Source organism: Podarcis bocagei (genome assembly GCF_964188305.1).
Source record: "Podarcis bocagei genome assembly, chromosome: 6".
Lineage (NCBI taxonomy): Eukaryota > Metazoa > Chordata > Lepidosauria > Squamata > Lacertidae > Podarcis > Podarcis bocagei.
The window spans coordinates 96316443-96382611 of NC_138130.1; the positions used below are offsets into that span (position 1 = coordinate 96316443).

The 66169-nt window shown below is 44.8% G+C and overlaps 2 protein-coding genes and 1 long non-coding RNA gene across 5 annotated transcripts; 1 reads left to right on the top strand and 2 right to left on the bottom strand.

Annotated features, from left to right (window-relative positions):
• Positions 1 to 320: 320 nt before the first annotated feature.
• Positions 321 to 21565, bottom strand: ANKRD42 (ankyrin repeat domain 42). 2 transcript variants are annotated; one of them, XM_081197398.1, is made up of 12 exons: positions 21422 to 21565; positions 19542 to 19708; positions 18790 to 18897; positions 16973 to 17092; positions 15632 to 15767; positions 11876 to 12076; positions 8675 to 8800; positions 7874 to 7979; positions 7077 to 7246; positions 4993 to 5119; positions 2555 to 2702; positions 321 to 931 (listed from the first exon to the last, which is right to left on the bottom strand). In XM_081197398.1, exons 1-12 carry the CDS (start codon positions 21444 to 21446, stop codon positions 782 to 784), a joined length of 1584 nt encoding a protein of 527 aa, XP_081053524.1. In that variant the 5' UTR covers positions 21447 to 21565; the 3' UTR covers positions 321 to 781. The 2 variants fall into 2 exon arrangements, with proteins under 2 accessions (XP_081053524.1, XP_081053525.1); XM_081197399.1 differs by having other exon boundaries at positions 21434 to 21535.
• Positions 21566 to 25335: 3770 nt separating this feature from the next.
• On the bottom strand, positions 25336 to 45559 carry PCF11 (PCF11 cleavage and polyadenylation factor subunit). Of its 2 annotated transcripts, none has more exons than XM_081199393.1 (16): positions 44877 to 45559; positions 40275 to 40400; positions 38379 to 38567; positions 37868 to 38077; positions 35348 to 36405; positions 34981 to 35173; positions 34443 to 34893; positions 32484 to 34201; positions 31360 to 31468; positions 30742 to 30861; positions 29710 to 29824; positions 28798 to 28981; positions 27635 to 27790; positions 27000 to 27092; positions 26276 to 26311; positions 25336 to 25852 (listed from the first exon to the last, which is right to left on the bottom strand). In XM_081199393.1, the coding sequence occupies exons 1-16, from the start codon at positions 45117 to 45119 to the stop codon at positions 25634 to 25636; spliced, it is 5220 nt and encodes a 1739-aa protein (XP_081055519.1). In that variant the 5' UTR covers positions 45120 to 45559; the 3' UTR covers positions 25336 to 25633. The 2 variants fall into 2 exon arrangements, with proteins under 2 accessions (XP_081055519.1, XP_081055518.1); XM_081199392.1 differs by having other exon boundaries at positions 31345 to 31468.
• A 167-nt stretch (positions 45560 to 45726) lies between these two features.
• LOC308588870 lies at positions 45727 to 49253 on the top strand. The gene is made up of 2 exons (XR_014008951.1): positions 45727 to 45972; positions 47490 to 49253. It is a non-coding gene; the product is annotated as an uncharacterized lncRNA (long non-coding RNA).
• The last annotated feature ends 16916 nt before the right edge of the window (positions 49254 to 66169 follow it).

Genomic DNA, 66169 nt, shown 5'->3' on the forward strand with positions numbered 1-66169 from the left:
GGTCTTTAAGCAGAGGCTTGACAACCATATGTCAGGAGTGCTCTGATGGTGTTTCCTGCTTGGCAGGGGGTTGGACTCGATGGCCCTTGTGGTCTCTTCCAACTCTATGATTCTATGATTCTATGATTCTATGAAAGATGGAGGGCACAAGGAGAAGGGGACGACAGAGGATGAGATGGTTGGATAGTGTTCTCGAAGCTACCAGCATGAGTTTTACCAAACTGCGGGAGGCAGTGGAAGACAGGAGTGCCTGGCGTGCTCTGGTCCATGGGGTCACGAAGAGTCGGACACGACTAAACGACTAAACAATAACAACAAAGAGAGAGAGAGAGAGTTTAATGAAGTGCTAATGTCTCTTAATTAGCAATACATCTCAGTGGGGTCTTCTCCTGTAATGGCAACCTGCCTGCTACCACATGCCTCTAGGGTAGTGGCTGGGGAGACCTGTGCCCCTCCAGATATTGTTGGACTACAACTCCCATCACCCTGACTGGGATGTTGTTTGGGGAGGGCAGATGGAGTCCAAAACTTGTGGAGGGGCATGGGAGGTCTTCATCCCTGCTCTAAGCTCATATGAAAACTGACATTTGTACCAGATGAATTGATGGAGAAGATATTTTTTTTAATTCAGGGAAGGAAGTGCATTTGCTTTGGGTAGCTGAGAGCCTAGACGGAGCACTGCTAACTGGGGCGCTTTCATTCTGGCAGCACCTGCATTTTCCAGCCAAACTCTTTCCCTTCTCTTTCCAGCAAGAGGCCTGGAAGACCCTTTGCTCTCCTGTTAGTACAGTCTCACAAACACTCCGCTGGAGCTGCAGAAGGGCTTTTTCTTCAATTTCTTTTTTTCCTTTGCGACTTCAGGGGCTGCTGTACTGGTGTCGGAGGTTGATTTATCACAGTCGGAGGGCGCTTTGCTCAGATCACCATCCGCCTGCAGAAGCAACGTTGAAAGTGTTAACCCACTGTTCCCACTGCCATGCTAAATGAAGAGGGGAGAACGGAAGGTCTTAAACATCAGGAAAGCACACCAGTTTGCCTTCCTTGCACATAATACTAAACCATGGCTTACTAAAGCATGGCTTTGCACTACGGGTGAGCCTGGCCCAGCAGCTCAGTTTATGGGTAAAGGTCGTTCATTGACCAAGGTTGGCATATAAGCCTTTGTTAACATTAACTATAGCTTAGCGTTACCTGGTAACTTGCACTTCCTCCTTAACTATGGTTAAGGACCAGGCACCACCCAAAAGCTCCAGAACCACAAGTGAGGAGCAGCAAAAAATTCAAGCCATTCTATGGTTTATTACCTATGGCTTATTTTCATGGGCAAAACAGGCCAAGGTTGGGTATTGAACTAGGGATGTAAACAATAGTGCAATTGAAGCCTCCTTTATGTATGTAGCTTCCAGAGGAGCAATAGCCACTTGCTTTTCTAATATTTCTTTGGTGTGCCGGTTTGGTGTGTTTGTTTGTGGAAGCACTTCTTGACCTTTGCAGCTTCAGGCTGTGGATCAGGAAGTAATCTGCAAGGGGCTGGGCATGGTGGAACAGATTAAAGGGTCCCTGCACACAGAAAGACAGCACCACTGCCGTATGCCATCAGCTACTGTGAAAGTCCTAGCAGGGATGGGGAATCTGTAGTCTGGCTACACCCAGAGAGTTACAACTCCTACCATCCCTGGCTGTGGTTGATAAGATCCACTGAGATCCAGCACCGAGGGCCTTCTGGCGGTTCTCTCATTGCGAGAAGTGAGGTTGCAGGGAACCAGACAGAGGGCCTTCTCAGTAGTGGTGCCCACCCTGTAGAACACCCTCCCTTCAGATGTGAAGGAAATAAGCAGCTATCCTATCTTTAAAAGACATCTGAAGGCAGCCCTGTTTAGGGAAGTTTTTAATATTTAACGCTGTACTGTTTTTAACACTTGATTGGGAGCCGCCCAGAGTGGCTGGGGAAACTCAGCCAGATGGGCAGGGTATAAATAATAAATTATTATTATTAAATTATTATTATTATTATAAGGTGTGAAGACCAACCACATATTAATGTGACCCACAGGTTCCTCACCCTTCTTTCACCCAGGATAAATACAGTGGTACCTCGGTTTTCAGACATCTCCATCTCATTGCTTTTCGAACGCTGAAAACCCGGAAGTAAATGCTTCGGTTTTTGAACATGTCTCGGAAGTCTAACTTCCTAGGCGGCCTCCTGTTTGAGTTTTCCATTTTGAGTTTTCGGTTTCCAAACATTTCAGAAGTCAACCGGTCTTCCAGAAGGGATTGTATTCAAAAATGGAGGTACCACTGTAGAGTTGTACCTTGGTTCTCAAACGTAATCCGTTCCGGAAGTCCGTTCGACTTACAAAAACATTGGATAACCAAGGCGCAGCTTCCGATTGGCTGCAGGAGCTTCCTGCACTCATGCAGAAACCACGTCGGACGTTCGGTCCAGGACAGGTGTTAGCTGTCAAAAGTCCACTGTTGGGGGACACATCGTCTGCTTCTGTTGGCCTTGCTTTGCATTATCCGAAGAAATTGTGAGCAACACAAGGAGACTCACTGCTGTGATAGCGGGTGTGGGGATCTGGGGTTTCTCCTGCTGCTCTGTGAGTTTCCCGATCTCTTCCCGGCACTGATCCAGCTCTGCCTCCAGCTTCTCCCGTCGTAGCCGCTCGTACTCCAGCTGCTCCTGCAGATCACCAATGGTCCTGGAATCATAGGATTGTAGCGTTGGAAGGGGCCCGGGGGTCATCATAATCCAACCCCTAGCAATGCAGGAATCTCAACTAAAGAATCCATGGCAGGTGGCTACTCAAACTCTGCCTTAAAACCTCCAAGGAAGGAGAAACCCACCAACTTCCGAGGGAGTCAGTTCCACCGTCTCCCACTTTTACCTGCAGAAAACCAAGACGGCGCTGAGAAGACTGGAGAGCAGGGTTTGAATCCCCACTCAGCCAGGAAGCTCACTGGGTGACCTTGAACCGATCACCATCTCTTAGCCTAACCTACGTCACACGCTTGTGAAGGTGCAATGGGGAGGAAGAGAAAAACCATGTACACCAGAAAAAGGTGGTATATAAATGTAATTTTAAGAAACCCTAATGAATACTGCTTCCACTCCACCCACTGAGGAGCACAGGGGCTGCCAAGGTTGTGCTCATGGGCACAATGGTGCCCTTGAAGTCTTCCCTGGTGCTCTGAAGTCTCTTAGCTCCACCTCTGTCTCTCATTTTCCCCTTGGTCATGAGTTGATGCAGGTGGTTGTCTTTTCTCTTTCTTGAAAAGTACATAGAGCTGGAGGAGGAAGTCAGAAGAGTGGCGCTCTTTCCCACTTCCTCTTTCAGCTCTATGGCCTTTTCAAGGCTCAGATTGATCCCACTGGATCCTACTTTTCCCCAGCTCCATTGGAGGATGGGAGTGTGTTTGTTTGTGCACATTGTTGGAGGTTGATCTATTAGGGCAAACAGGGCGCTGCCCCACCAGTCTGCCCCCATCTGCCTCTGTGTGGCTTACAACCAGTCCGTAGGGTAGCACTGCCTATCCATGTAGAACAAAGCAAGGAAGAGAAGGATGGGGACAAAACCAGAATTGGTTGGCTCAACCTGTCATTGGCACTGACTCCATCTGCAGTTTGGGTTCCCCGCCTTCTGCCTTGCCAGTTCCAATGGGCACCAGCCACCACTGGTGCACAATGCATGCGTACATACGCACTCTTTCTGATGCTTGGGGTAGGATTCTGATCCAAAGCAGGCCAGTGAAAAAGGACCAGAGTAGGTGGCACCTACGCACACACTCGTGAATCCAAACATGCCCTGGGAACTAAAAAAATTGGTGACCCCTGGCATGGTATCAAAAAAACCCCAAATGACACCTATAAGCCACTGTCCTGACTGCAGAAGACACACAGCAATCTATGTGGCAAAGACCTTTGGCCACACGAACCAAATTAAACCCACTTTTGGTCGTCCAACAAAGCCTTGGCAGCTTATCAAGCAAGTGTTGTGTGTGGCTGGTCTCCCACGCACAATAGCCGGCAGAGGGCAGCAAAGCAACCAAGTTTTAAGCAAGATCTTCAAATTTCTATTGACAAAGGACAGGTCAGACAAATACCTGCAATCTGCTAAACGGAGCCCCTTGGCACTGCCATCTCTCCAAAGTCCCGTTCCTCCAACACACACATTTATGCCCAGAGATGCCAACATACTGGTTATTGTTTCTCATTTGTTTTTGAGTTATATATTTTCATTCCTTATGAATGTCGAGGGGCACTTTGGGCACCATTTTGTGGGAAAGTGGCATATAAATAGATGGTGGTGAAGCCACACGAGCCATTGATACATGTGCCAACTTTAGCGCTTAATACCCTCTTTGCTTTTGCAAGACCTTCATCGTTTTGTGCAGCAGCGCCTTAACTTTGGAACTCCCTGCTATTGAGATCAAGCAGGCGCCTTCGCTGTACTATTTTGGTGCCTGCTAAAAACATTCTTGTTTAGACATCCCAGATTCTTAGAAAGTTGAGTTGATTTTAACCAGCTTTAGTATTTTGACTTTTGCATGTTTTAAAATACAGTGGTACCTTGGGTTACAGACGCTTCAGGTTACAGACACTTCAGGTTACAGACTCCGCTAACACAGAAATAGTACCTTGGGTTAAGAACGTTGCTTCAGGGTGAGAACAGGAATTGGCCAGCAGCGGCGCAGCAGCAGTGGGAGACTGAATTAGCTAAAGTGGTGCTTCAGGTTAAGAACAGTTTCAGGTTAAGAACGAACCTCCAGAACGAATTAAGTTCTTAACCGGAGGTACCACTGTACAGCTGCAATTTTCTCCCCTTGATTTTATTGTCTTATATTTTTGTAAATGGTGTTCAGGTGTCTTCTTTTTAAAACAATCAAGAAGTGCATAAAATTTTATGGGGCAGGGGAATTGATACAGCACCACCTTCCCTCGGCACCCCGAGAGTTTCACGAAAACCAGAGGCCGTGTTGCAAATCTCTTACCTGAGAAGCTGCCTCTCTTTAATCTTGATCTGCCTCTCCTCAGGGGTGATCCCTCCCAGCTGCTTGTAGTCGCTGGTGGCGATTTCCAGGAGATTCTTCAGCTCTTCCATTTTCTGATAGGCTCTTTCTGCAAGAGACCACAGAACATCAGTGGAGCCTGCTAGACCAGGCAAAACCCCATCTTGCCTAGCACTCTGTTCTCACAGCATGTCTGAGGGGAAACTTCAAGCAACACCTGGGTGCAACAGCGCTCTCCCTTCACCCTTCTCCACAGCTGATATTCGGAGGCCTTCTGCCTCCAACATCAGAGGGAGAACTAAAAAGATGTTGAAATACACATTTGTTAAGAAACCAGAAGCATTTTTACTTGGCATTGTAGGAGATGATATTAATAGACAGGATTGCAAGTTGTTTTTATATGCAATGGCGGCAGCAAGAATATTATTGGCACAAAAACGGAAGCAAGAAGAATTACTGACAAAAGAAGAACGGTGAATGAATTTAATGGACTATGCAGAATTAGATAAATTAACAGGAAGGATTCGAAACCTGCGGGACCAGAGATTCTTAGAAGACTGGAGCAAATATATGAACTATTTGAAAAGCAATTGTAATGAACAGATTACGCTAGTAGGACTGCAAGAAGTTCTGTAAGGAGGACTATTGGAAATATTGCAAGAAAGACTACGAAAAGAATTGCTAGTTAATGGTAATGAAGAGTAATAGAGAAATTAAGCACACTCTCTTGGCAACAAAAAATATTATGCAGCAGTAATCATAGCAGTTATAACAGTAGAACATTTGAATATTTTCTGCATTTGCACTAGCAGGAAATTGTGAGCACACGTGTGTGGGTTTCTGCCCGAGGGGGAGCTACCAATCAGATGGAGCCGAGAGGTGCACCCCTATTACCCCAAGGTTCACACATAATTTGGAGTAATTTGAGATTATATTAGGATTTACCAGGAAAATTCAGATTTGTACATTTGTTTATCTTGTATATAGTTTTATCAGGGTCATTAATTTTTACTAAGTTGCATCACTGTTATTATTTAGATGTGTAGTATCCTTCATTATAATATTGCTTTGTGACGATCCAAATGACAAACAGATACAAACAAATGAATCTGAATGTGGGGGGAGGGATAGGGAAATTAAGAAATGCAGAATAAGTGATAAAGAACGGAAAATCATCAGAGGTTGTTGACGGAAGTCCAAAATACTGTATAAGATAAGTTATGTTAAATGATTGTTGGAAATGATATGTAAAAAACCAATAAAAATGAATTTTTAAAAAAAAACAGCAGAGGGAGGACTTAGCCACTGTGTCTAGCATCCATTGCTAGCCTTCATCCTCTTTTTAAAGCCATCCAAGTTGCCAGCCATCACTGCTTCTGGTGGGAGCAAATCCCACGGCTTAACAATGTGCTGTGTGAAGAAATTATTTTGTCTGTCCTGAACCTTCCAACACTGAGCTTCATTGGGTGGCCCCAAGTTCTAGCGAGTTCTCTCTAGGTATCTGGCCCAAACCAGGAGGCATCGTCCCCAATGCCTATCCACTAGGAAAACCACCTCTGAAAGAGAAGGGTTATTAGGCAATGCAGGGAGAAGGGGTCTATCAGTGGCCGTTGGCTGTAGTGGCTATTTGGATCCAGCAAGGCTCTTCCTACACCGTTTGGGCGGGGGGCTCCAGAACTTCCATCTGTGTGCAGCTGTCATGAACTGGCTGGACACAGAGGAGTGGTGGCAGGCACCAGCTGGGGAACCCCCAGGGGAAGAAGCCAGGGGAGGTGGGATGACGATGAGTGATCAGAGGGAGCAGACTGGGAGGAGAAGGTGTCAGAAGCTAAAGAGGCAACAGTGTTTAGTGAGCAGGAAGAGGCTGTGGCAGAGAGCAGCCCAGAAGCAGAGGCAAAAGCAGAGGCTGGAGAGGAGAAGGCCCACAATCCGGGCTACAGGCCCATCAAACATGGCTGCCCACCTGCCAGCTGATGCTGGGCAGGTGTCCACCTGCTGGACTTCCTACCCTTCTGCCCTTAGCCCTTTCCTCCCCCTAAACAGAGAGAGGAGGGCCCACAACTCACCACGACTATCAGCTCGGTCCTGTTTCTTGCTATACACGTCGCTCTTGCTGTCGGTGCTCCCTTCCACGCCATGACTTTCAAAGAATCGTGGGTCGTCGACGTCAATCTCCTCATCAGAGTCGTTCCCCATCTTTTGCCTTAGATACTCCACAGTGGCCAGCTGGGCAAACCTACGCGGATCAGATTCACGTTAGGAGGTCATTGGGGAACGTGAGACGGCAACCGGGGTTTCCGCCACCGATGGCAATTTGTGCTGCCTCCAGTTTAGTGGCAGCTCCCACTTAGAATCACAGAACTGCAGTGATTACCCCAGGGGTCATGTGGTCCAGCTCCCTGCAATGCAGGAATCACAGGTGGCCACCCAAACTCTGTTCAAAAACCTCCAACAAAGGAGAGTTCACCACTTGGAGAACATCCTCCCACCAGAGTCGCGCAGTTAATTGATTGGAGGATCATAAAGGGTTTAGACCCTTGGTTCTTCTGGCTGCACAGCACAGCCTACGCTGGCTGGCAGTGACTCACATAACTTTCCCAGCCTTAGCTCAAGATGCCAGGCATGTCGCGTGCTGACAGCTTCTAGGAGCCACAAGTGAGAGCTGAGTGGAGGGTGAGGACCAAAGGTATACACGCTCCCCCACAACATGTCTCCCAGCAGATCTTTGCAAACTGGATCTTCAATGTGGCAGAGTTAAATCAACCCTGGCGATTTGGCCCAAACTGAAGCCCAGTGAGATTTAGTCCAGATTAGCCAGGACAAATCCCAAGAGAATCCCCAGCCAAGTGTTATAAACGGACACCTCTTGGCAACGTCTTTTGGTGTCTCTCCAGCGTCGTTGGGAATGTTGCAGTCTGCTTCCCTGTTGATCAGCCACTCCAGGACATGCAAATGGCCTTGTCCAGCAGCTACAGGGTGAAAGAGAAGGAAATAAAATGTTAACAGCGGCCATTTCCATTGGGTGCAGCCATGTTGGTCTGCGTGGCAGCAAAGCGACAAAGAATGTTGTGGCACTTTGAATTTACTACATCGTAAGCTTTTTAGGGACGCGGGTGGCGCTGTGGGCTAAACCACAGAGCCTAGGGCTTGCCGATCAGAAGGTCGGCGGTTCAAATCCCCACGACGGGGTGAGCTCCCGTTGCTCAGTCCCTGCTCCTGCCAACCTAGCAGTTTGAAAGCACATCAAAGTGCAAGTAGATAAATAGGTACCGCTCCGGTGGGAAGGTAAACGGCGTTTCCGTGCGCTGCTCTGGTTCGCCTGAAGCGGCTTAGTCATGCTGGCCACATGACCCGGAAGCTACGCCGGCTCCTTCGGCCAATAAAGCAAGATGAGCACCGCAACCCCAGAGTCAACCATGACTGGACCTAATGGTCAGGGGTCCCCTTTACCTTTAAGCTTTTTGTAGACCACAAGCCCCTGTCACCAGATGCCTGAAGCATTCTCCTATACTGGCAAGAATTTAATACACATGGAAGGATGCGAGCGAGTGGGAACAGAGGGAAATTAAACGCAAGAAGGGCAGAAATGCAGCCGCTTTGAAAACAGGAGTGAATGATTTCGGTAGGAAGAGAACAGCAATATGAAAACACGGTGCTCACTAACCTTTGTGCAAGAGTGTGGATCCCTGATCGTCCCTCTCATTAACAGTGATGATACGGTTTTCCAGCAATGTTCTTAATGTGTCCACGTCCCCTCTGAAAGCAGCATCGTGGCCTGGAAATGCTAAATCTATGCAGAGAGACAACAGAAGGGGCTGTAGTAGCCCTCCGAATAGCAGTTTAAGAGCTCCACTAGTCATGCTGGCTACATGACCCAGAAGCTGTACCCAGAAGCTCCCTCAACCAATAAAGCAAGATGAACACCGCAACCCCAGTCGGCCACGACTGGACCTAATGGTCAGGGGTCCCTTTACCTTTACTAGGTTGGAAAAGGGAGTTCTAGAAAGCCAAACATTTCGACCGAGAGTGATGGAGCCCGGGCAATCCATGAAAGGCTGGATTCTCTGATCTGTGCAACTTAAGCAAGTTGATCAGTTTTCACTGGGAGGGTGTGATTTAGTCATGCCTCCAAGGTGAATATGGCTTAGAATTGTTCAGTTTCTGTTAATTGATTCTCATGGGAACTTACAGATTCTGGCTTCACACAATTAACTCAAGGCAGTGTCAATTTACTCTTGGCAGAAAGCCAAGGTCTGCTTGACCTAGAAACTACTTACTCTGATTGGTTAACGACCAGCACTCAACTCTGTTATCTAGAAATGCTAGCACAGTTTGGTGTTAGGTGTGTTAGGAGTAGGAGTAGAAGTGCTGTGTATGGTTATGAGAGAGAGAGAGAAAGAAAGGATTTATTTTGCTTTGTTTTGTATGCAGAAACTCTGCTGGTTTTATTTTTTCCTTTTAATAAATCCTGTAAATAGTTATTCTGAGTCTAGCTGACTAGTCATTTCCACCTCGACTAGCTTCTTCGCTGTGCAGGAAAACTCTGCTACGTTTGGGCTAAAGCCATTAGAGCTATGCCTGACACTTCAAAGTTCCATGAAGAATAACATCTGAATCAATGGCTGCTAGTCACAAATCCTATATTCTACCTCCATTGTTGGAAGTAGTGTGCCTTTGAATCCCACTTGCCAGAAATCAAAAAGTGGGGAGAGTTCCTGTTGAACTCAGGTCCTGTTTGAAGGCTTTCTTTGGCCCACATTATCAGAGGAGACTGTATTGTCACATCCCAGCATGAAACCTTGTTGCATACTTCCTCTTATTTTGCAGAGCGTAATCAACAGTTTCCCCTTCAATTTATTCTCAATTTGCTAATCACCAGGAGTCACTGAAGGACGTTGAAGGCTTGTCCTCCTGGTCAATGGATAAGCAACCCAGCTTGTGTCTTCAAGAGCATCACTCACCCACTTCCAAGTGCATCTTTGCATAAAGACTAGAAACATGCTTCTCCTTTAAATTCCTTTCAAGACAAATTCCGAGCCTAGTATTCAAGCTCAGTAACCCTCTTTCCTGCCCCCTCTTGTTGAAGCACCGTTAACAAACCACAATTTTCTGATTTGCCTCAGGTGGCAAAATGTCGTGAACCAGCCCTGGGCTGCACTAAGGGCACTTCTGCTTCTTAAGACCAACTGAGGAAGATGATTCATAACAAGAGCCAACAGTCTCAAGGATCCCTTCTCAGGGCTTTCAGCTAACCCTCTTTTCTCTTCCAAATGCATGGAAGGAATGGTTGATAAAAATTATTAGCGGAGAGGGCCAAGTTAACGTGTTTAAGAGAAAAAAATCATTGTTGATATTTATTAAGGATTAGAAACTTCAAATGGACCTTTTACGTGAAAGAGAAGATGAACTTGTGAGACTGAAAAAAGATTGGCTTATAGAAAATAGTATAGTTAATGTGTGGACACTATTTTTAGCTGACAGACAGAGAACCGGAAGCCTTTTTATCCTTTCCCCCTTTTTTCTTTTCTTTTCTTTTCTTTTCTTTTCTTTCTCTTTCAACCCTTTATTTTCCTTTTTCTTTTTGCTCTCTCTTTGTTCCTGCTCCTTTTTAAATTAGATTTTTAAAGTATTTGTTTTATTTTAGTGTAGTATTTTTAAAAAATACTTTGTATTGGGTATTGTATTGATAAGTACAGTTGTACCTTGGTTGTCAAACGGAATCCCTTCTGGAAGTCCGTTCGACTTCCAAAAATGTTTAATAACCAAGGCGTGGCTTCTGGTTGGCTGCAGAAGCTTCCTGCACACAATCGGAAGCCGCGGAAGCCTTGCCGGACGTTCGGGTTCCAAAGAACGTTTGCAAACCAGAACACCCACTTCTGGGTTTGTGGCGTTCGGGCGCCAAAACATTCGAGTTGCAAGGTGTTTGGGATCCAAGGTACGACTGTATCAATAAAATAGGCCTGAAAATAATACAGTGGTACCTCAGGTTACAGATGCTTCAGGTTACAGACTCCACTAACCCAGAAATAGTACCTCAGGTTAAGAACTTTGCTTCAGGTTAAGAACAGAAATCGCACGGCGGCAGCGGAAGGCCCCATTAGCTAAAGTGGTACCTCAGGTTAAGAACAGTTTCAGGTTAAGAACAGACCTCCAGAACGAATTAAGTTCTTAACCCAAGGTACCACTGTAATTTTAAAAACCTCATGGTGGACTGGGACCAGAACGAGAGACTTTTCAGTGTCCATTACCAGATTCTGGAATTCTGGCCCTTGCCCTTTCCTTGATGATCTTCCATCATGGTGTAAGACCTTTCTTCTAGGGAGGCCTTCTGTGGTTAGTAATTTCAGTGACAGGTTTTTACTGTCGCTATTATACGATGTATGATATATCTTTATTGTCATTGTCCCATGCAGAACAATGAAATTGAAAAACTACATAAAACTACTACAAGACTACATAAAACTACATAAAACTTCATAAAAACTACATAAAACATTCAAAAACCCCTAAAAACTCTGAAACTCCATTTTAAAATGCACTATACTATAGAAACCCCTTATGCTGCGTTTAGACCCAGAATTGCATTTGCGTAGAAACTGTTTCTCAGGCGGCTAGTCCTGGCCTTTATAACCCTATACCTTCTTCCAGAAGGCAGAAGCTGAAAGAGATCATTTCCTGCGCTATCTCTGCCGGAGGATTCTCAGAAAATATAACCTCTGCTGTGCTGTCTTATGACCTTACATATAATGATTATATAAAGTATGTGTGTGTGTTGGCTGTCAGGGATTGAACCTGGGACCTTGTGCATACAAGGCAAATGCTCCACCACTGAGCTATGGCCCATCCCTCGCAACCAGGTACTCACAGTCCCCCTTTTGCAATTCGCCTTTCTGTTTCTCCAGATCGTCAATGTAGTTGACCACGCTGTCCTTGTAGAACCTCTCTGCCAGGTCTCCTGGGGTGTCCCCATGGTCATTTCTGGCTTTCAAGGCATGGAGGAGTGTGGGCATCTTGCTCACCAGGAACTTGAAGCAATGCAAGTGACCCTCCATTGCCGCCAGGTGAACTATTAGGAAGATTGTTTTGACTGTTAATATACCTTACACAAAAATACTTCTTTTGTACTGCTTTTCTAAGCAGCGAGGCTTCTCAAGGTGCTTTACAAGTTAAAAACCCGCAGATTTTTTTTAAAATGCAGTCAACTAAATAGCAACGTTAAACGTTCTCTTTCAACATAAATAAAAAAACCCCACCTCTGTGGCAGTTAAAACTACAATTAGCACTGTTACACGATGGAAAGTAGAGTGAGGAACATATTGGTGCAGAGTTCTGCAGATTAGATGCAAAAATGCATTTAACCTTATGTGTAGTTTGTCCCACACACCAGCAAACTAACAATATTCAAACAGAAAACATCTTCTCCAGCACCTGGATACAATTTATGGGATTTTTCCCAGTGGCAGCAATAACATCCACCTATAAATTGAATGGGGTGTATGGGGTGTTAGGGGAAGGATAGTACCCTGGTGGGGGGGACACATCATGCTCCTTCTGGGGTAGTTTGTCCACCTTTGATCCCCACCCTGCACTCAGATCTCACCTGTGGCCCCTAGATGCTATCAGCATGCGACAATAACCACACCCCAGGAAATGGCTCTGACTGGCCGGCTAAACCAGGTGAGGGTAGCCAATGGGTTTCAAACACTCGGGGAGTTAGGGGATTCCCCTGCATGCAAAGATAGACTCTGGTGGGTTGAGTTTACAAGACCAATAGTAGGTTCAACGGTTATGAAGCCAGTTTCTGCACAAGCAGAAATGAGGGGCAGGTGAAGCTCATCAACCTGGGAAGGAAGTCCATCTAGGAGAAGGAAAACTGATCCTAAACCTCTGCTGCCTTGTGGGGTGGGGTATCTTCAGGAAAAGAAAAGGCTAAGGATCAAACCCTGCACAAATCCGGAGCCAAGTCCCTAAGATGGTTGGTTAGTGTCAGTGCTTGTAAAAAGCAAAAAAAGGTTTCAAAGAGAGGTTAAAAGCAAAAAAAAAAAGGGTATGTTCGTAGCAAAAGGAAGAACAAAGAAACAGTGGGGTCACTCAGAGGAGAAGATGGTGAAATGCAAACAGGGGACACAGAAAGGGCTGAACTCCTCAATGCCTTCTTTGCCTCAGTCTTCTCTGATAAAGAAAACAATGCCCGACCTGAAGAATTTGGAGCAAATGATTCAGCAAAGGAAACACAGCCCAGAATAACTAAGGAGATAGTACAAGAATACTTGGCTAGTTTAGATGTATTCAAGTCTCCAGGGCCAGATGAACTGCATCCAAGAGTATTAAAAGAACTGGCAGATGTGATCTCAGAACCACTGGCAGTCATCTTTGAGAATTCCTGGAGAACAGGCGAAGTCCCGGCAGACTGGAGGAGGGCAAATGTTGTCCCTATTTTCAAAAAGGGGGAAAGAGAGGACCCAAATAATTACCGCCCAGTCAGTCTGACATCAATACCAGGGAAGATTCTGGAGCAGATCATTAAGCAAACAGTCTGTGAGCACCTAGAAAGGAATGCTGTGATCACCAATAGTCAGCATGGATTTCTGAAAAATAAGTCATGTCAGACTAACCTGATCTCGGTTTTTGACAGAATTACAAGCCTGGTAGATGAAGGGAACGCAGTGGATGTAGCCTACCTTGATTTCAGCAAGGCATTTGACAAGGTGCCCCATGATATTCTTGTAAAGAAGCTGGTAAAATGCGGTCTTGACTATGCTACCACTCAGTGGATTTGTAACTGGCTGACTGACCGAAGCCAAAGTCAATGGTTCCTCTTCATCCTGGAGAAGAGTGACTAGTGGGGTGCCACAGGGTTCTGTCTTGGGCCCGGTCTTATTCAACATCTTTATCAACGACTTGGATGATGGACTCAAGGGCATCCTGATCAAATTTGCAGATGACACCAAACTGGGAGGGGTGGCTAACACCCCAGAGGACAGGATCACACTTCAAAACGACCTTGACAGATTAGAGAACTGGGCAAAAACAAACAAGATGAATTTTAACAGTGAGAAATGTAAAGTATTGCACTTGGGCAAAAAAAATGAGAGGCACAAATACAAGATGGGTGACACCTGGCTTGAGAGCAGTACATGTGAAAAGGATCAAGGAGTCTTGGTTGACCACAAACTTGACATGAGCCAACAGTGTGACGCGGCAGTTAAAAAAGCCAATGCAATTCTGGGCTGCATCAATAGGAGTATAGCATCTAGATCAAGGGAAGTAATAGTGCCACTGTATTCTGCTCTGGTCAGACCTCACCTGGAGTACTGTGTCCAGTTCTGGGCACCACAATTCAAGAAGGACACTGACAAACTGGAACGTGTCCAGAGGAGGGCACCCAAAATGGTCAAAGGCCTGCAAACGATGCCTTATGAGGAACGGCTAAGGGAGCTGGGCATGTTTAGCCTGGAGAAGAGGAGGTTAAGGGGTGATATGATAGCCATGTTCAAATATATAAAAGGATGTCACATAGAGGAGGGAGAAAGGTTGTTTTCTGCTGCTCCAGAGAAGCGGACACGGAGCAATGGATCCAAACTACAAGAAAGAAGATTCCACCTAAACATTAGGAAGAACTTCCTGACAGTAAGAGCTGTTCGACAGTGGAATTTGCTGCCAAGGAGTGTGGTGGAGTCTCCTACTTTGGAGGTCTTTAAGCAGAGGCTTGACAACCATATGTCAGGAGTGCTCTGATGGTGTTTCCTGCTTGGCAGGGGGTTGGACTCGATGGCCCTTGTGGTCTCTTCCAACTCTATGATTCTATGATTCTATTCTATGGTTCTGACCTCCCTTTGTTGCCTCAGCCTGGTCCTCGGACCCTTGTCAGCATAAAAGAGTCCACGAGAAAAGTATCCTTGCAGAGTACTTTCTGCTTTTATTCTTAAAAGTCTTTCTGCAAAAGTGACTGACCAACTGCACACACATCAACACTACCAGCTTTCACTAAACAACCAACCAACCCCAAAACCAAACTAACATTTCTCACTCTGTATATACAACCCGGTGCAGGCTGCTGACTCATGCTGACCCAGCTTTTTTAAGCATTAAAGAAACAGCAGCCAATTTTTAGCCTTGTATGCCTCCTTCCAGCAACTCCTGCATCCCAGCTGATGCCAAATATCTGGATCTGCTTTCCTTTGGACCACATCAACAAGGCTGAAATGGGATTCTTGTCATCTGGGCAGCCCAGGACCTCCATCCACACTGGCCAGGCTTGTTGCCCCGGGGAGATCACTTCAGTACTGCTAATGCAGCAGTTTGACTTCACCCCCGGAAGTGCACTCCATTGTCTCTTGAGACCAATGGATACAAACAACAAGAAAACGAATTGTTGTGGGTTGTTGAGAAGAGAAGGAGAAAGATTATTACCCAAGTGGAATTCTGCTGCACAAGTGGAGGGGCAGCATTGGATATGACTCAAATTTTGTAAAAAGTACACATAGAAACATTGCACTTTCCACCATTACTGACCCAGGTTATTCTCGCTATCTGTCTCTCTGTAACAAAGAGATTCCCCTCTTATCATTATTCCCCAGTCCATTACAATGATCATCTCTCCCCCCCCCCCTTTCTGTACCTGGAAGATTTCCATTGTTGTCCACATCATCTAAAGTAGCTCCCCATCTAAGAAGAAGTTGGACGCAGCCCAGCCGGCCGTGAAAAGCAGCCTTGTGAATTGGCTTCCAATCGTACTTGTCAGAAATGTTGGCGTCCTGGTTTCAAAGAGGAAAAGCAGATTTGTTAAATCTCCAGATTTTAAGTTGGGGAAGTGGATGTTGCTAGACCTCAAAGAACTGGGCATGGAAGATGCCACCATTCCCAGAAATGGGAAATTTCAGCCTGACATCTAAGCCTCCGGAGGAAGGCCTGCCCCCAAAATGGGGGTCAGGCCACTGCAGACCCCAAACCATTGAGTTTCCCATAATATTGTAGCAGAGTGGAGCTTGTTACAACCCATTCCCCCATGAGGTCAGAGCATGAGACCATAAAAGAGTCCTGCTAGATCAGACAAAACCCCCCTAAAAAAAGGCTTGCTAGATGTGCCTAAAATTACTATACAGGCCACTAGCCCTCTTCCCATATTGGCCAACCAAATGCCTTCAGGAAGTCCCAAAGCAAGACGTCCCAATTTCATACTGCGATGCCCCCCCCACACACACCCAAAAAAGCGCTTTCTACAAGGCAGCAATCTTAAGTGGCACCCCAAAATGCACATTTTTGGACGCTGTGCTTGAAAAAGCACTTTTTCCCAAGGGGAAACCACAGCGTGAAATTGTGTGAGATCACGGCATCCAAAATGGCCGCCGTTCTCTTGCAAGAAAAAAATGGGAAGATGGCTTCTTGGAAGACTGTGTCCTGAATTTGGCCGTTTAGATGTTGGAGGGTATGTTATTATTAATCACAAAGGAGGGGCAGGATTTTCACCAGGACTGCAAGTTAGGTAAAGCAGGCTTAACCCTTTCCTCCTCTTCACCTCCACCTTCCAAGGTCCCAGCAAAAATTTCCAGAAGCACCTTTTAGCCCCAAGACGAGATTATTTTCATTGGGGCCACAGTAGCAGGCAGAACACTTAACTCTTTCCTCTCCTTGAGTGACAATCAGGTCTCCCGTTTGGTGGCTATTAAAATGTTTAAAACAACCATGGCATTTGACGTGGCATGTTTAGCATCATATTGACTTTGGCCCTCTGCCATGAAGACCAACGAGTGGCCTTTGGCCAGTCATGATCTCTCAGCCTAATCTACCTCACAGGGTTGTTTTGAAGATAACTTGGGGGAAAGGATTGACCTTTTCGGGTGCTTTGAGATCCATTTAGAGGAAGGGCATGCTAGAAAGGCATAAATGAGTCAATGGAAATAGAAGCATGCCAATCCTCAGGAGAGGAGCGGGGGAAGGGCAAGACGAGCGTTTTTCTTACTACTCCGCTCCGCAGAATCGTTTGCAAAGTGTATGACTGCCCATGGGTCGCTGCCAGATGGGCGGGAGTGCAGCCTCGGTCATCTTGAGTTCCAAGATCTACTCCATGAAGAAGAAGGGACTGCGAATACACAAAGCAAAGTTCCTAGTCTCAAATTTGATCCTGAAACACAAATTCCTTAACCTAAATTATAGCATTTAGTAGAGACACTTTGATGTTATACAGTAGTAACCAAAGAATACCCCTCTTGTGGGCTTCCCATAAGCATCCTATTGGCCACTCTGAGAACGAGTTGCTGGACTAGATGGGCCATTGGCCTGATCCAGCATAAAGTAAAGGTAAAGGGACCCCTGACCATTAGGTCCAGTCGTGGCCGACTCTGGGGTTGCAGCGCTCACCTCACTTTATTGGCCGAGGGAGCCGGTGTCCAGCTTCCGGGTCATGTGGCCAGCATGACTAAGCCGCTTCTGGCGAACCAGAGCAGCGCATGGAAACGCCATTTACCTTCCCGCTGGAGCGGTACCTATTTATCTACTTGCACTTTGACGTGCTTTCGAACTGCTAGGTTGGCAGGAGCAGGGACCGAGCAACGGGAGCTCACGCCATTACGGGGATTCGAACTGCTGACCTAGAGCCTAGAGTCCTAGGGCTCTGTAGTTTAACCCACAGCGCCACCCGCGTCCCTGCCTGATCCAGCATAGGGCTTCTTATTTTCTTATACTTTGTTCATTTTACAACGTAAGATAGCAAGATAGGTAGCTGTATATATATATTTTATTTTCTTTTCTTGATAATTAATTTTCCAAATTCTGTTCTGTCGCACAGCCTTCCTCTGGGCCCTGACCTGCTCTCTTGGAGTGCTAGCCGCTGTGGAGTAGGCTCAGGTCGGGCCTGGGCTCAGCCACGTGTCCTTGCCCTCCCGGTGCTCTCCTACCTCTTGTCCTCAGCGGCACGGCAAGGTCGGGGCTCCCCTCATTTTTCTCCTTCCTCTTTCTCTCTCTTCCTTCTCCTCCTCTCCTCCTTCCCCCTGTGTCAGCTCTGGAGCACAGCTGGGTGGGTGGCTGGGTGCTCCCGCTCCTGGCTCGATTTGGGTCATGGGGGTGTCAGCGGTTCCCCCAGTTGACGCACCAGGCGTCCCCGGTTCCCCCTTGGCAGTGGCGGTGGCAGCAGCGGTCTCAGCAGCCTGGAGCCAGCCTGGTAGCACAGTTGGCTCTGGCTGGTTTCAGGAGCTGCTCGCTGCCGTGGCGCCCACCATTTTGCCTCACCAGAAGTCCCCATATGACGTGTCTTGTGCTGCTGAACCAATCATGCACCATTCATTCCCTACTAATAAATCTACAACACTTAAAATATAAATCTGGGGACATTAAATGAAATCTGGGGACATTCCGGGGACAGATTTTGTCCAGGGACAGATTTGTAAATCCGGGGACTTTCCCCAGGAAACGGGGACGTCTGGTAACCATTGGCTAGGGAGAGTACCAAGGGCCAGATAGGCAGTCCGGGGGGGGGGCACATTTGGGCCTGAGATTCCCCACTCCCAATCGAATCCACTTACAAAGCCATCAAATCTAGTGGCCACCACCACATCCATGTGTGAATTGTGTGAAGCCATCCTCTCTTTAATCTGCCTTGAATCTTCTGCTATCCATCGTCACAGCCTTATATTTTGAGAAAGGGAGATGCGTTTCTCTCTATCCACCCACCCAAGACCAAAATCCCAGAGCTTACAACAGTGGCAAATGTAAAATGAGAAGGGGTTTATAAACCCCGTTGTCTGAATCCAGCCTCGACCACGAGTGAACAAAGACGCTTACCTGCATACAGGCATCCTGACCTTTGATGGCAGCAAGGTGAGCCGCTGTCCAGCCTCGGCCTGTCAACGCCGTCTTATCAGCTCCATTCCAGAGCAGCCACTGAAAGCACTGCAAGGACAACAGATTTGCAACCATTGTAAGGGATGCTGGGCATTGTGACTCTGCAAAGGGCTAAACTACAGTGCCCAGAATTCCTTGAGGAAATAATGTGCTCTGAATGTGCCTTAAAGGGAAGCGGGTGGTGCTGTTGTCTAAACCACTGAGCCTCTTGGGCTTGCCGATCAGAAGGTCGGCCATTCGAATCCCCATGATGAAGTGAGCACCCATTGCTCTGTCCCAGCTCCTGCCAACCTAGCAGTTCGAAAGCACACCAGTGCAAGAAGATAAATAGGTACCACTGCGGTAAATGGCTTTTCTATGCGCTCTGGTTTCCATCACAGTGTCCTGTTGCGCCAGAAGCGGTTTAGTCATGCTGGCCACATGACCCAGAAAGCTGTCTGTGGACAAACGCCGGCTCCCTCGGCCTGAAAACGAGATAAGCGCCGCAACCCCATAGTCGCCTTTGACTGGACTTAACCGTCCAGGGGTCCTTGACCTTTTACCTTAAAGGCATAATGTGTATGCAGCCTCAGTCTTTACCCTGGCAAAGCCATAGGTCTCTTTGTTGTTTTCTCAGACATTTAGTAGGGTCAATGGAGACTGCATAATGATATCCCTTCTTCCCTTCACAGTAACCTGGGACAATCTCTTACCTCCAGGCTTCCAGAATGGGCCGCCCAATGCAAGGGTGTAAAATTGTAGACCGGATCCACTTCATTAATGCTCGTTCCACATTTCACCATCTCCTGAAGTTGTTCTACGTTCCCAGCTCTGACTGCATCATGGATGCTCTTGAACCTAGGCTTCTTCTTCGGAGCTTCTGGAGGAGAGCAACAGACCCCCTACTCACTAAGTAGCACAGTTGGGGGGGGGAGACAGTAGAATGGGGCAAAATTCAGCGGTGGCCGTTGTGAAGCCATGACGAATGCCCAACTTTCCTTTGACTCAATCCATCACCAGAATTCATAGAATCATAGAATCATAGAGTTGGAAGAGACCACAAGGGCCATCGAGTCCAACCCCCTGCCAAGCAGGAAACACCATCAGAGCACTCCTGACATATGGTTGTCGAGCCTCTGCTTAAAGACCTCCAAAGAAGGAGACTCCACCACACTCCTTGGCAGCAAATTCCACTCTCGAACAGCTCTTACTGTCAGGAAGTTCTTCCTAATGTTTAGGTGGAATCTTCTTTCTTGTAGTTTGGATCCATTGCTCCGTGTCCGCTTCTCTGGAGCAGCAGAAAACAACCTTTCTCCCTCCTCTATTCATGGAAGTGGTGGTGGTGACTGATATTGATATCGACACTGAGATCCAGCGCCGAGGGCCTTCTGGCTATTCCCTCATTGCGAGAAGCGAGGTTACAGGGAACCAGACAGAGGGCCTTCTCGGTAGTGGCGCCCACCCTGTGGAACGCCCTCCCAGCAGATGTCAAGGAAATAAGCAGCTATCTTATTTTTAAAAGACATCTGAAGGCAGCCCTGTTTAGGTAAATTTTTAATATTTAATGCTGTATTGTTTTTAACACTCGATTGGGAGCTGGGGAAACTCAGCCAGGAGGGCTGGGTATAAATATATTATTATTATTATTATTATTATTATTATTATTATTATTATTATTATTATTATTTTAAGTAGTAGTAGTAGTAGCAGTAGCAGTAGTCGGACCTACAACTAAGGATATAAAATCATAGCATCATAGAGTTGGAACCCTGAGGGTCATCTAGTCCAACGCTCTGCAATGCAGGAATCTCAACTAAAGCATCCATGGCAGACGACCATCCATCTTCTGCTTAAAAACCTACAAGGAGGGAGACTCCGCCAGCAGAGAGTCCATATCAGTGGTGCGGAATTGCAGTGAAGACGAGAACAGTGTTTTTGTTGTTTCCTGGATTTCTTTCTTCTTTCTAATGCTAGAGAATTTAAAGGAAAGTGTATGCCCCACTGGGATACACTCTGTACATGCTCAATGCACACATAGTTTCCTGCTGGAAAGTGCAGGTTCTGGAGATCCATTGGCACACTTTGTCCAATGGTCCATTTTTTAAAAAATCATTATTAATGACTCACATATTTATTTTTTATTTTGTTCATGAATTTCTCCACTGCCCTTCAGCATCGAGGGGTTCTAGGGTCACTTAACAAAGAGAATAAGAAAAGCAAGGAGTGGGTCCAGAGTTTGTCCTTCTCAGTACTGAAATTAATGGACACGGCTAACTTCAATGGGCCTCCTCTGAGTAGGACAAACATTGTCTACAACCTACCGTAACAGAGCCAACAAAGCAGTAATTAATAGCAGGGTTTGTTTGTTTTGAAGGCGGGGGGGAGAGACATAGCGAACCAATCGATCCACAGAGGGGGAAACGCACTCTGAATATGCTCAGAGGAGCTTGACAGGAGGAGATGGAATTTTTTGGGGAAACCAAAAGGGGGTAGCCCTCTACAGAGTAGGAAAACAGGAGGAGGAGGAGATATTTGGGGTTGTTGCCCACCCATACCCACACCCCAAAATATAGGAAGACAAGGCAGGTCTCACCCGCTGGGGTACCCTCATCAGGCATGGTGCTTTGTTCAGGGCAGAGCCCCCCAGCCCTCAGTTATCTCAGCCTCCTTCCTCCTCTTTCTGGCTCCTTTGCGGTTGCTGCTGCAGGAGTGTTGCCATGGAGACAGTGTACACTTCCTGCGATGCTCCCTCGGCCTGCTGCCTAGGCTCAGGGGAACTGTGGGGTGGGTGGGTGTGTGTGAAGATGTGGGGAGCGAGAAAGGGAATCAGTTGGCACCAGCTAAGCCTCAGGCAAAGCAAAAGCATAGCTTTCTCTAGTCAAGGGACAGGAAGTCGATTTCCTCGCCTCAACCCCTACAGGGAAAAATCAAAATGATCACAGGTGGCTCACCTTTCTCCACCAGTCCTTAGTACAAGCTCTGCATAGCTGTCAACCTTCCCTTTTTTGTGGGAAATTCCCTTATTCCAGTGCCACTTCCCGCTGCTATTCCAGATTGTTAAAATATCCTGTAGACTGTCCCCGGGACAAGTGAGGCTGCTGATCCCTTATTTTTGAGGCTGCTGATCCCTTATTTTCAAATCTGAAAGTTGACAGCTATGCACATGTGGGTTGTTGTTTTTTTGCACCTGTGCCAAAATTCAGGGGCCCTCCGAAGCCAATTAGTTTTGCTTTGTTTCGGTCAGATAATTGTTCTTGCAAATGTTGTCAGAGTCATAAACACACACTCACACAACTCCTCCCCTATCCTCTATAAGTGGCTTTATCACGGTTCAAAGACACCTTTCAGCCCAGGCCAAAACAAAACGTGTAGTTTTGCTTGCTCTCCTCCCACAGAATTGTTGTTTATATGATTCCCCCCCCCCCCATATTGTCTTTTTCTGCTTATTTTCATTACTTCATTCCCAACTCTGAGATTGAAAACGCTGTTAGTACTGCAAATAACACCCCATTTTATTTATTCACACCCCCACCTTTCTCTCCCCCCCCCCCATTTGATTTTCAAAACAAACCTGTGAGAGTGCAGCTGCTGGGTGACCTTGGGCCAGTCACACTTCTTTGAAGTCTCTCAGCCCCACTCACCTCACAGAGTGTTTGTTGTGGGGGAGGAAGGGAAAGGAGATTGTTAGCCGCTTTGAGACTCCTGAAGGGGAGTGAAAGGCGGGATATCAAATCCAAACTCCTCTTCTTCTTCTTCTTCTTCTGCTCTGCCTAGGGTTCATGGCTGAGTGGGGATTTGAACCCAGGCCTTGCCAGTCCAAGCCCAACACTCTTTTAACTACTACACCCCACAGGACTGTGTCCTTTTTGATGTCAGTTGATGGGAGACTTAGAAGGCTAACTCTACTGGTACAGTTTGGGGAGCTTCTCTTAAGTCCAATGCTTCTCTTAAGTCACCTCTAAGACCTTCTTGGGTGTTGAGCTCTGTAGTCGGCATCCCAAACAAGTCCAGCCTTTTAAAATAAATAGGTTCTAGTCCTAGTCCTTATTGTTGTGATGGTCACCTCCAACACACAAGGGTATAGACTTGGCGAAAACTTAATCCTGAGAGGGGCAACAACAGATGGTTGCCAGTTGCCCAAGGCCAATGGCAGAACCCTGCTTGTAGCATCATAGAATTGCAGATTTGGAAGGTCATTAGTCCAACCCCCTACAGTGCAGGAATCTTTTGCCCAGGGTAGGACTCGAACTCACCACCCCAAGATTAAGAATCTCATGCTCTGCTGAGCCAGCTTCTTCCCCATGTGTGCTAAGAATATAAAGTGACTTGGGTCCAAGAAACTTTAAGAGAAGCGCTGTTAGTGGTCTTACAGAGGCCCTACTCGCCTCAGCCGGACGTCAGGCATTTAGTGTCGCTGGTCCATGCCGTTGGAACACTTCCAGCAGAGGTTCAGCTGCCATCCTTTGCTTTTTAACTTTAAGGCGCCCCTTGAATACCTTTTTTATGCCAACAGGACTTTGCAGTTTAGCTGTTTTTGATTAACCAGTCACCTTAATGATTATCTGTAATTTTATTTTTATATACCACCCTGATGTTTTCACCATATAGCAGCATGAAAACACTTTTATATGTAAATAAACCAGGAACCAATTTTAGCTTTTACAACTGAAGCTTCTGAGCAAAGCGTGTTCAGGAAACAGGATTCGGCTGTTTACATTGCAGAATTGTGGCTTGGCTGGAGAAGAAAAAAACAAAAGCCATTATCGTTCATCCTTGGCGAAGTGGGTCAGCAAGAACTTGTGGGGATCTTAGATAAGACTTAATCTGATTTCAGTGGGTCCCTGTTGAGATTCCCTCCGATCCTTGTGCGATGTGTTTTAGCTCGCTTCCAAATTTTCCCTCTGAAGGTTGACAGTACAGCTGTGTGTGGAGAGAGCATGCCTTTGTTAGCATGTTGGCCACCCCATTGCCATTTTTATATGCAGTGGTGCCAGAAATGTTTAAAGATCTAAACTGCTAGATTATTCCAGTACATGAATTGAATTTAACCAGTCTAGAGCACTGCAAGATTTAGTGTAGAGGTAGGCAACCTAAGGCCCATGGGCCAGATGCGGCCCAATCGCCTTCTCAATCCAGCCCGTGGACAGTCCAGGAATCAGTGTGTTTTTACATGAGTAGAATGTGTCCTTTTATTTAAAATGCATCTCTGGGTTATTTGTGGGGCCTGCCTGGTGTTTTTACATGAGTAGCATGTGTGCTTTTATTTAAAATGCATCTCTGGGGTATTTGTGGGGCATAGGAATTCGTTCCCCCCCTCCAAAAAAAATATAGTCCAGCTCACCACATAGTCTGAGGGACGGTGGACCGGCCCACGGCTGAAAAAGGTTGCTGACCCCTGATTTAGGGGCTATCTGAAACAGCTGCAGTCAAAGGTGCTTTCACAAAGCACTGACTAGCTTTGCCCATTCCTGGGGGTTTTAAACTCTGACAACACAGAACTGAACTATTTGCATAAAGCAGTGGGAATTTAATTTCTTCAGTCACTGGGACAATTCAAAGCTAAGATCTTGCAAAGTAAAAAGCAAGTTATGTGGCTGGAACTGTACATCCCTCTTTCCTTCAGCAACAATATACCAATCAAATTCTTCCCTGTGTCCCCTAGGCTACTTCCAAGTTTTTGTTTCATTAAAATAAAAAGAGACAGGAGTTCCTGACTTCCAGGAGCTTTTACATCATGTTGTTGGCCTTGAGGTTTTGAAACTTGGAAGCGTTTCTATGTTCAAAACAGTGGAGTTTAAAATACATCCAGTGAATTTGGCACACACCTGTTCACATTCAGTGTGTCGTTATAGGCATACGTTTACAATCTTTCCCAAAGCAACCCATGAAATAAAGAGATTCACACCGGTATATGCTTCATTCTAATTTATTACACGAAATAAATATTAACATCTCATGGCAATTCTTTACTATCTAGACCCAAGTTATAAACCAACAAAAAATGTTAACCATGTTGCAACCGAGCAATCGTACATTAATTTTTTTTCCCCTCTGTAAAATCGAAAGAAAATTGGTTTGGTTTGTACTACGCACTTGTATATTTGATGACTTAAAAAAATTAGGAAAATTTGAATCTGTTTTTTGCTCCCAAGCTGACCCTGGGTTTTGCTGTGAAATCTTGGCACGTGTCCGAAGTCAAGAACGTTATTTTGTTATGTATCCTTCCTAAGCTTTCATTTTAAACATATGGATGTGAATGCAGGTTAAGAAAAGCAATCCAACGTTTGCAGGAACATCCTCTGGAACAGCAGTTTTCTCCTTAACAAACTTTCTTCCAACACCAAGAAAAAAAAAAGAAGAAAACACATCTCCATTTTCCACTGAAAAGTCAATTTAATTAAGCACAAGGCTTACACTGAAGCCTAAGTTCGATTCCATCTAAAACACGTTCGAAACCGAAATACTTTTATTATTATTGGATGGTGTGCATAAACATTACACTCCATAGATAGCAAAAATATCTTTTATTTATAATTTACATTTCCACAAATGAAAAAATCATACAATTTTCCTTACATATACAGTCTATTCCTGTTAAATTTTGTATGCTTTCTACAGAACTTCCACACAATAGACACCTGACACTGTGCAGGCAATAAGAAATTCAAATACAAAAATGTATTTATTAACCAAATAAGCAGCTGGGGCCCTGCCCCAAGTGAACACTTTATTCATATAAAAATTATTCGCCTTCTAGAGTCAGCTAGAACACAGCAGCTCTTCCCTGGAATAGAAAAAAATTAGTTTAAACTGACTCAACCTTTTCAGGCTCTGTTTTAATTTCGGCCAATGTGGGTGAGCTCCCCTCCATACAATCATCAGCAGGCGTATCCTCAGGCTCTTCTTTTACCTTGGGACTGTTACAGGAGTCCTGTACCTCTTGCTTAACAATATTCAACATAATATTTAGCGGGTTCTCTACAGGTGTCTTGCTAGGAGATGGCGTTGAATCAAATGACGAGGTCTGTAAGTAAAAATTAACACCATATACGTTAATTTGCACTACCAAAACATTTCAATGGTAACTTTTAAAACGTGATTTGAAAGTGGCAGGTGTAAAATGTTGCTTCCACAATAGGCATGCTTTTTGTGATGATACATCTAACTCAAGCAATAAGGCAAAGTTTTTAAAAAGCAACCTAAAGCCATCAAACCCAGATTCATTGTTATTGTTATTTTTAAGTAATATTATTTTGAAGAGCTGGTTTATTATTTGCCACACTTTGGAAATAATGATGCCTGTCTGAATATCTTCCTCTTTTCATGAATGAATGTGCTTTACAGCACATTTAAAACACAACATTCTATTATTTTCAATCTATAGACTAACCTAACCAAGACATTTAGCAGATCTGATACATAAACCGACAGAAAATAATGCACTTACATTTTGATAATCTTCGTAGCATGACGGATGGTATATCTGGAGAGAGAAGACAATCAATCTTAATATCTACATACTTTAAAAGGCATAGAAGAATACACTGCAAAGCAAATGCAACTTTCTTTTTCATACAATCACAAATTTCACTAAATTCACTGTACACAAAACTCTATAGTTCTTCTGCACAAACTGAAGTCTTTGGCCTCCATTTGCTAATACAGTGGTACCTCGAGTTATGAACAGTCCTGCTTACAAACGCTTCGGGTTATGAACTCCACAAACCTGGAAGCAGGTGTTCCAGGTTGCGAACTTTGCCCCAGGATACAAATGCAATCCGCTTCCGGGCCGCAAGAGGCCTATGAAGGGAATGCACGCCTAGAGTTAAGAACGGATTTCCGGAATGAATTAAGTTCGTAACCTGAGGTACCACTGTATTTTACTGTATTTGGCACAGCTTGCTTTAAAAGTGCAGTCATTTAACCATTTCTAGAGGGGCAGCTATGTTAGTTTGTTGCAGCAAAAGCAAGAGTGTGTCTTGGGCACATGAAAGACTAACAAATTTATTGTGGCATAAGCTTAGTGGACTAGTCCATTTAATCGGATGCACAAAAGCTTACGCTGTCATAAATTCATTAAGTCACAAAACGAAAGATTATTTAGCCAAAACCTGGTAGTCAAAGTCATTGTTTTTCCTCGGTGCTGCCACCAAATATATATTCAACATTACCTTCTCGTCTACTCGAATGGCATTTTTTAGGTGCCACTCCTCCTCTTCCTCATCCCAGTATTGCTCAAATTGCTCCTGGCAGATTTCACAGCTCTGAAATGTAGGAAAGCAGTTAAAAGAGCAGTATTTACATAAACAGCACACTTGTCCTTTTACTCTCAGTTCACCAGAGAAGTTATGACAAGTAAAAGGTAGGTACAGTATAATTGCAACAATTCTGGGTCCTGCTATTATCAATATATTAAGACTGCAAAATTCTGCTCTTTAAATGTACGAAGTGGTATCAACTCATAGTGGCCATGCTTTTGAAATTACTGCTACAACCAAATTCCTTAAGAGGAATAAATAGGAATGTTTTAAAAGGGATTCTCAAGAACTGGGGGTGGGGATCAGGAAGTTTGGGTGAATTCACATTTAGCTTATAGAGCTTTGCTGTCAACTCATCCTTCTTACCATAAACCTGCATCTACAAAGAAAGAGTTATCTTCCGCAGTAGATTTTTAAAAATAAAATACACTTGCACACTTCATATCTTTATCTAAGGCAGAATGTTGGAAATATAGTTAGGAACAAAAGTAAGGATTTCTACAGAGTCAAGCCAGTCTCAAGAAGCAAGTTTACCGAGGGCAGCTTACCTCATCTGCTCCAGCTGGGCCAGCAGGGACACTTTGAAACTCCTTCTCCTTAGCAGCTTCTTGTGTTTTCAACACAACCTCTTCATGCACCTTCTCAAAGAACTGGCTCTTTGCACGTTCCTCTAAATCAGCTATTTCTTCGAACTCTATCCAGTCCTAAAGAAAAAAATATTGACAAAGCCAATTTAAGATCCTACGAATTCTATCTTTTACTCTGCTCACTCAACTTTCCACAATACAGTTCTGCACAAATCTTTAATTATCCTCTCTGGTTCTGTTTCTTAGGATCCGGATCACAGCATATAGGGCACAGTCTTCCGAATCCTTACTCTTGTAAGAAAACAAAAAACCACTAATCCATCATCATTTTAAAAATCCTCAATCCATTAGAGCTTCTTCAGCAATACGCTAAACTTGAAGGGCGTGCACAATTCACCTAGTAACACATCGGTGACAAGCTTTTCATAAATCTCACATGCAGCACAGATGTCAGAATCCACCCACTCACGTTTGTTTAAGCCAAAGTCTACCAGTAGTACAACACCTGTGCACAATTAATTCAGGCATGCAAGGGAAGAATATTTATCTCTGTATGACTATTTCCTTAGTCACAGGAATCTCCGATTTTCATTTTTTGTTTTGTTTTAATATTTAATCCCTGCAAGTGCAAAGAGGTTCCTGAAAACTCATCTGCAAACACGAGACTTTAAGAAGCGGACACTGTGACATCTGACCACTAGAGGGCAAACTTGTGACGCTGCTCCCACACTAGCCAATATAGGGAGAAAAGTGTGTGAAGCCAAGCAGGAAGCTACAGAGGCAGAACACAGGCAGCCAACTACTATAAAACAGGAAGTAGGTGCCCTCAAGGATCTAAGAGGGGAAGGTTTATAAAAAGGATCGAAACTACAATTTGTGAGGGATCTGGTGACATTTCGAGGCAGAGGCACTGCCCAAATGGAACTCGGTGCCTCCAGAAAGCTGAGCTTTCAGAAGCAGAGAGGGAATTTAAGATGGTGTTTGAAGGCTCATGCTGTTTTAAGTGCATATAATCTTGGTAGTTTGTTTTACTGTTATGCACCTGAATCCTTTGGAACAGGGCAGGCAATTAATTTAATATTAATTCTGTACCCTGAGGTGAAACAGACTGAGCCGTCACTTACCGTTAAGCTATAGTACCATCTTCTGTGAGTGACTTTCCGGCTGACATCCTTTTCCGTGCGGTTCTGACGATAGTGCCAATCCAAATGGTCTGCATATACATCTGTCTGTGAAGTGGTGAACCTCATTCCACAAGAGTAACATTGAATGCCAGTATAGAGCCGGTTTATAATGCTATCATATCGCCTGAAAACAAGTCAGAAACTAGTTAGCAGCAGATTATGGCAATTAGTTTAGGGAGAAAAAGTCATGCAAGCTTCAAATAATTCTGTTAAGCAAATACAAGACGAAACACTTTTCAAGTTAGAAGATTGCTAAAATAATTTCTAATATAACAAGCACCAATCAGTAACTTGCATGCTAAGGAACAGGCTCTAGGGCAGGAGGACTAAGAACTCTGCCACCTAAGTTAAGAAAAAACTGGGAACACCTTTCCCATCCAAGAAATAGAGCTTTTGTTCATTTAGCTGGGGTTGGGAATTCATGAAAACAAGGCAGGCTATGCACATCCATGAATGAGAGAATAAATGTGTCAGGAAGAAGCCAGTCAGCACTTTCAGTATATGGAACTGCATTAGGAATCAAGACGCTGTCACACAACTTTAAAAAGGCCCACAATAAACCTTGAAACCTTTTTATCTAGATCAGAGACCTATAAATCCCAAGATACTATCAGTGGTTAATTCTGAATTCTTTAATAAATATGCTTGACATACCAAAGTGATATTTAATACTTATCACACACATAAATATAGCACACTCACTGTCCTTAAAACAGCAATTATTTGACTTTCACAGTTAAATTCAAGTTAGATCAACAGTTTGATCTAAAACTGCTAAATGGCTTACTTAAGTCAACATGACATGCCTAGGTACATTCTGTGTTACCCACCCGCCCCAACAAATATACTTACTGCTTTAGTTCTTCTATAACGAAGTTAGTTAGGTCTGGGACATCTTGATCCTCAGTCTGGTCTTGATCCTCCTCTTCCTCCTCTGGAGCTGGCTGGGCAGAAACTTCACTGACTTCTAAACAAATGAGGTACGTTGTCAGTACTGGGCCAAAGCGTGTGCTTTCAAAACTGCATTGTTGTCAAATTAAAGCAGGCAGGTCTAAAACACGACAGTACTTCTCTGTCCCTAGTGATTACTGTATTGTTAACAGGGGACGGGGAAGTGCAAAGTGCTCCACAGAAAACAACTATCAACTGACGTCAGGTGCCAAGCAGGGGGGCCGGGATAAAATAGTCTGGCAGGCCTAACCAGACCCGCAGGTCAGAGGTTCCCCATCCCTATATTATAGCAAGATTCAGAGTCTCCACCCCCATCACTCAGCCCGGACACTGAGATCCAGCTCCGATGGCCTTCTGGCAGTTCCCACACTGCAAGAAGTGAAGCTACAGGGAACCAGGCAGAGAGCCATCTCAATAGTGGTGCCCACCCTGTGGAATGCCTTCCCATCAGATGTTAAGGAGATGAGTAATTATATAAAATTTAGGAAACATCTGAAGGCAGGGAAGCTTTTCAAGGTTTAATGTTTTACTATGTATTTATATATGCTGGACGCTGCCCAGAGTGGCTGGGACAACCCAGTCAGATGTGTGGGGTACAAATAAATTATTATTTTTATTAGTAACACACGTGGCAAACTTCTTTCAATTCCTCCAACTTTGTATCTTGACTTTAAAAAGCAAAACACAAAAGCTATTCCCAATTATATGCCTTTAAAACAGGATACACTGGATCTATTTCTCAATCTAGACAGTTCTGAGTAGCAAAGGAGGAGGTCAATACTGATTTTGAACAGCAGCTGCTATTAAACCCATTAACTGTTGCAAGATGCTTAGACAAAACATATGTAGTATCATACACACCAGCTTCTGTCATAACAGCCTTTAACATTTTAACTATTCCTCACAGAACAAAAAGGTAAAAGTTATACTTACGAGCTGAAGTTGAATCAGTCTGTAAAACTTTGAGAATCCCTGTAGAAAGTAGTTTTGAGAATAATTCATTTACATCAAGTTGTCCAAGATGATTATCAGGATAGGAAAGCGGAGCGTTCCCTAAAAATGGGGCAAAAAATGACACTACTTTCAAATAGCTCTAAGACTTAAACAGGATCATATGGTTCACAGTCCAAAACATTTTACGTTCCCTTTCCTTATCTTTTATTTCAGGATATAGCTCATGAGATACAGTAGATAACATTCCCTAACCAAGTGGCAACTGTTCTGCACCTGGTTCCCCCTCCTCAACTCCAACCATTATTTTGACATGGCTCCAGTTGAGTAACTTTGGGGTTATAGTAAATAGGGAAGTAGCCCTGGCAAATCTGAGGTTTGTTCAGGATTGATGCAAAATCTCCTTTATTTGGCTCTCCAGATATTGGTGGACTATAGCATTCATTAGCCCCGGCAAGCATGGCCAATGGCCAGGAATGATGAGAGCTGTAGCTCAGGAACATCTGGAATGTCAAAGGTTCTCCACAGCTGCCTCGTTGGCAGCTGATAAACATTTTAGTAAAAGGACAAAAAACAACAACTCACCCATTAAATACTGACCTGGTTGATTTTGGACAAAGCTTCCAGGATTTTGTGCATGAGCTGCTAAGAGAGGCTGCCCTGGATTGTAAGGTACAGGTTGAGTAGATGCTACCGACATAACAGGAACCTGCCAAGAGGCAAATGCTGTTTTAGTCAGAATATTCAGCTATTTCACTGTTAAATTCCAAATCAATGAATGGTGTTTGGTTTTGCATTTAGTTAGAACACAGCACGACTCTATTTTACAGAAGTAAAATATCAATGAAGTGAACAGTATAAAAATAAAACTTTAAGCATTAATACTAAAAACCAGATTAAATCAACCCACTTTCTGGGACAAAGTGCTCCATCTATATTAATATTACGTATTTCTTTCAAAACTGCTCATTTTATCTTTATTTGGTAAATTTTAGTACATCTACTTATTTTTAAAGTTTGATTTGATCTGTATTTTTAATTAAAACTTTGTACTATTTTATGTAAACCATTTAACAGGTTTTTCTATTAAGTGGTATATTCTATTACATACATATATTGTATATGCTATTATATACATATTGTTAAATATGTTAGCAAAATATTGGCTTTCGTTGTGCTTCCAAGAAGTACCTCAAATTCCAAGAGCTATACAAGCACGCTGGTGCTTAAGAGTGTTGGACTAGGGCATGGGAGACCATGAGTCAAATTCCCAGTCTGCTATGAAGATCACTGGGTGACTTAAGTTAAGCTGAGCCTAAGTGTCAGGCAAGAGTTGCTTGTGAGGATAAAATGGCAAGGGGGATTATGCCACCCATAGCTCCTTAGAGGAAACGCAAGATATACATGTAATAATAACTAATTTGACTATCATTATTTGATTTCCCCCCTTACACACACTCTCTCTCTCTCTCTCTCAATAACTTCGGCCAAAAACAACAAAAACTCAACCCCCCCCCCCGCAAAAAAACCCCCAACTTTTGAGTCCACATTATCACCTTCTAAAATATGGCAACCCTAACTTAGCCCTACCTGCCATGAACAAATATCTATATCTACACACACATATACATGAAACACTCTCCTGTTACTGAACATGCAGAAAAGAACAAGCATATTATATATGAACAAGTATATGATCAATTTAAGTCTTGAAAGCCCCTTACCTGCTGAGGCTGCTGAACATTTCCCGTCATACCACTGAAATTTCCATACTGAAGATTCTTGTCATCATAGTAAGGTCCCGGTGCCCTGTTAATAGTGTTAGGAAAGTTCTGTGCTCCAGAACCAGGTGGCCCATTGAAGTTTGGTCCTTGCGGGTTATCAAATATTTGCTCAGTTCTCTGGAATTGCATTCCTTGTGATGGCGCATTATAGGGTGGCTGATTGGGAGGTTCATTGTAAGGGCCAGTTTGTCCATAAGGTGGTGTTTCGAGTCTTGAGGCAGGATGATTAGCTACATTTTCCATCCTTTGACCTTGATGACCAAGAGGAATATCAAATCGCGTTGCCTGCTGGTGTTTAGGATCTTCAAACCGTTGAGGTATTGGTGCATCAAATCTTGGGGGTATCTGCTGACCCGGAGGACCATCAAACCGAGGTTGTGTCTGCTGAGCAGGGCCCATTTCAAACCTTGGACCAGGTTGCACATGCAATCCATCCAGTCTTTGCATAAGTGATGGCTGACCAGGTTGACCATCAAATCTTGAATGACAGCCATCAAACCTTGGCCCTGTTTGGTTAATAGGTCCTTCAAACCTAAGTCCACCTCCAGCCTGGCCTGAAGGCCCCTCAAACCTGGGACCAATCCCAGACTGACCATGAGGCCCCTCAAATCTGGGACCAACACCTGGTTGACCATGTGGCCCTAAAGGCTGCCCATGTGGCCCCATAGGCTGTCCATGAGGACCTTCAAATCTTGCTGGCTGCCCATGTGGCCCCATAGGCTGTCCATGTGGACCTTCAAAGCGCAAATTGCCTCCTGGCTGGCCGAGAGGTCCCATTGGCTGCATATGAGGTCCTTCAAATCGCATGCCAGCCGCTGGCTGACCATGAGGCCCCATAGGTTGGCCATGGGGGCCTTCAAACCTCATTCCACCTCCTGGGGGACCATGAGGCCCCACAGGACGGTCATGAGGCCCTTCAAACCTTATCCCACTTGAAGGTTGGCCATGTGGACCTTCAAACCTCATTCCACCAGAAGGCTGGCCATCAAACCTCATAGTACCTGAAGGCTGATCGTGTGGTCCCTCGAACCTGATCCCAGATGACTGACCATGTGGTCCCTCAAACCTAATCCCAGCAGATGGCTGACCATGAGGTCCTTCAAACCTTATCCCACCTGAGGGCTGACCATGGTTCCCTTCAAATCTTATACCACTCATCGACTGGCCTGCGGGCCCCTCAAATCTCAATGCTCCCCCTGGCTGTCCCATAGGATTCTCAAACCGTATAGCAGTCCCTGCACCAACTTGCCCTGAGGGCCCTTCAAACCTCAAGGGACCACCACCCATCTGTGCTGGTCCATCGAACAGAGAACTTTTTCCTCCAGATTGTCCTGGGGGCCCATCAAACTGAGATGCTGGCTGGCCTAGGGACCCCTCAAACCTTAAATTAGTCTGTGGTTGTGGTCCTTCAATTCTAGAACTTGCATTAGCCAGCCCTTCAAAGTGAGTTCCTTGTCCATCTCCACCTGCCCTTGTTCCAGGATGTCTAGGGGAGCCCTCAAAATGAGATCTTTCCTCCATCAGTGAACTAAATCTTTGCTTTCCATCCGAAACCCCAAATCGTGATCCTGTATTCTCAGTAAATTGTTTCTCTGGTTCTTCGTATCTTGCTCTCTTATAATGTTCATTGAACGGAGACCTCCGCTCATCTCGAATACCTTTAAAACAAAACAAAACAGCACTGTTACTGCCTGAAGGCAGTAATATAGTATAGAAAGCGTAGTATACAAAGCAAATCTACAGCACTGTGAGAAGTATTTCCCCAAAATTATCAAACCTGAAAACTCCAGTATATTTTTGCTGCACTTCTACTGATAACCAAGAAAATATTTACAGTCTCTTGATTTTCCCTAACTATAATACAGATAATGGAGGTATTTTCCCTGAAGCTCCTTGTACCTTTGGAGGAGTTGGACTCATCGTGTCTTCTCCGGCTGTCATGAGGTGAATTTTCAGAATATGGTCTGTTACTACCAACAGGGGAATGCCGCCTTGATCTTTCACTGAATTGACTCCCCGATTTGCTTTTGGTTTGTTCACAATCCATTCCAGAATGAAATGTCTCATTCAAGTGTCTTTCGAGTAAAATATCTTCAGGATCCATCATGTTGAGTCTCTGAAATGAATGCTGAACTTGCGTTCTTTTTAGCTTAGCTTTATGCTCATGATATATTAAATCCGCATCAGACAACAGGGGCTTCTTTTTCGAAATTCCCTTTTCACCTGTGGCACTATCCCACACATTGCACCTGTGTTTTCCTTCCTGGTACTGGATAATTTGGCGAATCTGATGGCACAGAACAAGAAACTCATCTTGCGTTATTTCTCCAGATGACAGTTGTTCATTAGCCTGTGCAAGAGAAAAATGTTAAAGTGTTAAATTTGGAAGGCTGTTAGGAAAGAATATGTGAATCTATAAAAAGTTAATACATGTTACCTTCTTAAGTAACTCTCTCTTGTTCGCCAAGTCCAGTTCTTTCGGAATCTGCAAATTCGCATCCACACTTAATCTATGTTGCTGCTTTGGTGTGCGAGGTGATGTAACTCCTTTACTACTGGTGGCCCAGGTGTCCCTGTGCCTCTGATGAGGCGATTTAGAAAGTCCTTGGTGTTCTTCAGTCGGCTGGGGGCTGAAATCCACAGAAGCAAGAATGTTAACTTGACAAAATCTCCCAACATAGTGTGATAAAAACAACTATTTCACTTTTGCTTTAGCATCATACCAACACGGTTATTCTTTGGCAGTAACTTCAGATCTATACCTACGATGGCAAATTAAATTTGCCTCATAAATGCCAACTTACTTTTTATTTTCTTGCCAACCAGATTTCCACCTTTTATTTGACTTGGAACTTGACCAGTTCTCCACATTCTCCTTAGGTTCCGAGTTTGCTTTTGAAGAATGCAAGTTCATTCCTTCCTGCGGTCGGTCTTCATGAGTTTTCTTCGGCCTCCTTGAATCTCTCACTTCCTGCTTCCTTTTGTTCGAGCTCCTTTCTTCCCGTATTCCCTGCCCAAAGTCCTCTGCGTGGGATTGCTTTGGTCCCGACACACGAGACTTTGCAGTTTTAGGTCCAGGAGAGAGACTTCTGAGCCGTCTTTTGGGGGACCTCCTGTCTCTTCGTTTTGGAGAATGGGAAGATGGCGACCGAGATCTAGGGGAACGTGACCTTTTCCTGGTACCCGACCTTCCTAGCTTTCCAACCTGTTTCTCTGACTCTTCAATATTGGGATCTTGCTTTTGGACAATGCCATTAATTATTTTGGTTCTACCACTGACTGGTCTATGCTCTTCTTTGTCTTTTCTCTCCATGCATCTCCTCTTTTCTTTCAGATCATCATCTTTACCATCTGGCTTCTCTAGAAGATGTTTTTTCAATCTTGGATCCCTCTTGCTTATTTCAGATACCCTGGTGTTCTCACTTTCTTGGTTTCTAGTATCTTTAGCATGAAGCAGCTTGTTCTGCAAGGGAGATGGAGACTTCAATTTTGAATCAAATTGATCAAACTCTTTCTTTTGAGATTTCTCATTCTGTTTTTGTCTCTCTTGCTTTGATGTACTTTGTTTTTCAGCCTGTAGTGTTTTGCTGACCTTTGGATCAGCCTGATTGACTGGACTAACTGTAAAATCTTTCCTATGACTTTGATCTTTAGAATGGGAAGAATGTTGACTTGTTCTATTAAGACGAGGATCTCTGTTGGCCGTTTTGACATCATGGAGTGGAGAGAGACGGCTTTTTTCAGGTGGCAGACAAACTTGATGAGGAGCTTTAACTGGCATGTGAGATGGTTGTGGAACATGTGGCTTCACAGATGCTTGACTCAAGCTGGATCCACTTTGCTGACCACTAAGAGAAACCGCCTGAAACAAAAGGTAATAAAAAGAAGCAAGTATTTACAACACTAGCACTTAAAAGACCTTAAGTGTTTCTCTTACCTACTGTACAGCATAAAAATTCAAGGAAAGTATGGACTAATTCTTGAGTTCTAATTATTTATAAGAATGCACCTACATATTAGAAAAGAGAACTTGCAATAAAAGGCATATAAGTTACTAGCTTTTTGGATAAGCCTCTCTATTTTAGAATTTTCTTGGAATACTCATGATGTCTGTGAATGTGTCAAAGAATATACTAATCATTTCCTATCTCAGATTGTAAGGGAGTTTTAGGTTCCTTCACTGAAGGTCAATAATTACAAGGTATGTCAATAAACGTTTATTGCCTTATAAGATGATGGAAAATTATGCAGTATTTCCAATATACGTATTTTTAAACCATTTTAGTTTTTTGATAAATTATACTTAAAGGGCATAAACGGTATTTCTGTAGCCGACATAAACATAGTATAGAAACCTCTTGACGACATTAGAACATGCTCTGCAATCCTGTCTTCAAAACAGGGATGGCAGGGAACATGTGGCCCTCCAGATATTGAGACTACAACTCCTACCATTCCTGAGCATTGGCCATGCTGGCTGATGAGACTTGGAGTCCAACATCTGGAGGGCTGCAGGTTTACACCGCAAGCAAACCATGAAAGATTAACACATCACAAAATTGATCACACCACACACAAATTGATTCCGGAAGAAAACCCTTTGTGGTTACTTGTGAGCTAGTCTATACGTGACACTTGCTACGGTAATAAATACCTGTGGGGTATCAAACCTCTCCCTTGGTCATGTATTTGATGTCAATGCTTTTCACTTGCATGGAAGAAAACTCACAATGTGATGGTCCCAATCTCAAGCCCTGGGTTCTACTAAACAACAGCCAGGGGTGTGGAATTTGCTATACACGGAAGTGCGATTCACGGACCAAGTGTAACATATAGGTTTTACCATGACACTAGAGGTAGTAAACATTGCGCCCTCAAAGTTGAATGGCCATCTGTCATGGATGCTTTAACTGAGATTCCTGAATCAAAGGGGGTTGGACTAGATGACCCTTGGGTAACTTCCAACCCTTATGATTCTATGAAGGTGTTGCTACACTACAACTCTCAGCCTCCCTTGCCATTGGCTATGCTGGCTGGGACTGATGTGAATTTTGTGGAGGGCGCTAAACCATGTGTCCAAATTAATGATAACCTCAAAACATGGTAGAAAAACCTATTCCTATTTTTATTAACTTGTTGAGTGTATGAAAGCAAGGTTACAATCTGTATTGCGGCTTGCCCCACAGATCAATCAAATGAAGAAATTGAATAGTCTTACAAAGGCTCCACCAAATAAAGACAACGGAAATGGGCTAGTGACAAACACTGGTCATGTTTTGCTTTGCTTGCCGACATGCTACAGCAGTCATTTCTATCCTACTCACCAGCTGTGCTTTAGTCTGCTCTAGTTCCAGTTCTAATTTTTTCTGTTGAAGTTCTAACAACTGTTTTTGTTTTGCTAGTAGCTGTTGTCTTATTAGCTGCTCTTGAGTCAAATTCTTTTGTATTTCAGGAACAACTGGAGTAGAGGACACAGCAGAACAGGACACAGGAGGAGGACAGACTGCAGGGCTAGGTGCAGGTGGTTCCTCAGGCTACCAAGAAAATGGTAAAGAACACGGTTCTTATTTGTGGGGCAAAGCAACCAGCAGTTAACTCAAAGCTAAAAATGTTCCATTATTTTAAAATTCTTCATTATTGTACATTTAAACTAGAACGCATAAGCAATGTCAGACTTTTAACATAGTTTAATGCTTTCACCTCATTTATGTTTTGAAAGTACAATCCCTACCATAACTACCAGTCCTTGTCACCTCAAAGCATGCGAAATTCAGAGGCCTGAACACAAACTCATATAAACATAGTTTAAAGCAGCATTTAGTTGTCGAAACTTACCGATTTATTTAAAAACTTAGGATTCACATGGATGCTAGAAGTATTCACATTAGGGGGTAGCGGTTTAATTGGCCAAGCAGGGTCTACTGAATTCACCCGGACATCAAGGGCATAGAGTTTCTTCAAAGGGAAAATTTCATCCCACGTGGAACGCAATTTAAATAAACTTTTCCTAGTATTTTCATCCACCTAAGAAGAACAGAACAATTCTATGGCTTGTTACATTAATAAAACATTTGTTATGCTTCTTTCTACAACTCAAGACCAGATACTGTGTTCTAAAGCTGTACTCCTGCTCATTTGTGTGTACTGAAGTGCCACTGAAATTAGCAGAAATCAGGTGCACACAGCTGAACGATGGACTGTGGGCCTCCATGTAACAGGATGGATCAAGAGATAAGCACACATAACAGAACTAACAGCAGCCGATTTCCCTAAAATGCTATGGGGTTAGGGAATCACACTGAATGAGGTGGGCTGCACCATATTTCTTCAATCCCCTGTGCACAACCTATGCCATTCAGCAGGGTTCCTTGACCCTCATTGGAGCATTTTCTCGACATAGAAGTCAGCTTCTGCCAGCACCGTGATGTACTTGCCCCCAGGTCCAACATATTGTGATTTGCACAATACCATATACATTTGAAAACAGTAAACTCTCCACATGTGTTATAGACACAGCCATGGTATCTTTTTATTTTTACATTTTATATTATCCCAACTCAACCATCAAGGCAGTTCACAGTACAAGTTCAATATCACAATATCCAGATATTCATTTCCCAAGCTATTCCCAAGATATTTTCATTTCCCAATGTTTTCATACTGCATCTACTATTCCTGGTAAAGATATAAACCGAATACAGGCAATTCAGTGACTACTGCATTGATACTACAATCTTATGCACTTACTCCCAAGCAAATCCTGAAGCTGAGATATACTGAGCAAAAACGCCTAAGATTAGGCTGTTAAATGGCTCAATCTTGTCTCAAAATATATTAATTCTTCTCCAGCTAAAGCTCCATACTACCAGTCAGAAAGTATGTATGGCTTAAACAGGCTCACAAGGGTTTGTCTCAATTTTTATTAATATCATTAAGAGATTTAAGATTAAGCAAAACTTGATAAAGGGAAGCAAGCACTAATCCAATTGTTTTGAGCAATTCCAACCCTTTATTAAACAGCACTGGGGAACACTTAATTAATTCAAGTGGCATATTCTTATTTCCTTTAATGATTTATGTAAAACTGTTCACATAAAAAATTATAAATATGCATTCTGTGTTTTTTTAAAAAAACACCCCAATCCTCTGGCCAACCCAGTTTGAGAAATCCCAGCCACAAGCAATTGCTCAGAAATTAAACATAAAAAGACTGCAGAAGTGAAAAGGCTGGGAGTCAGATAATGAAAGGTGCTCATTATCAAAATATAAACTTTCAGAATTCTTGGCAGGCAGGTTCCATTTAAGTATCTAATGTTTGCATACACTACTATAAATGAATGAAAACACAACTTATTGTATAATCAAAACGAGAAGTGTTAAGAGTGTATGCAAACACACACAAGGTCACTGATTTCTCTGCAAGGCTAAAGTATCTTATGCATGAAAAGTTCAGCATTATAATAAATGGCAAAGCTAAAGATCAAACAGTTTTCTAATACAGGCCTTCTCACTCTGGATATGCTCTACACATTTCCAACTATGTACTGCTACACTTTTTAAAAACTTTGTTTTCTGAATATAACTGGAGTGTGAATAGTCTAAATATGAAAGGTCCTACTGCATTCTTTGCACTTAGTACCCAAGAAAACCCAAGACTGAGTGTCAAGTTATTTATTTATACAGCAACAAATTTGAAAATGATTATAAAAGCACATATATATGTATATATACCTTTTCAAACACATTAACAAATGTTGCAACTAGGTTTTTAGTAAACGCAGCAAGATATTCTCTCCCAACATTCTTGACAATGGAGTCCATAAGGTACATAACAGGAAGTTTCTCATTAGAAGGAGCCTGGAGTAATAAGAAGAAAACTTGAGACTTTTAGTTATAACAAAAACATGTTGATTTCTCTTTTAATTTAGAAGTTACCATTCCCCAACCCACCATATCTTTATTTTGGAACAATTATTATGTAAAAGGTTGTTTTCGTAAGCTAACAAGCTCAACACCCCCCCCCCAAGAGTTTAGCTCTATTTGGTAGAGTGTTTTTCTTTAAGAGAAGGGGATATTCAATCTCTGCAATGGCAGGAAGAACTGGCCCATGTTATGGTTAGGGGTATCCAAACCAACCATACTATAGTCTATTTAAACACACACTAGCTTCTGCTGGGATCTCTAGAAGGAAGGACATGGAATAACCTAAAAGATTTGCAAGTCCCATAAAGAGGGGGGGATTCCAAGCGCATGGACCAATGGTGAATATCGATGTCTGAGTGAGCCATATTTGGAATAGTTACTTTGCTGCAATCCAGAAAAAATGCTATGTCACCAAGTCTGACCAGTTGAAGCAATTCGACTCAGATGCTCTCAAAGCTATATTCAAACCATCCAACCCGAGCCAAAAAAAGAAGAGTATAAATCCATAATGAAGCTATGGTGGTGAATAGTCGGGATTATAACTGGAACCAAAGACTGGCACGGAAGGCAGTCTTCAAGTCTGGACACTCTTCAATGCCCGAGGAGCCAAGTTGGATTTTTTCGCCATACATAAGACGGGCCCCAAGTCCGTGCAGCGCAAACTGTGTGCCGTTGTGGCTGCATGTCCAAAGAAAATGGAAGCCTTCTCAAGTTCTGTTCAAAATGAATGTTAATGTCTCATCCATATCAGGAAATGGCAGCAAGCTTCCAGAAAGCATCAACGTGTATTTATAAAGACTTGTTGGGAAGGATAATTGCTTATTAACTGTCTTCCGTTTCAACAGGGGTGACTTAATTCCCATTTACCACCCACCAACTCTTAAGAAAAAAAGCTAGTATTTCTGTGCAGTTTAACATCTGGCAACACAGGGTCTGCAATAACTGTAAAAATTCCATTGTCCAAATGATGTTGTCCTTGACTGTCCTTAAAACTAGCATTTTCCCCACTAAATTGTGAAGAAATTTGCAGAAAACTCTGGCAACTTATTTTTTAAATTGTGAGAAAACCTGAACCACCCTTGATTTATCTGCACCCTTAAAATGTGTGGCTTTGAGTTTTTTATGCACAAAGATATGCAAACCATTTCATCTGAAATTTGCTTCAAGGGAGAATTATACCAGTAAGTCTTCAACCAGGTGGGGCCTCTACCAAATTGAATAGTGACAAAATAATAATGGAGGGAAGTATGCCTTCATATGAAACACAAGACCACCAGACAAGGCATACAGGGCATGTAAGGATTAACTCCCCAACAGCTTGGAAATGAAAACTGGGCTATGAACATAGAGATCTGATTTTACGCGCTACAATAGGGCTTGGAAAAGCACATGGGACACCTGTATCCTTTTTTAAACCCTGTATGTGTTATCCTCAACTTCCAAGGACAGCTGGCAAGGAAACACAGCTGACTTTAAAGTTCTTATTCCCAAAAGTTATGTTCTATTTTCCATCTTTAAATATGAACAGCAAAACTGCTGCATCTGTATAATATGTCATCATATGCTCACACGTGGTGTGAAAACAACATGTGAATCTATAGTGAAATAAGGCAGCAAGCCTGTAACAGGATCTGGTTTTAGGAATTAGGAAGCAACCCCCACCTTTTAACGAATTGAATGCCACTTTTGCGAACCATACTTCAGTTACCCATTAGTCTCTAAAAGAAAGCGCAGTGGGATGTTGGAGGTCCACCCCTCAAGTAGAGACAAACCCAAGTTAGAGATTATCCAGCAGTTGCAGAAGGCAGGAAGGCAACACAAACCACTAAGAAACTGAAGGTAAATTAACCTCAAGCCTATCTGCAGTGAAACCATGCCCAGAGTTTGCAACAGAATGCTTGCTGCACTCCTTCAAACGTCATAAATGAGTGTTGATAATGTGTGGGTCTGTGTATTTTTGATGGACTTCACCAAAGGTTGAGCCTTCCTCATAACTCCATTGTACCCAGGCCATAGAATAATTTAACACTTGGAAACAGATTCTGCACTACACCCGGTAAATAAAAAGACAAATACATATTTCATACATTTTATTTACATTTTAGGAATACCAGTCACACATTTCAAAGTCATTTATTTAAAAATGTAATAAAAACCACTCTGGTTTACACTAAATAGAAACTGTCCCCAGACAACACTTTCCTTCAAAAGTGGTTTTCAGAGAACTCAAATCTCTTGTTTCATCCTGGCCACTAATGACAGCTAGGCAAATCTAATTAGAAGCACAGGTTGTAGATATCTTTAAATACACTTAAGGGGTATGTAACCACCCTCACCCCACTCTAAGATAACAGTACTGGAATTGATAGTGCATTACGTAGTTCCAGAAACCGAAAACATTAAGAATAAGTATGGGAAAGTGTCTGGAGAATATGTTGTAGTTAACCAACCTACATTTTAAACAGCCTTCCCTATTAGACCTTTAAATTTTACTTTACTTTTAAATCATCTTAAACCCCTGATTGAATTAGCAATTAAAAAGCCCAGTAACCTAGAAGAAGCCAAGGGAGGTGGGAGGGAGAGGAAGATGAGCAAGAACTGAGATTATTAACTGGAATAGGGATGTGTTACTCTATTGCTATTTAAAATAAGGTTTGAAAGCCCCCCCCCCCAGGGAAAAGGTGTTATAAAACCTAAACCACATATAGCCAGCTGACTTCTATCAGAAAATGACTGGATTGGGAGTCTACTCTTTCTTTTTGTATCATATGCCTCACCAGCGCCATGTTGGGATTGTACAGGCAGCTGCGGTTCCTTCAGACAGGGTGGAACGCTTGTTTCCCTGCCTTAATGAATGGGCTGCTCTAACAAGGAGTGGATCATACACACAGGCACATGCATCCTTCTAATTTGGTATACCTCTATTACTCAGAGCAATTCAGGAGTACCCCAACATCTTCTATTTCACAGAATAAAATAAAGGGGGCTTATGTGATATAAAGGAATCCTTGATTGTAAAGCTTTATCTCATTTAGCCTGATTACTGTTAAACGATTAAGAAAAATGACAAAATATTATGGTACAGCTAACTTGAACTAAGGTTGAAACATGTTACTTGTGGAGGCACAAACTGCAGGGCAAAGCACGGCTATTGCTGCACAGTCACTGCCAGGCCGCCATGTTGTATGCCTCGTTTATTCATGCTTGTGAAACCCAACAAACATTTCCTGAATTGCTTGAGGAGGTGGATAGGGAAGGGAATCAGGCCTTACATTCAAATTTGCTGTGCTCTTCCAGATTTCCTTGCACCCTCTGCTACTGCCAATAAACAGCTGGCACTCCCCCCAACACACACCTGACTTTCCTCTACCAGACTCTTTCATTTCCCCATATTCTGAAGAAGGCTGTACCTGATGCTTCACTGTCTTTTCACATCCCTATCCCATTTATCAATATTCCTCTTTATGTTCAGCTAACATATTTCCTTCTGTTTCAATCAAGCTCCACCTAGATCTTTTCCTACCTCTCTAATGCTGCCTTCCTCAAAACCTATGCCCTATCTTTATTCCCAAAGCTGGGAGGGATTCCCCTTGCCACAATTTCAAAATGCCCAGACCGTCCACTATCTGTTCCTAATCCCAAAGCCACCTTCTTGCTACCCCCAAGTACTTCCTTGCAGCTCCCCCAATCCGACAAGATCCAGAGCTCTCCCCACCATAACCCATCCCCCAAGAGCTACGGCTGACACGTTCACCTGCTTTTAGCCTATACTAGCGTGGGTTTTCCCCTCCCCACTCCGACTTTCTAGCAAGCAGCTTTTTTATTTGTAAAAAATTTCGAGCGGATTTTTTTATTTACCGCAGCCTCTTTTCGAGGGAGGTACTTGGGCTAAAGTAAACACCACGGGATCGTCATATGCTTTTAAAATGCGCGTGAGTAAATAAACTCACCCTCCCGCAAAAAAAACAAAAAAAAACCCTCCTCTGACCTTTCCTTCTCGAAGTATAATAAATAATAATATTAAGGTTGGCTGTACCCCCCCCAACCGCCAAAGGCCGTTGCCTTCCTTCCCCTCCCGCAACATACCCAACCACCCCTTCCCCCACTGCTTTTCCTTCCTAGGCCTGATCCCTAGTATGCCTTCCCCTTCACATTCTCGCCACTAACCCCAGGGGAAAAAATCCCTGAACTCTTTCCTCTCATACACACGACACACACACACACACGAGGACTAGAAAAATAATATGGCGGTGTGTTTGTTTGCGGGGTGGGGGGGGGGGTTGGTTTTTTTGCTGAGATCTGGCCCTAGAGCTATGGCAGGAGCCTGGGCGGGTAGGTTAAGTAGCTAGGTAGGTAGAGGGGGTGGGGGGTAGGTAGAGAGAGCGTATTCGGCGTAGAGTGTATAAAAACCTTGGCGACTTGCGCCTCGATCAGCGAGACGATGTCCTTGGCGTGTTGCACGTTCTCCTCGGCCAGGATGGTCAGCATGTTGATGTGCGGCTTGCTGTTGAAGGTCAGGTCCTCGAGCGAAGACTGGTAGTCGCGGCAGGCGTCTTCCCCGCTGCTGCCGCCGCCGCCGCCCACGGGCCCCTCCGAGGCCGCGCTGGAGCTGCTGCTGGAGCTGCTGCTACTGGAGCCGCCGCCGCCCGACATTATTCTCTCGTCCCCCACACGCCAGAGGCCGCGCGGGGGGAACGGCCGAGCCCCTCCGGAGAAGAGAAAAAGGAAGGGGGGAACACAGGCCGACCCCCTCACTCTCTCTTTGCTTTTTCTCCCCCCCTCACACACACACTAAGCGCCTCTCTCCCGCCCCTGCGGCTGTCGATGTCGCCGGTGCCCGCTGCTACTCCCTTGCCGGCCTCTTCTGGCTCATCCTCCGCGCCGCCGCGTCCTCGTCAAGCAGGAAGCTTCGCAGGCCGCCGCCGTTTTCCTCCGCCAAACCGCTTTCCTCCGTCTATTTTCCTCTCAGCCCACCCGCTTCGCCTCACAAACGCACGCACAAAATGGCGGCGGCTCCCGCGGCTCGCGAACGCCTTCTTCCTCCGGCTCCAACCGTTGCGTCATGCGAAAAACTGCGCCGGAGGGGGGCGGGGGCGGGCAAAAGCGCCGGGGAAGCGCCTTTTGTTCGCTGGCCGAGCCGCCATTGGCCGCCGCTGGCTCCCGAGCCTGATCCTGATTGGAGCAGGAGGGACTCTCTCTTCTGATTGGGCTCCGCCTCCCTCGGCTCGCCGCTTGATTGAGCGGCGTCCAGGCGAGACGCGATTGGCCCGGCTCTCCACGCGCGCCGTGGATTCGCTGAGGGCGCAACGGTCCCGCCTCTCTTTATCTCTTTTGATGTCTGGTTGGGCCTTCCGAATAATAGCCCCCGCCTCCTCGTAGTAGTGTGACGTTGGGAATGGTTTGTTCTTCTCCGCCTGGATGTCGGCGGCTTCGCTCTCCCCCTCCCTCTCGGCGTCCCTTAAACTTGTTTGGTCAAAGGCCGCGCAGGAGACCTCGTTTCCTATTGGTCCGTTCGGTTGCTCAACTGTTGCTATGGGAATGAAGGCCTTTTGGGGCCTACCTAAAAGTCACAAGGCTACATTCCGCACTACTGTATAGAAAACACCACACTAGGGACCGTTACTGGCATTTGCTGAGGTTTTGTCAACGCTGCTTAATATTTTGGATGCCTTTTGCTGATAGCCAATGTAAATTCATTACACATACAAATGTAAAACCAGTGAATTAAAGTAATTTCAAATAGGCCCAAGTAGGCTTTCCATAAAGTCCAAATTATTTCACGGAATATTGATTTCTGAATTAGATTAATGCTGCCATCTTACTGTTGACATTCATACGTCCTGGTAATGTGATAACTCCCTTGGATACACAAATACATTTCATTTTCCCCTAAGGACAAGCGGTTTCGTCTCTCTGGCATAGCATGTGATGAAACCTCCAGGAATACGTCTAGCTAGGCACACCAGTCTTTATTTAAAATTCAACCAAAACAAACTAATGACCTTTCCCAGACACGATAAAAACCCACACGGGACCCATCTTGAAGTTGTGTGGGGGAAAACAGGGTCATTTCTGTTGTCTGGTTAAAGGTGGATGTGCTCCACTTTTTTCAATGCCATACACTTAAAAGTCCTTAACCATTTATATAAAATTTATTTTATAATGTATGATTTATATCGTGCTTTTTTTACTGGGCAAACAGTTTCACAATCCATATTTACAATCCGTCTTTATCATTCTTCCTCACTCCCTCAGCAGTTGGGCCACCTTTGTTTTTATAATGGGTCTGTTTGGTGGAGGGCGTCACCTGAAGTCCCTCAGGCATTGAGAGTGTGCTTTGTTTGTTTGTTTGTTTTAAGGGGGTCATATCCAGAACTGCCTCCAAATGTATAAAAGATCTTGTTTATATGTTGTGTTATAATAATTCTAAGGTCTCAAATATATAATAAATATTCATAAATGCACATGTATTTAAATACAGTAGTACCTCGGATTACATACACTTCAGGTTACAGACGCTTCAGGTTACAGACTCCGCTAACCCAGAAATAGTACTTCAGGTTAAGAACTTTGCTTCAGGATGAGAACAGAAATCGTGCTCCGGTGGGGCGGCAGCAGCGGGAGGCCCCATTAGCTAAAGTGGTGCTTCAGGTTAAGAACAGTTTCAGGTTAAGAACGGATTAAGTACTTAACCCGAGGTACCACTGTACTAACCTTACTGTAGTTGTATTACTAACCTTGCTTTTCACTGGATCCTGCCTCCATCCATTTTCTCTGACCGATCATAGACATAGGGGACTTGGAGTCCCATAGGGAGTTGAGGAGTGAAAGCCAAACCCCAATTTTTACATCAGTTGGTATGTGTGCAGGGCAAACATCTGGCTGGTGGATGGGAGGAAGTTCTTTCAGTGCACAAGGTTGGTTAATGAGAAGAACCATGACAATGTGACTGGAGAGGTAGAATATATATATATATATTGTTGATTTTTATTTTTTGTATTTTCCTTCTGCTATTCTTCCCAGAGTGGCTCACAAAACTGGAAGATCAAAAACAAGCAATACGACAGCAATATAATAGTTAAGAAACAGCAGAACAGTAAACTCAGATACTAAAACATGAGTCAAGTGCAAAGCGTTTTATTAAAACTGAATCCAAAAATGTGGGCAAACCAAGAGGTCTTCACCAGGAGCTGAAAATATAATGAAGTGAGCACCGCACAAGCCTCTGTCAGGAGGCATTTCACAAAGGGGTCACCACTGATAAGACCCTATCTTGGTTCACCACCCACCTTGCCTCCAAACTGGCCTTAATGTGGTTCTTTATTATATCCACTGTATTTATTCTAGCTGCAGTTTCTTCTCTAACCCACTCCCTTTGTAAATAACCCTGGCCACCATTTTCAAAAGGGGCAGAAAACCTACACCAGACACTACCAGCATTTTGTTTATTTAGAAGAATTTATAAACCACTTAAATGTAATTCCTAAGAGGTGTACATAAAGCGATTTGAAACAATGGTCCGTATTCAAAAAATTGGGGAGGGGACACATGTACAGTATATACAACTTGTTGGGAGGCTTTAAAAAATCATTTCAGCAGGTAGCAGAAACAGCACAACTAATGTCAATAATCTGGGAATTTCAGAACACAGGAACTATGATGCGTGCAAGAGTGCAAGTTCCACACCTTGAAGGAGTTGAGCAAGGTGATCCCTTAGGTAAATTGGTCCCAAGCTACTAAAAGCAACACCTTGAACTTGGCCAGGTAGGAAGTCAGGAGCCAGTGCAGATTATTCAGCAAAGGTGTAACATGCTGGCAGCATCTCCTGTTCTGTCAGCAATCATGATGTAGTCTTCTGCACTGACTACACCTTCTGGAGGAACTACAAGAGAAATCCCACACAGAACGTATTGCAATAATTCAATCTGGAGGTTACCAACGCCCAAACAAACAGATTTAGGAGGCATGCAGGGAGAGGAGAAGAAGGGGAAGTGGCAGTGTGAAGCCACAAATCACCACACTTGCTGAAACTGTCCTATGCTCTGAAAAGAATGGCATGTCACTTGGAGACTCTCTATGCGGCAAGTGGCTAGTACGTTGAATATTACCAATATCGCTGCCAAAGCCTAATCCAGGAGCACTCTCAGACTGGGGTCTTGCTCTTTCAGAAAGAGTGCAACCCCATGCAGATCAGGCAGTGGGCCAACCAGCCTGGCAGTTTTAACATTGGTGACATGACAGTACAGTGGTACCTCTGGTTAAGAACTTAATTCGTTCCGGAGGTCCGTTCTTAACCTGAAACTGTTCTTAACCTGAGGTACCACTTTAGCTAGTGGGGCCTTCCGCTGCCGCCATGCCGCCGTGCGATTTCTGTTCTCATCCTGAAGCAAAGTTCTTAACCCGAGGTACTATTTCTGGGTTAGCGGAGTCTGTAACCTGAAGAATCTGTAACCTGAAGCGTCTGTAACCCGAGGTACCACCGTATCATCTCCTCTGGGCGTGAGGGCATCAGGCTTGTTTGGGGCATGAGACAGGCTGTTTGGCATGCGACAACGGCGGCAAGAGTCTTAATAGCACAAGGATGGAAAAATGAAGAAATCCCGGCCAAAGAATTGGAGCAAGAGAAACTGATGGACTATGCGGAATTGGCAAAATTGACACACAAACTACGTGGTAAGGACAACTGTGACTTTAAAGAAGAATGGGAACCTTTTGCAAAGTACTTAAAGAAACAACAAAATGAACTGGATTCCTTGGCAGGTTTTGAATAAACATACACAAACTTTTTATTGGTAACATATTGATAGATTAATTAAGGATCTTTACAGTTTTATAATATGCAGAGAATAACATGTGCTGAGAAACCAGAGAGAGGAGCTGAGGGAAGTCTGGGGGGAAGGGAGGTTGGGTCTTTCTTTGCTGAGACACTGCAGAGCAGTGAACTTGGACGTTTGCAGGAGGATGAAGATGGGGCTCATGGCCCCAAGAGTACCTCTACCTGCAAGCATCACCTCTTCCAGGATATGGGCAAGACCCACGTTGGGTTGGCATCACTTGGCACCTCCAGAGGCCCATGCCTCAGCAAGGAGCCCACTGTGAACCCCAGGTACCCCCTTGTTCTGCTGCTGTTTCTTCTTGCTGTCAGCGCCTATTCACCTTCCCCAAGAAACAGGAACCAAAAGGGGAACTGCTCTCTCCTTCTGGGAGGCTGAATGGATTGGGCACAGAGGAAGAGGCAAAGCAAGGTGGACAGTGGGAATAGTGTAGGATGATGTGGGCCTCTCAGGGTGCATAGATAGATGGGAAGCTCACTTAAGGTCACTTGTTCAAGGACTCTCCCTGCGTGCTCCCCCCCCCCCCGCCCCAAAAAATAATTCCTGGAGCATTCACTCAAAGCTATTTGTAACACAGTTCGAAAACCATCATCTCAATGCAAAGGTGGGGAACTTCAGAATTCACCCTCCAGGCATGTTCCATATGGCTTTCAGGACACTCCCAAAGGCCACACCCCTTATCTTTCACACAATCCATTAGTGGTTTTGCCTAGATAAGGTGCTGATGACATTATCCCTCTCAAATTACATCCACATTGGTGACCATCACAGCCTCCCCAAGTTTAACTATGTGCTCATGACCCACAAGTACCTCACTCCCACTCCATAATATGTGGGCAGGTATTCATCAGCTGTCTAAACCAGTGGTCAGCAAACTTTTTCAGCTGAGGTCCACTGTCCCTCAGACCTTGTGGGAGGCTGGACTATATTTTGGGGAGGAAAATGAACAAATTCCTATGCCCCACAAATAACCCAGAGATGCATTTTAAATAAAAGCACACATTCTACTCATGTAAAAACACGCTGATTCCCGGACCATCCGCGGGCCAGATTTAGAAGGCAATTAGGCCGGGTCCGGCCTCCGGGCTTTAGTTTGCCTACCCATGGTCTAAACCACTGAGCCTTAGGGCTTGCTGATTGGAAGGTCGGTGATTTGAATCCCCACGGCAAGGTGAGCTCCCGTTGCTTGGTCCCATCTCCTGTCAACCTAGCAGTTTGAAAGCACGTCAAAGTGCAAGTACAGTGGTGCCTCGCAAGACGAAAAGAATCCGTTCCGTGATTCTCTTCGTCTAGCGGTTTTTTCGTCTTGCGAAGCAAGCCCATTGACGGATTAGAGGATTAGCGCTATTAGCGGCTTTTAGCGGCTTATCAGCTTATCGGATCAGCTGATAAGCGGCTTAGCAGCTTAGAAAGGGGGGGGAGGGAAAAAAAACCGCAGGAACTCGCAAGACATTTTCGTCTTGCGAAGCAAGCCCATAGGAGATTCGTTTTGCGAAGCACCTCCAAAACGGAAAACTCTTTCATCTAGCGAGTTTTCCATCTTGCGAGGCATTCGTCTTGCGGGGCACCACTGTAGTTAAATAGGTACTGCTCCAGTGGGAAGGTTTCCATGTGCTGCTCTGGTTCACCAGAAGCGGCTTAGTCATGCTAGCCACATGACCCAGAAAAACTGTCTGCGGACAAACGTCGGCTCCCTTGGCCTGTAAAACGAGATGAGAGCCGCAACCCCAGAGACATCTGTGACTGGACTTAACTGTCAGGGGTCCTTTACCTTTTATTCATCAGCTCTCTCTTTCGTCCAGGGCTATTCATCCTGGCTTTTGCCTTAGCTGTGAGTCTTTGGGCAACCTTTTATCCCTAGGCGAGATTCTAGATTGTTATGGAAAACCTATAAATCCAATCACTCCAGATTCCCTGATATCACTCATGCTTTCAGCAGGGATCTGGCCATAAATAATTCACTGGTTCTGCAGTCCTGTGATCTTTGCTCTGAGATTAAAGGGTTGAAGGAAAGCAAGAGTGATTAGATTAGCTGCCATCCCTACAATATTGAACAAAAGGTGACACACTGTGTTGTAATGTCTGTTTTTTAAGGTTAGTGCTATTGAAATTGGTTTGTGCTTTTTCTGCTGAGGATATTCTTTCGAGAGAGACTGCAATGCAACCCCCCTTTCAGGTCCTCTTTCATTATGTTAGCCACATTTCCTGCTCAGGTGCATGTGTTTATTTAAAAATGCACAATGTGTGTGTGTTCTATAGCTGCCTTCCTCACCCTTGTGCCCTCTAGATATTTGGGGCTTCAACTCCTATAACCCAGGATGATGACAGCTGCAGTCAAAAACATCTGGATGGCATCAGGCTGCAGCGGAAGTCTTTACCTGAGCCATTTGGAGCTCTTACTCTTTTATTTCATTTTAAATCAGATATGAGCTGCCTGTACAAATCTACATAAAAATATTTCTGAACTGAAATGTTTGGGGTTTTTTTTATTTTTTACAAACACCAGCCCTTTTAGCACCCGTTGTTTGGGTGCATGTGTGAATCGCTGCAATGCAGCCTTGAAGGGCAGGAATCCAGCGTTCTAATTTAACTGACATTCTCGCTTTCAGCCCTCAGGCTCTTTGTGTCTTGTCTCTAAACAGACACACGCTTCTTGCAGTGTGTGGCTGGTACGCTCCATCTGCCACGATGCTCACAAAGCCATTTACTTTCCAGAAAAGCAAGGTCAGTGCCAACTCTGGGCTTGAGAGGGTCCTTGGCAAAATGTCCTCCCTCTGAGCCCTCTCCTGTCTTGGTGAGTCTCTGCAGCTCCCACAATGCCCTGGAGGAATGCTATGCTAGGGCACTGTGGGAAGTTTAAATGATGGCTCCCAACCTTCCTTTGTTTAAAGTGGGGAGGGGACACAGGAAATGTGAGGGATGGGTCCTGCCAGGGCACTGGGGCCCCAGGAGCAGTCCAGGGATGCTGCATGTTGTGTACTGGATAGAATGTTGGACCTGGGAGACCAGGGTTCAAATCTCTGCTCAGCACCAGATGTCCTTGGGCCAGTCACTGATTCTCCACCTAACCTACCTCACAAGGTTGTTGTGAGTGATGATAAAATGGGAGGGGGAGAAGATGTGAACACCTTGAGCTCCTTAGAGAAAAGATGGGATAAGGTAAAGGTAAAGGGACCCCTGACCATTAGGTCTAGTCGTGACCGACTCTGGGGTTGTGGCGCCCATCTCGCTTTATTGGCCGAGGGAGCCGGCGTACAGCTTCCAGGTCATGTGGCCAGCATGACTAAGCCGCTTCTGGCAAACCAGAGCAGCGCATGGAAACGCCGTTTACCTTCCCGCTGGAGTGGTACCTATTTATCTACTTGCACTTTGACGTGCTTTCAAACTGCTAGGTTGGCAGGAACAGGGACCGAACAACGGGAGCTCACCCTGTTGCGGGGATTCGAACCACCAACCTTGCGATCAGCAAGTCCTTGGCTCTGTGGTTTAACCCACAGCGCCACCTGTGTCCCTAAAAGATGGGATATGCATATACGGTAATAATAAAGAAATTAGTCTGCCTGCCTGCCTACTGTGACCTTCCCAGACATCCTGCCAATTCTTCCACAGCCATTCTTTGCAAATTCTGGACCCGTTCCACTGCGACTTATAACAGAACTTGTTGCCGTCAGCCAGCTGCCAAAGGCCACAACCCGCAAGAACCTGCTGGTCCTGTTCCTTCTGTTCCTCCCTGCTCACCTGCCCTCTTGCACAGGGCCGGCTCAAGGTATTTTGCCACCTGAGGTAAAAGACAAGATGGCACCTCCCTCATTCCATGCACAGAAGCCACTCAATGATGGCAGTTGTACCTTACCTCATCTCTCTCTGCGTCACCTACCCATCCCTCAGCACCTGTTGCTTCAGGCAGCTTCCCTCTCTCTGCCTAATGCAGGCATGGGGAACTTCAGGACCAGGGGTCAAAGGTGGCTCTCGAGGCCTTTCTGGCTGGCCCTTGGGACTCTCCCCCAGGCCGCACCTCCTCTCCCCAGATCATGTCTCTCCCCAGCTCTGCTTTTTGTGTAGCTGGAATGCACCCTTCAACTTCCTGCTTCCCTGGATAGATGATACACAACTATGCAAATCTATAATCTACATCCATTGCTCTTAGGGACATAGGAAGCTGCCTCATATCAAGTCAGACCGTTGGTCCATCTAGCTCAGTGCTGCCTACTCTGACTGGCAGTACCTCTCCAGGATTTCAGGTAGAAATCTCTCCCAGCCCTACCTGGAGATGCCAGGGATTGAACATGGGACCTTCCACTTGCAAAGGAGACGTTCTGCCATTGAGCTCAGACCCTCCAAGTGCCCCTATTTTCCAGGGACGTCCCTGATTTAGAGAAGCCGTCCCGGTTTCTGATTTGATCCTGGAATGTCCCACTTTTCCTTAGGATGTCCTTATTTTCACTGGAGAAATGTTGGAGGGTATGGTGTTATCCGACCTCCAAGCCATCTGAAGGCAATCCTGTATAGGGAAAGTTTTTTTAAAAATGTTTTATTACATTTTTATATAAAGTTGTACCTTGGAAGCTGAACGGAATCTGTTCTGGAAGTCCGTTCGACTTCCAAAACATTCGATAACCAAGGCACAGCTTCCTGCACACAATCAGAAGCCGCGTCAGACTTTCAGCTTCCAAAGAACTTCTGCAAACCAGAACACTCACCTCCAGGTTTGCGGTGTTTGGGAGCCAAAACATTCAATTCGCAAGGTGTTTGGTTTCCAAGGTAGGACTGTATGTTGAAAGCTGCCCAGAGTGGCTGGGGCAACCCAGTAAGATGTGTGGGATATAAAATAGTAAAATTATCATTATGGAATGGGGCGTCCCTATTTTCATCGGAGAAATGTTTGAGGGTATGTGAGCAGTGGCTCTTCCCACTTTCCCTTCTGGCCCTACCCTCCACTGGCAGAATGCTGGCCAGATGGGAGTGCCTGCCTCAGGCAGAAAAAATGTTCCCCAGGCCTGACTTACTGCCAGAGCCGGCCCTACCTTTTCAAGTATGTGAGCAAGGAGGACGAGGAACAACCTCTTAAGTGTCTCCTAAGAGATGCTTCAAAACAGGTTCTGCCTGTCAGCCAGGAGGACCAAGAAGTTCAAACACACTTGACTCTCCCACATTGCTCAACTTATGCTCAGCGACTGAGCTGTAACACACTCTGCTGACATAAAGAATCGCTTTTTCCTTCTGGACTTGCTATGGGCTCTAACCAATGTTAGTCCTGCTCAGCGTAGAACAATTGAATAAATAGACCTGACTTAGGTCCATTGATTTCAATGTGCCTACTCGAGAGTAGTCTAGTTGGATACAACCCTGAGTTTTTAAACAAAATGTACATATCATTGTTTTATACCAAATATAAAGAATGACAGCCCATTATCAAAAATTGGGTGTGGGGGAGGAACTATCTTCATTTCTTACACTCTAAAATGTGAAGTGGGGTTGGGACCACCATAGACTGGGGGTGGGGTGGGGGGTGGCAGCAATCTTTTACGGGGAATCTGATGTACATAAACTTAAGTCCATTCAGTGACGTCCGACTTAGACTCAGAAGACCCCTTGAAATCAATGTAACTAAAGACCATTGAATTCAGTTATCTGCTCTGAATATTACTAACGTTGGATTCCACCAATTTCAGTGGGTCTTCCTTGAGCATGACTTTATTGGACACAATCCTCATTCCACATTTGTAAGAAATCACTTTCTTAGTGTGGCGGCACCTACACATTGAACTCCCTGTCTATTGACAGCAGGCAGGTGGTTTCACTGTACTCTTTTCATCAACTGCTAAAACACTTTTGCTAAGACTAGCTTACACAAATATGTAGAACATTGACACGTATTTCCATCGATTTTTTTGCTTATTGTTGATTTCAATCATGTCTGAATGCTTCAAAGAGCGGTTTATAATTGCTTTTACTGATAATTTTATTGTTTTCGTAAAACACATTGGCGTGTGTGTGTTTTTTTACAATCAAGCAGTATACAAATTTTATGAAATAAAAACACAATCTTTTTTTTTACTGTTATGATGTGGCACAGTTTTTGCAAACCTTTTTGAATTCACTTGGTGGGTAAAAGCAAGTGATATTGAAAGGAGGAAAGAAATGTGAATTGCACTCTTAATCCCCCCCCCCTCCAAGTTTCTTTCTTTCTTTCCTTCTTTTTAAAGGATTTGGAAGGGTTAGATCACTGGATGCACTAGTCAAAAAATATGCAAAGCCTTTGCTCGTTTTCTCACACACAAACGTTATGTAGTAGCCAAAGCAAAACATTGCTTGTAATTACATTATCTCCTGATGCCATCATCAAATTGCTGAAAAGTCGCCTTTTGTCTCTGATGTACTCATTAATCTAATCATGAGAGCCTGCTCTACCTCTGGCTCACCTGTCTGAACAAGAAATGTGCAAAAGTTTATTAAACGTGTTGCACAAATGGTTCCATAAAGCAACATGTCATAGAACAAGCACCTTGAAAACACCTTTTTTTGAACCAGAAGAATGTACGCACATGGCTAGCATCCAAAACAGTTCAAAGGAAATGAAATGGTGTCGATTTCTGTACGTCAGTTTAAAAAGTAGTGACTGCAAGCTGCATGGCGTTAGAAATCTGGGACTCTGCTTTGGATTTGTGTAGGATTTACTACTTAGCCTTTTCTTGAGTCTCCGTCAGGGAAAATGGTGGAGTACAGATATGTGATAATAAAGCTTCATGGGACAAACTATATTATTTACAGAGGGGTGTGGGTGTGTGAGAGAAGGCTATTGAAGACCACACTTTGTGCAACTGACAATCTTATGCCACAATACATTTATAAAGTTACAGGTCCTTCATAGTTATAGGTAGGTAGCCGTGTTAGCCTGCAGTAGTCAAAGCAAAATAAATAAAATCCTTCCAGTAGCACCTTAGAGACCGACTAAGTTTGTTATTAGTATGAGCTTTCGTGTTTCTGAAGAAGTGTGCATGCACACGAAAGCTCATACTAATACAGTGGTACCTCGGGTTAAGTACTTAATTCATTCCGGAGGTCCGTACTTAACCTGAAACTGTTCTTAACCTGAAGCACCACTTTAGCTAATGGGGCCTCCTGCTGCTGCCGTGCCACCGGAGCACAATTTCTGTTCTCATCCTGAAGCAAGGTTCTTAACCTGAAGCACTATTTCTGGGTTAGCGGAGTCTGTAACCTGAAGCGTATGTAACCTGAAGCGTATGTAACCCGAGGTACCACTGTAACAAACTTAGTTGGCCTCTAAAGTGCTACTGGAAGGAATTTTTTTATTAGGTCCTTCATAGTTCTCTAGTTCTGACTTGATCCATGGCTCCGCTCTCCCATGACTCTTCGCAGTCAGATCTTTGTGCGGAAAAATATCAAACCCTGCTGTCCCTAAGCGAACTCTCAGGAATTCTTACATCTGCATAGTGCAGCTGGGGAAACTCCATTTCATGGGGCATCCCACCGCACCACACAAAGAGAACGCCCTAAATCTCCAAGAGCTGTCATTGACGGCCAAGCTTGAAACGAGTTCTGAACTATATAGGCAATTAAAATGCCCAGACCCAGGAGAAGAGAAAAGAAGCCCAAGAGGAGCATTGTGCAGGGAGCATTGTCTTTCAGGGAACAGAGAGTGCAAGATTCCAAGTCACTGGGCACCACCAAACAGATCTGTGATCTATTGGTTGTGGGTGCTCTGTGCTCCCAGACACTGCAACAATTGTTCTGCTTTTTGCATTTCTTTCTACAAATGTGGCATGCAGTTCAGGATTTCTGTTTTGATTCAGGGAAACAAGTCACTGTGGTTTGGTTGCAGGGTTTTGTTTCTCTTGCAAAGGCAGCCCTGAATCGGGAAGTTTGTAATGTTTGATGTTTTATTATGTTTTCTCTGTTTTGCTGGAAGCTGCCCAGAGCGGCTGGGGAAACCCAGCAAGATGGGTTTCCCCATCTATTTTATAAATAAAATAAAATACAGTGGTACCTCGGGTTAAGTACTTAATTCATTCTGGAGGTCCGTTCTTAACCTGAAACTGTTCTTAACCTGAAGCACCACTTTAGCTAATGGGGCCTCCCGCTGCTGCCGTGTTGCTGGAGCACAATTTCTGTTCTCATCCTGAAGCAAAGTTCTTAACCCGAGGTACTATTTCTGGGTTAGTAGAGTTTGTAACCTGAAGCATATGTAACCTGAAGCGTATGTAACCTGAAGCGTATGTAACCTGAGGTACCACTGTACAGTAATAGTAACAGTGCAGAGACATCACCTTGCCAGCAAAGGTCCGTATAGTTAAAGCTATGGTTTTCCCAGTAGTGATGTATGGAAGTGAGAGCTGGACCATAAAGGCTGATCGCCTAAGAATTGATGCTTTTGAATTAGGGTGCTGGAGGAGACTCTTGAGAGTCCCATGGACTGCAAGAAGATCAAACCTATCAATTCTGAAGGAAATCAGCCGTGAGTGCTCACTGGAAGGACAGATCCTGAAGCTGAGGCTCCAATACTTTGGCCACCTCATGAGAAGAGAAGACTCCCTGGAAAAGACCCTGATGTTGGGATAGATAGAGGGCACAAGGAGAAGGGGACGACAGAGGACGAGATGGTGGGACAGTGTTCTCAAAGATACCAGCATGAGTTTGCACAAACTGTGGGAGGCAGTGGAAGACAGAAGTGCCTGGCGTGTTCTGGTCCATGAGGTCACGAAGAGTCGGACACGATTAAACGACTAAACAACAATAACAGTAACACTAAGGTGTTGTTTAGCCGTGTCCGACTCTTCGTGACCCAACTAAACAACAACAATCGGCCATAGTATCACTCCCTGAATTAGGAAAATCCACAGTAGGGCCAACCAAAATGTCATCCTACTGTGGCTTTTTCGAGAGACCAGCTTCTTAAATTAGAAGCATTTACATAGCTGACTCAAGACATGTTGCTGAGATGAAGAACCAAATGTCTACATAATGCCTCCACCCCCATGCAAAATCCTGAAAAACCTGACTGTTGACTCTAAGGCCACATATGTACCACACATTTAAAATGCTCTCGTTATCAGTCATGGTTTAACAACCCACCGTTCCTCCCAAGGAACTCTGGGAATTGTAGCTCTGTGAGGGAAATTGGTGCCTCCTAACAACTCTCAGCAGGGATGTGGGTGGCGCTGTGGGTTAAACCACAGAGCCTATGACTTGCCGATCAGAAGGTTGGTGGTTCAAAGGTTGGGGTGAGCTCCTGTTGCTCAGTCCCAGCTCCTGCCAACCTAGCAGTTCGAAAACGCATCAAAGTGCACGTAGATAAATAGGGACAGCTCTGGTGAGAAGGTAAACGGCGTTTCCGTGCACTGCTGTGGCTCGCCAGAAGCGGCTTAGTCATGCTGGCCACATGATCCAGAAGCTGTACGCCAGCTCCCTCGGCCAATAAAGCAAGATGAGCGCTGCAACCCCCCCACAACTGGACCTAATGGTTAGGGGTCCCTTTACCTTTATTAACAACTCTCAGCACCCTTAACTACAGCTCCTAAGATTTTGAGGGGGAAGCCATGACTGTTAAAATGGTACAATAGTGCTTCAAATATATGGTGCACATGTCCAAACTTCAGCAGTAGTGATGGGACAACCTCTGCCACTGAGCTTGAGATCAAGCAGATTTTGCCTGAGAGAACCACCTCACTCAAACTATAGGACCAGCCCTAGTAAAAGCTGGCTATTCCTGAAATCTCTATTCATTCTTTTCTCTTTTATTAAGAAGAGCCAAACTAGTGCAAAGGTTTTCAATGTGCAATCTGAATTTCAGAATAATGCCAATATTCCTATTCCTATTATTCTGGGGGACCACTTCTGTGTAACACACTTTCAAATCGCAAGCAAACTTTTCAGCATAATCCTTTTGGGCTGGATAATTAATCCCATCCGTGTTTCTCTCAGGAATTAGAAGCTTCGCAAAGAAGCAAGCCATCTAAGTGGTAAACCAGAGGCGCAGGTCCCATTTCTCACAGACGTAAGATCTTCTGGGAGTCAGTGTCTGGATTTTGAAAATTATTGTTTACCGAGTGGAGGGATGAGTCAGATTGGCTAATGGCCCTGGTGCGTATGTTCCTGAGTCAAGCCAGAGAGGGCATGAAGGGAACAAAATCTTGATAATGCAGACAGTCAAAATGTGCCAATTTGGTATTCTGAACTGATCTGGTGAGAAGATGCAGAATATTTAAATTGAGGATTTTATCCACATTTCATCACCAGACCTGAAGCAAGATCTAAATGGATAAGCAGACAGGGATCATCCGGGGGGAGGGGGGAGATCCAGTGTAACGAGGGCTATAATGGTAGAAATGTAGAGTTGGAAGGGACCACAAGGGTCATCTAGTCCAAGCTCTTGCAATGCTGGAATCATTTGCCCAATGTGGGGCTTTAACCCACAACCCTAAGATTAAGAGTCCTATGCTCTACCAACTGAGCTATCCCAGCAGTCAAACTTCCAGGGTGACTTAACTCTGTCTCAACCTAATCTACCTCCCAAGGTTGTTGTAAGGTCAAAATGGGAAGAATGAGGTATGATTCATGAATTCCATGGGGAAAGGATGTCCTTAAGCAGGAATGGGTATCCAGGCACATATAACATTATTGTGTGGCAGTGATGACAGCAAAGGGGACCACCATTGCATCCCCCAATAGAGCTTTTCTGAGTGGTGCAAGGATTGCCAAAATCTGGCCAAAGTGGAGGTGCTGGAGCCCTCAGAGGCCTATTGGGACAGGTTTGCAAGGAACTTTGGGAGCAAGGTCGCTCATTCTCATTGTGAACTTGATGTCACTATCGGCAAGGATCCTATGGAGATGTCCAGTGCACCAGCTAGTCAGATTGTGTAGGATCAGTTTTAGTTATTGTAGTCTGAGGATGCCATTAAGGGTCTGGGAAGAATCCAACTGACCCCGTCCATATTTGACTCTTGCCCTTTGTGGTTATTAACATCTACTTGGAGGGGTCTGACTCGCTAGGCCCAGGGGGTAGGTAATTCATCATTGTGGGAGGGGCGTTAGCCCCTGCCCTGCCTAGTTTTGGCACAGAAAAGACCCATGTCACCATAATGGATGACTTATGTTGGGAGAGGGACATTTGGGAGTGTACCGCTGCCAGCTTAACTTGATCTCTCAGCAGCATGTGATGCCATTGGGCCTGGTATCTTGCTGGATCAGGTTGTTGGGTTGGGAGCAAATGCACAGCAATATATTGGTTCCACTCCTACTTGAAGGCTGATCCAGTTTAAGGATATTGACAAGCTGGAATGTGTGCAGAGGAGGGTGAGCAAGATGATTAAGACCTAGAAACCAAGCCTTCTGAGGAACAGTTGAGGGAATTGGGTATGTTTAGCCTAGATAACAGAGGTGACACGGCAGCCATCTTCAAATATCTAAAGGGCTGTCACATGGGAAATAGAACAAGCTTGTTTTCTACTGCTCCAGAGGGTAGGGCCAGAAGCAATGGATTCAAATGATAAGGAGATCCAGAGTAAACATCAGGAAGAAATTTCTAACACTAAGAGCTGCTTGCAAGTGGAATGGGCTACCTTGGCAGGTGGTGGGCTTTCCTTCATTGCAGGATATTATTTTATATCCCACCTTTTTCTTCAAGTTCAATGTTCATGGTTCACCTCATTTAATGCCCACAACCATGCTAGGTAGGTTAAGCAGAGAATAAGCGATTGGCCAAAGTTCACCCAGTGAGCTTCATGGCGATTGGGGATCTGAACCCAGATATTCCAGGTGCTAGCCAAACACTTTTAACTTAGGCACACCTAGGCAAAAGGATTATTGTCATTGATCTTATTGGGTTGGATCCAAAGAAAGGCACATGGGACAAGGCCAGCAGAAGCAGATTTCCTTGTTCCCTGCTCTCCAAGGGTTGGGGATCCTACTGAATGGGAATGTAGATAGCTGTCTTAAAGTAGCCCATCTAGCTCTATACTATCTCCACCAGATGTAGGGAATCTTTGGCCTTACAGAAGTCGGTGAGCTACAAGTCCCATCAAGCATGGCCAATGGCCAGGGACGGTGACAGCTCTAAGTCAGCAACATCTGGAGGCCCAAGGGTTCCTCACTTCTTGTGTACACCGACTGGCACCTGCTGCCCAGGGCCTTAGGAGCAGGAAAAGTGTTAAAGCAAAGCTTCTGGCTTTTGAGATTCAACAATACATTATTCACTGTTGGGCATGTCCTTGTGGTCGTAAGGTCCAGCGTCTTGCTAAAGTGCGAGCCAAGTTTCTCAGGAAACTTAGTTCCACATTCTGTGCCCTTTCAACATGCACAGGCCAGAATTAAAGTTGATGGGAGGTGTGGTTTGGAAACATTTGTATGGACAAATGTTCTCCCACCCCTGCTGTATGTGATGCTGTAATCAGCAAACACACTTTGTTTTTTTGTGGGGGGAGGCGGCTGTGATAAAAGGTATCAGCTAATGCAACAGCCTGAGCTTTTGGATTTGCACAAATGTATCAAGCCAAGTGGAACTGTGCCTAGTATGTAGAATGTGCAAAGGATAAGATCAGAGATCCGGTTATGGCAAATGCTACGTTTCTTCTTAAGATGTCATAGCAGGTGGCTGCTGGGAGAGACATAATCTCATTTGCAGCACCTCCCGGATGGTTTCCAGTTGGCAGTGGAAGGAACATGATGATCTGATGCCATCAAGCAGGCAGCAAAGTGGATAGCATGAGTCACAGCAGGTGAGGCCATTGAGAGCACAACTCAGACAATAGACAAAAACTACACTTTTCATATATAGCATAGGCTGGGATAAATGAGCACATGCTAATTAACTGGGGTACCACAGAGGCAAAGCTAGCAAGAGCAGAAAAAACCCTCTTTCAGTCCTTCATCTGCAGGAGGAGAGTGATAATACTGGCCTACTTTACAATGTTGTTGTAAGGGACTGCAGCGACACTGCATGTAGTTTACAGCACTTGGGACCCATGGCTAGATAAATGCTGAATATGAAGTCCCAACCATCTCTCGTTCTATCTGCAGGAAAAGCTGGGTGCAAGGCAGAGAAAAGAGCCACACACCACATCCTCTGCCAACCTGCGAGTTTTGGGCCACAACTCCTATCAGGCGCATCCAGCTTTGCCATGCTGGAACAGGGATTATGGAAGTTGTAGTCCAAAGCTCACAGAACATACAGAAGGATGAAGGGGGGAAACACCTGAATTGCTTTTGCTTCTCTGGGGGCTGTTAACAGCCACTATATGACCAGCTGAGCTACTCAGGTTAGCTCTTTTGTTAGAAGTGAAGCACCACCTTCCTCCACAATTTATCGCCAACTTTTAATCCTTGCTCCCAGCGATTTAGCATTTCTGTCACGACGTCTGGCCTCCAGATGTTGCTGGACTACAAATCCCACAATCCCTGCATTCTGGGAGGGCCACAGCCCCCCCACTTGATTTATAAGGGTGCTGTGATGTTCCAGTTTCCCGTGCACATTTGAGTCTGCACAGAGGAGGTGCCATCATCTCTCCTCCACAGCTAGGGCACCTATTATCTTGCCCCTTACGCAAGCAACATGTGTTTGCCTGACGAACGGGTGGTGACGTATTTGAAAAACTGGAGCCTTTGCAGCATTTGCCGACTTGTGACTAAGTACACCAGCCTGCTCCTTTGCTCCAAAAACAACAGCCTGGGGTGTGTGACCGTTTTCCTGCCATCCACACAGAAAACGATCTTCCTGCCGCTGGTGCATTTTCGATTCACTGTGCCTGGCGTCTCTTTCTCCCCCTACTGGACGAAGAATGGTGCTCAACCTCAGCTCTGCACATGTCCTATTAACAAGTGCAGATCTAGGTTTCTGCTAAGCAGCTTACGATCCACCGAACAATTAATGAACTTTCCAAAGTGACAACCTCAGGCCTGCACTGGTGGCAGCTCTGAAAAGCAAGTCAGCCAATTTAGGTTTATCTTGACTTCCCAGTCGTGTTTTGCCATTTGCATTGCAAGAAGCGGTTCCTGGGCCTCCATCAAAGCACCGACTGACTGTGGCCTTTTAGGCTGAAAAGACAAAAGATTAGCATGAGTGTAGTTCTAGCAGCCTATGGAGAAAAGAAAGAGTTGGTTACACAGGCTTGTTGTAAGAGAAAAGAGCTCTCTTCCCAGCTGAGTCATGGTTTTCTAATTTCCTGTACAAGTTGTTAATGCCTGTGTGAGTCACTTAAAAATGTATTAAGAAATGCAGTTTCAATTCAACACAGAAGCAAATGCATCTCAGCTGTATAGATAATTGGGTCACGTTTTCCAGATTAACGCTTTGCCTGCTCCCATCATGCGACGCAAAACGCTGTGACACGCCCTTATTCAGTTTTCACCCATCCCAGTTTCCTCGGAAGGTTTTGTCTTTCAACAGCAAATGACCCTAAGGAAAGGGAACAGGAAGGCAAGATTTTTGCCTACGGAGAAACAAAATTATGAAACAGATGGCGCTCCTTTTGAATGGATGTGAGTGCAGCTCTTAAAACACAAAGCCCCGCAGGGAAACAGGCCCTAACCCCACCTCCAGGATATATTTACCTATATACACCTGGAATGTAAAAGGGACCCCAACTTGGTGCCAAAGCATCCGATATGCACACAGGAAGGCCCAGGACCACTGCCAGCTTAAAAAGGATCAGGGGACTGGCAGAGAGATTTTTTTCCTTTGTCCGAGGCTCAGGAGAGCTGACAACACCGGTTTAACAAAATGGCACAATTTGCTGTTAAGGTGCACGCAGGTGTGAAATATTTCACACTGGAATGTTGTTAAGCCAGCAAATGCGGGTCACCATTGCATCTGTAGGAGTGCTGGGAGGATCCTTAGGCACACAAGCTCTCTACAGGCAATTCCAGTTAAATGCTGTTCTCAACTTGCTTGTGATTACTGAACCTCCCTCACTTCATAAACACCAGAACCAATGATCCCTTCTTGGTTGGTTGGTGACATGTAGCACCTGTCCATTCATGGCCCAAGCCAACGTATCTGACTACAGTATTAAACATTCAATGGCCCATTTAATTTTTGCACAAAAATGGGGCAAAGGAGCAGGAAGAGGGACGCTCAACCCTTTTGCAGATCCTACTCGTAATCCGCCTGCAGCAGCCTTGGGGGGCAGGCAATCTTCTCTCGTACAAACATAGTGGTACCTCGGGTTACAAACGCTTCAGGTTACAGACTCCGCTAACCCAGAAATAGTGCTTCAGGTTAAGAACTTTGCTTCATAATGAGAACAGAAATTGTGCTCCGGCAGCATGGCAGCAGCAGGAGACCACATTAGCTAAAGTGGTGCTTCAGGTTAAGAACAGTTTTGGGTTAAGAACGGACCTCTGGAACGAATTAAGTACTTAACTCGAGGTACCACTGTATTTCGAACATGACTTTGAGGGTGGAAAAGTATTCCTACAAGCTGGAGCAGTGAAGGCTGGCTCACTAAGCCTGTTAACCAGGCCTGGCTCACTGATGAGGCACTCACCTCAAGTGGTGGAAGTCCAAAAGAGGGCACCTACCTTGCCTCTGCTGGCAGCCGTTTCCAGCAAGACCTTTCCGAAATCTTGTGAGATCTCATGGAGAGCATGAATCTCATGAGATTTCACTGGAAACTGCTGCCGCTGAGCAGCCCAGGTAAGAGGCACAGCGATGGGGTGGCAGCAACACCTGCCACCAACTTTTCCAAGGTGCCACAGGATTGTTTTTTGATGCAAGAAGCTAACGTTCTGGAAACTGCCCATTCGTATTGGTTTTCTATGCAATATATAACAGTATGGGTCACTTGTTCCTGCCATCTCCTCCTAGGCTTCTTCATTCTCTTGCAAGACTGGCAATGTGGAGCCGTGGTTGGAATGTTGGACAAAGACCTCGGAGACCAGAGTTCAAATCCCCTGCTAAGCCAGGAAGTTCGCTGGGAAAGCTTAGGTTGTAAGGGAAGAGCCACTTGGGATAAAAATGGGGTTAGCAGTGCTTAGCTACTTGACTTTGCACTCACACCTGTGATGACAGTCTCTCTGCCTACCATTGGCTCAGTCGTTCCAACACATCTGCCAGCCTTGGGTTGGGAAGAAAACATCAACATCTTGATTTGATGGTCCACACACACACACAGGGCTGGCCAAAGGCATTTTGGCACCTGAGGCAAAACATCCAATGCCCACCCACCAGGGAAGGGGCGAGTTAAGATCTACATCAGGAACAAGGCCGCTGTAGAGGCCACATTCTCAGCTTTCCTTGCAGGTCGGATCGGCTAACCCTATGGATCCTGCTGCCCCAGGTGGCTGCCTTTAACTTGCCCCATGGGTGGGTCGGCCCTTCATGACCATCTTACCAAAACCAGACTCCCTCCTCTGCCAGAGCGTGACATGCTTTTTAAAGCCAATCTGTGGCTTATCCCTATTTTGTCAGGCCAAGACTCCCATCGTTCTCTGAACACTGTCCATGCTTGCAAAGGCCAATTGGAATGAGAGACTTCTAAACAAGTCGGAAGGCACCAGGTTAGGGGAGACTGAATCACAGAATCATAGAGTTGGAATAGACCACAAGGGCCATAGAGTCCAACCCCTGTGCCATGCACTGAAATCAGAAAGGAGCTTTCGAAGGACATTCCAGATTTCCTCAAGGAAGAAGAAGAAGAAGAAGAAGAAGAAGAGTTGGATTTGATATCCCGCCTTTCACTCCCCTTCAGGAGTCTCAAAGCGGCTAACAATCTCCTTTCCCTTCCTCCCCCACAACAAACACTCTGTGAGGTGAGTGGGGCTGAGAGACTTCAGAGAAGTGTGACTGGCCCAAGGTCACCCAGCAGCTGCATGTGGAGGAGCGGAGACGCGAACCCGGTTACCCAGATTACGTGA

What these genes read in the sequence shown, in the direction of transcription:
- ANKRD42 (XM_081197398.1), bottom strand. Translation starts at nt 21,446, where the DNA reads ATGCCTGATGAGGGTACCCCAGCGG. An exon ending in CGAATTGCAAAAGGGGGACT is followed by an intron (nt 8,801 to 11,875) that starts GTGAGTACCTGG and finishes CTCTCTGCATAG; the next exon opens with ATTTAGCATTTCCAGGCCAC. An exon ending in AAAGAGAGGCAGCTTCTCAG is followed by an intron (nt 2,703 to 4,992) that starts GTAAGAGATTTG and finishes CTATGATTCCAG; the next exon opens with GACCATTGGTGATCTGCAGG.
- PCF11 (XM_081199392.1), bottom strand. Translation starts at nt 45,119, where the DNA reads ATGTCGGGCGGCGGCGGCTCCAGTAGCAGCAGCTCCAGCAGCAGCTCC. An exon ending in ATGTTCAGCAGCCTCAGCAG is followed by an intron (nt 31,469 to 32,483) that starts GTAAGGGGCTTT and finishes GCCTCTTGGCAG; the next exon opens with GTTCCTGTTATGTCGGTAGC. An exon ending in GATGGTACTATAGCTTAACG is followed by an intron (nt 27,791 to 28,797) that starts GTAAGTGACGGC and finishes TTTTTTCTTTAG; the next exon opens with GACTGGATAGAGTTCGAAGA.